General features: G+C 47.9%; 2 protein-coding genes across 2 annotated transcripts; one reads left to right on the top strand and one right to left on the bottom strand.

The window, feature by feature from the left end:
• The first annotated feature begins 5,828 nt into the window (after window positions 1–5,828).
• Window positions 5,829–27,512, top strand: SLC30A10 (solute carrier family 30 member 10). The gene is made up of 4 exons (XM_066595083.1): window positions 5,829–7,569; window positions 13,115–13,198; window positions 19,552–19,791; window positions 22,910–27,512. Exons 1-4 carry the CDS (start codon window positions 7,014–7,016, stop codon window positions 23,377–23,379), a joined length of 1,350 nt encoding a protein of 449 aa, XP_066451180.1. The 5' UTR covers window positions 5,829–7,013; the 3' UTR covers window positions 23,380–27,512.
• A 4,793-nt stretch (window positions 27,513–32,305) lies between these two features.
• Window positions 32,306–59,750, bottom strand: LOC136619685 (filaggrin-2-like). Its single transcript, XM_066594450.1, has 4 exons — window positions 59,579–59,750; window positions 34,156–34,423; window positions 33,035–33,899; window positions 32,306–32,626 (listed from the first exon to the last, which is right to left on the bottom strand). The coding sequence occupies exons 1-4, from the start codon at window positions 59,748–59,750 to the stop codon at window positions 32,306–32,308; spliced, it is 1,626 nt and encodes a 541-aa protein (XP_066450547.1).
• Between the last annotated feature and the right edge of the window lie 4,947 nt (window positions 59,751–64,697).

The raw sequence follows: 64,697 nt of genomic DNA, 5'->3' as shown, positions 1-64,697 counted from the left end.
CTATAATACTGCCCCCTATGTACAAGAATATAACTACTATAATACTGCCCCCTATGTACAAGAATATAACTACTATAAAACTGCCCCCTATGTACAAGAATATAACTACTATAATAGTGCCCCCTATGTACAAGAATATAACTACTATAATACTGCCCCCTAGGTACAAGAATGTAACTACTATATATGTGGGGGGCAGTATTATAGTAGTTATATTCTTGTGCATAGGGGGCAGTATTATAGTAGTTATATTCTTGTACATAGGGGGCAGTATTATAGTAGTTATATTCTTGTACATAGGGGGCAGTATTATAGTAGTTATATTCTTGTACATAGAAGGCAGTATTATGGTAGTTATATTCTGGTACATAGGAGGCAGTATTATAATAGTTATAGTCTTGTACATAGGAGGCAGTATTATACTAGCTATATTCTTGTACATAGGGGGCAGTATTATAGTAGTTATAATCTTGTACATAGGGGGCAGTATTATTGTAGTTATATTCTTGTACATAGGGGGCAGTATTATAGTAGTTATATTCTTGTACATAGGGGGCAGTATTATAGTAGTTATATTCTTGTACATAGGGGGCAGTATTATAGTAGTTATAATCTTGTACATAGGGGGCAGTATTATAGTAGTTATATTCTTGTACATAGGGGGGCAGTATTATAGTAGTTATATTCTTGTACATAGGGGGCAGTATTATAGTAGTTATATTCTTGTACATAGGGGGCAGTATTATAGTAGTTATATTCTTGTACATAAGGGGCAGTATTATAGTAGTTATATTCTTGTACATAGGAGCAGTATTATAGTAGTTATATTTTTGTACATAGGGGACAGTATTATTGTAGTTCTATTCTTGTACATAGGGAGCAGTATTATAGTAGTTATATTCTTGTACATAGGGGGCAGTATTATAGTAGTTATATTCTTGTACATAGGGGACAGTATTATAGTAGTTATATTCTTGTACATAGGAGCAGTATTATAGTAGTTATATTCTTGTACATAGGCGGCAGTATTATAGTAGTTATATTCTTGTACATAGGGGGCAGTATTATAGTAGTTATATTCTTGTACATAGGGGGCAGTATTATAGTAGTTATATTCTTGTACATAGGGGGCAGTATTATAGTAGTTATATTCTTGTACATAGGAGGCAGTATTATAGTAGTTATATTCTTGTACATAGGAGGCAGTATTATAGTAGTTATATTCTTGTACATAGAAGCAGTATTATAGTAGTTATATTCTTTTACATAGGGGGCAGTATTATAGTAGTTATATTCTTGTACATAGGGGGCAGTATTATAGTAGTTATATTCTTGTACATAGGGGGCAGTATTATAGTAGTTATATTCTTGTACATAGGGGGCAGTATTATAGTAGTTATATTCTTGTACATAGGGGGCAGTATTATAGTAGTTATATTCTGGTACATAGGAGGCAGTATTATAATAGTTATAGTCTTGTACATAGGAGGCAGTATTATACTAGCTATATTCTTGTACATAGGGGGCAGTATTATAGTAGTTATAATCTTGTACATAGGGGGCAGTATTATAGTAGTTATATTCTTGTACATAGGGGGCAGTATTATAGTAGTTATATTCTTGCCCATAGGGGGCAGTATTATAGTAGTTATATTCTTGTACATAGGGGGCAGTATTATAGTAGTTATATTCTTGTACATAGGGGGCAGTATTATAGTAGTTATATTCTTGTACATAGGGGGCAGTATTATAGTAGTTAGAATCTTGTACATAGGGGGCAGTATTATAGTAGTTATATTCTTGTACATAGGGGGCAGTATTATAGTAGTTATATTCTTGTACATAGGGGGCAGTATTATAGTAGTTATATTCTTGTACATAGGGGGCAGTATTATAGTAGTTATATTCTTGTACATAGGGGGCAGTATTATAGTAGTTATATTCTTGTACATAAGGGGCAGTATTATAGTAGTTATATTCTTGTACATATGAGCAGTATTATAGTAGTTATATTCTTGTACATAGGGGACAGTATTATTGTAGTTCTATTCTTGTACATAGGGGACAGTATTATAGTAGTTATATTCTTGTACATAGGGGGCAGTATTATAGTAGTTATATTCTTGTAGATAGGGGCAGTATTATAGTAGTTATATTCTTGTACATAGGGAGCAGTATTATAGTAGTTATATTCTTGTACATAGGGGGCAGTGTTATAGTAGTTATATTCTTGTACATAGGGGGCAGTATTATAGTAGTTATATTCTTGTACATAGGGGGCAGTATTATAGTAGTTATATTCTTGTACATAGGGGGCAGTATTATAGTAGTTATATTCTTGTACATAGGAGCAGTATTATAGTAGTTATATTCTTGTACATAGGGAGCAGTATTATAGTAGTTATATTCTTGTACATAGGGGGCAGTATTATAGTAGTTATATTCTTGTACATAGGGGGCAGTATTATAGTAGTTATATTTTTGTACATAGGGGCAGTATTATAGTAGTTATATTCTTGTACATAGGAGCAGTATTATAGTAGTTATATTCTTGTACATAGGCGGCAGTATTATAGTAGTTATATTCTTGTACATAGGGGGCAGTATTATAGTAGTTATATTCTTGTACATAGGGGGCAGTATTATAGTAGTTATATTCTTGTACATAGGGGGCAGTATTATAGTAGTTATATTCTTGTACATAGGAGGCAGTATTATAGTAGTTATATTCTTGTACATAGGAGGCAGTATTATAGTAGTTATATTCTTGTACATAAAGGGCAGTATTATAGTAGTTATATTCTTGTACATAGGGGGCAGTATTATAGTAGTTATATTCTTGTACATAGGAGGCAGTATTATAGTAGTTATATTCTTGTACATAGGGGGCAGTATTATAGTAGTTATATTCTTGTACATAGGGGGCAGTATTATAGTAGTTATATTCTTGTACATAGAAGCAGTATTATAGTAGTTATATTCTTGTACATAGGAGGCAGTATTATAGTAGTTATATTCTTGTACATAAAGGGCAGTATTATAGTAGTTATATTCTTGTACATAGGGGGCAGTATTATAGTAGTTATATTCTTGTACATAGGGAGCAGTATTATAGTAGTTATATTCTTGTACATAGGAGCAGTATTATAGTAGTTATATTCTTGTACATAGGGGGCGGTATTATAGTAGTTATATTCTTGTACACAGGGGGCTGTATGATAGTAGTTATATTCTTGTACATATGAACAGTATAATTAGTAGTTTCCATAGTGTCTATTTCCCTTTCTCACATCCATTTCTCTGTCTGTGTGGCTCATGTCTATGTATGTCTGAACCTTTGTATTTAATAAGCTGTAGATCTTGGATTAGCAGCATGCATCTCCATCAAACGTTTCCTGTAGCTACAAATAAGATTTGTTCAACTTTGTGAAGGAATTCCGAACTTTCTATCCTGCAAATGTTTCAGTTCACTATTTCTGGGATGCCCTGTGTGCAGAACCCTCTTTAGCTTATGCCATAACAACTCCATATGCTTTGTGCAGGATATGTCTTTATTAAAGTCTTTACCACAGACTTTCCCTTATTTTTCCTTATTTGTGGGTGTTTGCTCAATGTGCTTAATAAAAGACATAAATGGTCCATGTGTCTGTGTTTGCCTATAACTGTGACTTGGATACAACCAGACCCCATCTTATTAGGAATCTGTACAGAAATCCCTGGGTTGCCAAGGGTTTTACTCACGGTTTCTTGTAGCTGTAGAATATGATGCATCTACTACATTACTTGTATGATTTCATGGTTTGCAGTAACATCTCCCACCACTGGGGGGCAATAAAAGATCTAAAGATTCAAAGTGATACAATTGTATTTGTTTCTTTGTTCAAACTATTTGATTTTTATGGAGAATTTTTCAAGGATGAACGATGCAGAGAAAACGGCAAAAACGTGTTCATGTTTCCCTACAGATTGCAGCTGCCTGACTACACTGAGCAGAGACGGTATAAGAGCGCCCCTCCCCAGTTTAGTAGCGTATTGGGCCACCTCTGCCCTTCAGAACCGCAGCAACTTGCCGTGGTGGTGTAGATCTCACTGAGTGATCAAAGGGTTCTGCAGGAATATCGGCCCTTGCGGACAGGAAGCTTCTTGTGGTTGCCGCAGATTAGATGGCGGTGCTGACATGTTCTGACCGGCTGACAGGAAGGGGTCAGCGATGCATGCTGCTTGTGCCAAATTCTGACCACCCATCGGCACAGAAATCTGGATTCATCTGACCAGGAGATGTTTTTCCGCTGCTCAGCGATCATTTCTGCGCTCTTCTGCCCGCTGGTGTCTGTTTCCCATGAGTGTTTCATCGCGGCTCTCTGAAGCATGGGATTCCGATGCATTTCTTCAGCTCGGCGGTTTTCTGATGCGTAAAGTCAGCCGGCCGGAAAAGATAGCGTATATACGCCGCAGCCGGGACGTGTGATTAAGAGAGAAGACGGGAGATTTAGCCGCAACTTGGTCCCGGCTTTCTCCCATTCATGTGATTTGGCTGCGATGTGGGCAGCCAAAAATCGCACCCCTGTGAGAAAAGGCGTTGGACGCAATGACCCTGGAACTGGTCATCTCATGAGGTGTGATAACTCATTCATGTAAGGAATAAAGGGTTGTACGTTCAGACACATTTGTTGGATCGGCAGAGTGGTTTTATTGCAATTTACTTAAATGTTGGTCAGAACGATTCCTGACATCCTCCTCCGACCCCTTTCAGTGATGAGTTGTTTCCATCCACAGGATCCCCTTTCGCTGGATGTTTTCACCGATCGCGCCATTTTCGGTATACTCTCCACACCGTTACATGAGAAACACAAACCCACCCCATTCCCCCGCAGTTGGCAGTGAGACCCCGGCTAGTCCAGCACCGATGACCGGCCTCGTTGGAAGTCGCTCCGATCGCTGGATTTTCCCATCTAATGTGGATTCACACTGAAACTGATTCACGGAAAACTTGTCACGTGATTTTATGTCGCACTCCGGGGTCACGGGGGGAATTACCATACAGGGAAGAGCCAATAATGTGCGAGCCGGGGGCTCTAATAAATGGGTCTAGTGCCTCAATAAAGGGCTACAGGTTCTAATAAGGGGGTTTAATAAAGAGTCCATTTAGTGTATGATGACCATTGGCCGCACTGTAATTCACTTGAATCTCTTTCCATTCATTAGCTGATATTGAGGAGAATGGATTTATAACTGTGGGGAAATCAGGCAAATGGTTCCTCCTTAATTAGCAGGTGCATCCTCCTTAATTAGATGCATGCTCCTTAATTAGCAGGTGTGTCCTCCGCACATTAATAACTGGCTTATTATGTACTCCTAGTACGTGACAACTTGCACAAAGTTTGATGCTTAAGTTATAGCACAAGCAAGGTTGCACAAGATTAGAAAAAAAAAAGTCTGTTTTTTCTCCCCAAAACAGCACCCCTCCTGTCCATGGCTGCGTCTGGTACTGCAGATCAGCTCTTTTCAATTTAATTGTAGGAGCTGCAGTACCAGCCACAACAATAGTGTAGAGAGGCGCTGTGCTTTGTTTATTATATAATCCCCCCTCCAATTATCTTGGAGTGACAATATATCTGCCATTACATCTCCCGGGAGGGAAGTAACTCCCATTATCCACAGTCCTGACTTGTTTGTACAGTAATGGTTGTGCAGAACCCCCAGATGTAACATACAGGAGGATCTGAGGACACCATATAGTACTGCAGGAAGTCACTGCTGAGATAATGGGAGGCGGTCCGGACTGTCATATTACCCTGTGTACATGCTGGAAAACAGGAGCGGCCTGAGCTGGGTGTGAGACAATCCTGACACAGCAATTGCTCTTATCGCAGCCTCGTATATAAAGCGGAGTCACAGGGGCAAAAGCACCCAGGATAGTGCCACCTGCACCAGGGGAACTGCACTTCTAAACCACCTGCACCAGGAGAAGACCACCACTAGCTCTTCTGTATCACCTGCACGAGGAGAAGACCACCATTAGCCTTCTACACCATCTGCACCAGGGGAGGACCACAAATAGCTCTTCTTCACTACCTCTTTCACATCACCTGTACCAGCAGAGCTGCTCTTCCATACCACCTGCACAAGGACAAGACCACCATTAGCTCTTCTTCAGCACTTGTACCGCTAGCTCTTGTATTCCACCTGCAGAAGACCATCACCATCATCTTCTGTATCACCTGCACAAGGACCACCATTAGCCTTCTACTCCATCTGCAGAAGGAGAAGACCACCATTAGCTCTTCCTCACTACCCGTACCAAAAGAAGAGTACCATTAGCTCTTCTATTCCACCTGTAGAAGAAGAGCACCACTAGCTTGTCTGTACCACCTGTACCAATCAAACTGTTCTCCTACAACCACCTGTACCAGGAGAAGACCACCACTAGCTCTTCTGCACCAGGAAAACAGCTCTTCTATATCATTTGCACCAGAAGAAGACCCCCACTAGGTCTTCTGCACCAGAAGGCCACCATTAGCTTTTCTGCACCATCTGACCATCTGCACTAGCCAATCAGGACTACTAGATCATCTGCACCAACTAGAAGAACATCATTAGCTCTGCACTACTTCTTTTTTTGTACCACCAGCCACTAGCTCTGTTTCAGGACTCGAGAACATCATCATTGCTCTGCCGGTAGCACAGTAACTCTCCAAGAGCTCCATCAGCTGGCAGATTGTCTTGGGCTCCATCCTCTGACAGCTGCGGCCCTGCTGTTTGTTTTGTTGGATTTCAGTCTCCTACATTGTTTGTTGGGTTCCCCTTGTTGGTGGTGCTGCGCTGCACACTAGACTTCTCACCCTGGCTAAAAGAGTGCCAGCTGTCTGCTGCCATATGCACACTGACCCTACAGACTGCATGAAGAGTCCGTCTCTGATCCACGTAAAGAGCTGACAGTGGCCCTATACCTGACCCCACAGAAAGACCACTGATTACCAAGAGCCTTCCGTAAGGACCACTGGTGCACAGCAATGGGGCGCTACACTGGGAAGACCTGCAGGCTTATCTTCATGTTGGTCATCACCGTCATCTTCTTTGTAGCAGAGTTAGTTTCTGGCTACTTGGGCAACTCCATCGCCCTGATCTCTGACTCCTTTAATATGTTGTCAGATTTGATCTCTTTGTGTGTTGGGATCACAGCCTCCCGTGTATCTAGGCGAAAGAGCAGGGGACCGAATGCTACCTATGGGTACACCCGTGCAGAGGTGGTGGGTGCGCTGAGCAATGCAGTCTTCCTCACCGCTCTTTGCTTTACCATCTTGGTGGATTCCATTCTCAGGTTGGCCAAACCGGAAAAGATTGATGGTCCTGAGTTGGTGTTGATAGTGGGTGCACTTGGATTGGGAGTGAACATCTTGGGTCTATTGGTCTTTCAAGACTATGGTGCATGTATGCGTTTCTTATGTGGTCGTAAAAAGCAACAAGAACCAGAAGAACCCAAAGAAACCTCCAACGGCTGCCTTAACGTCACCCCATACCAAGCTGGAGGGAGCCAAGGATCCGAGAGCTCAGACAAGACCTTAGCAGGTGCCTTTCGGTTATTTTGGGAGGGTATTTGCGATAAGTAAAACGGTAAATGTTGGACCCTCTATGGTCTTGCAACCTAAACTTGGGGTCTTCCAAGAACACTACAAAATTAACCTCTTCGTGACCGCAATATGCCTTTTTACTGACCTCAGTAATAGGCTTTAAATCGGCACATACACCTTTTTAAGGCGGTGGCTTGACTGACTAATGACAGCCAGGCTCCTGCTCTAACTGCCAGGAATGGAGAAATCTCAGATGCTGGCAGTTTAACCCCTTACATGCCACAAAAGCAACTGCAGTTGTAAGCAGATGACAGGAAAGGGGGCTCTTTCTGTCACCCATCAACACCCCACAGTGTGATTGCAAGGTACCAATAGGCTCCTATCACAGTGGGAAGCATGACAAAGGCCTCCATGTCTACCATGTAACCCAGCCTATTAGATCCCCCCTCCTGCAGAGTCTAATGGCGGCTTCACACGAGCACATGCGCAAATGACACGATTCAGTGCAATGTATTTGTGTTATGAATGCCTAATGAGGTCCAGATGTGTTCTTGTTTCCATGGATTGTGCAGCGTATTGCGCATTTGCGCACCTTCCATAGACATCCATGTGGACCTTTGGTGCACAAAAATAGAGCATGCTGCGTTTTTTTTCTGTGGACGCAAAAAAAGGAAATGTGAGCGAACCCCTTGAATGGTTCTATTCTGTGTGTATTGTGTGCACAAATTTTGCGCATGTGAAACCGCCCTTATAGACTGTTGTCACGGGCTTAATAGAAGGCACTACATAAGTATTGCAGTGTACTATCCTAGTGATCGAGCAATCACATCTTCAAGTCCCCTCGGGGGACTAACAAATAGTGTCAAAAAAGTTCAATAAAGTTTAATTGAAAAAAAAAATCCAGTTTAAAAGAAAATCTGCATTTTTTCCCCCCAAAAACAGTTTTTTATGGATAAAATACCCCCCAAAATTTTAAAAGCAACACATAAGGGGGATTACCGCATGCATAACGATCCAGGGAATGAAAATATTTTATTTATTGCGCAAACGCCATAAAAATAATTTTTTTAAATGCCACAATTTTTTTTTTCGTTCACATTCCAAAAACTGAAATAAAAAGCAATCAAAGTCACATATAAGTAAAATAAAACTTCTACTCTTCCCACAAAAACCGAGCCCTCACAGAGCTTCGCTGCCGGAAATACAAACATGCCCCGGGTCTTAGAGCTCGGAGATGCAGAGTCAATTATGTTACTTTAAAAATGTGTTTTAGTATGATAAAATACTAAAAAGTGTAAAAGTTCCTATAAACTTGTTATGGCAGGAATCGTGCCGATCAGATAGGAAAGTTGTGTTATATTTACTGAATGGTGACCGCTGTGAGAACAAAACCCAAAAACAATGTCGGAACTTCTAGTCGTTTTTCCATCTCCCCCCAAAAATGGAGTAAACGTTCTACAGCCCGTTATATGGACCCCGGAGTGCGGCCAGTGATACATCCCAAGGCCTCATACGGCTGCCGGCGAGTTATGGCTCTAGCTGTGTAACAATGAAAACGGCTTGGTCCTTAAGGCACAAAGTAGGTGGGTCACTAAAGGGTTAAGTTAGCTGTAGGTTTTTGTGAAGGGTCCATCTCTGGGGCACATTAGGTTGTTGTCAGACCTTCTATAATCCTGTTATTGTTATCTTGGGATAAAGAGTTCTTCCACAGCAATGAGTCACTGGAATTATCTCCCTTATCTGGGGTCACGAGGGTTAATGGCCTCCTTATCTCACAGGGGCCTTCATGCCGGCAGTTTCTGATACCTTTGCAAATCTAGAGCCTGCCTTGTGTGAAGTGCAAAAAAATGTTGATATTTTCAAAAATTTTGGCTATTTTTGGAAAACATCTAGTCCAGGCAATTTACAGTTACACAGGTGGAAGCCAATTGATTCGAGTCCCTCGATTTCTGTCTTCCATTACTAAAAAAAGGGCAAAAATATTGGGCAATAGTTACCCGGCCAACACGGCAACATACAGCAACAGTTGTGGTTGCCCAATATGTTACTGTGGGTCCAACTGTCCCCGTCCCGCCCCAGATTAAGATATTTAGTAGCCCTTCTGCCAACCAACATATTTTAGATTGTGTAATCTGGAATTTTTGTGGTTGACAGTATTATTATTTTTAACCCCTCAGTGACTGGCTGATTTTCTGCCTTAAGGACCAATAGTCGAATTGCAAGAGCCATAACTCACTGACTCACCTGGTATTTTTGGGACAAGTTGTATATATTACTGGCCGCACCCCGGGGTCCATATAATGTGTTGTAGAAATTGTATTACATTTTTGGGGAGGGAGATGCCCCCCTTCCCCCCCCCCCCCAATTCCACTATTGTTTTTGGGCTTTGCGTTTACAACATTCACCAATTGGATCGGCACGATTACTGAGACACCAAGTTTATAGAGATTTTAAAAAAAATTTTTTATTACCTTAGGACAAAAAACATGCTTTTAAAGAAAAACAATTGAATCTGCATCGCCGCATTCTAGAAAACAAAACATTTTTATTTTTCCGTCAGCGGAGGTCTGTGAGGTCATATTTTTTTTACAGGAAGAGTTGGTTTTTATTGGTGCCACTTTGAGGGGCGTGCGACTTGGATTTCTTTTTATTGCATTATTGGGAGGCAAAAAAGAGAAAAAAATTGGAATTCCGGTGATAGTTTTTGTGAGGAAAAATGGGCAAACTTTTTTGCACTATTTTTTAGTCTCTCAAGAGGACCTGAAGATGTGATTGTTTGATCACTAGAATAGTATACTGCATTACTGATATACTGCGTTCTACTATGCCTATGACAACAGTTTATTAGACTGTGCAAGAGGCGGGGCCTAATAGGCTGAGTTAACATGGCAGACATGGAGGCCTTTTTCAGACTTCTGGCTGCCATGGGAACCTATTGGTACCTTGAGATCATTTTGTGGTGTGCTAACGGGTCACGGGAGGAACCCACCGCCCCCTGTCACCTGCTTATATGCTGCAGTTGCTATTGATTGTGGATTAAACTGCCAGGATCTGAGATTTTTCTGTTCCTGGCAGTTAGAGCAGCAGTCCGGCTGTCAGTAATCAGCCAGACCACCACCTGGAGGGCTCTTTGAAAGGAACGTTTATCGGCTACCGTTTTCACGGCTGGACGATATATGCTACAGTCTGATGCATTGGATTCCAATGCATCAGATCACATGGCCGTATTCCCGCAGCGTGAAAGCGCCCGGCCGGGCCAATATAGTGGCAGATGCTTTCATGCTGGGCCGCAAAAATAGTCCTGAAACTATCTTTCTGACCAGAATACGTCGACTGCTGCATGGGCTCCTATGGGAGCCACTGACAGCGGCCGGAGAAGGGAGGTGGGAGGGAGTTTAGTAGCGTGACTGCTAAACTCCCTCCCTATTCTCTCCTCCCCTCCGGCTGTTTGCAATGGGAGGGACAGTGGCGTAGCTAAGCGCCGCCCCGTCCTGCCTCCTCCCATTGCAAACAGCCAGAGGGGAGGAGAGAGGAGGTGAGCCGGGGAGGGAAGGGCAGGGCAATGGCATGGCGGCCTCAGCATATATGCACCAGGCCTATGCCGTTTGAACGGGCGTACAAATGTTAGATTTGTGCACCCGTTCACAAGTTTTTACGGCGCCGGTAAACACACGTAAAAATGCCTACGGCATGTGAAAGGGGCCTAAAAGATGTATGTGCAGGTTTAAAGCCAATTAGGAGGTCAGTAAAAGGCGTATTGGCTGTCACTAAGGGGTTAAGTTAATTCCTAACCTTGTGAAAGTTAACTTTTTGGATTTAATGGGGAAGTTCACGTTTAGGAATTATGACCTGATAGAGAGAGCGCCTCCGGGTCCGTTTACACCAAACGATATATATTGTTTAGACGAGTGAACGATGTCAACGATCGCTCAGTCAGCCTGATCACACAGATACATCGATCGCTCAGACAGCCTAATCACACAGATACATCGATCGCTCAGTCAGCCTGATCATACAGATACATCGATCGCTCAGACAGCCTGATCATACAGATACGTCGATCGCTCAGACAGCCTGATCATACAGATACATCGATCATTCAGACAGCCTGATCATACAGATACATCGATCGCTCAGACAGCCTGATCACACAGATACATCGATCGCTCAGACAGCCTGATCATACAGATACATCGATCATTCAGACAGCCTGATCATACAGATACATCGTTGGCTCATTCACATTAACTGTATAACTGAGAGGACGGAACCATTAGTGAACGAGCCAACGATGATTCCTGTGCCTCCATAACATGACTGAAGAACAAAAAGGAAACAATTTATCGCTTGTCGTTCGGTCGCCGGCTGCATTCACACTGAGGTTTTGCTTGTTTAAACAATTTTTGGAATGTATAAAAGGGCCTTTACTTCAGAACTGGTTTGGGGCATGTTGTTCCTGTGTATCTGGGGAGCTGCATACCTTGTTCTCTATCGGTAGCACCTCCTATTAAGTTGGTCGTCAAAGACACACCTTTACTTATGTACATTTACACAATGGTGTAAGCTCTCTCAAAAAATTTAAAAAAATTCAAGATCTCATTCTCACAGGCCCATGTAAAAAGTGAACTTCCCCTTTAAATGCTAATCATGAACATATCTCATAATGTAATTCAACAGAACAGCTAATGATCTCTAAAGAATAAGCAACACTTTAAAGGGATTGTCCCAAAACTTCAAATTGTTACACAATCATTCTGTGCTTCCTGGTTGCTGCTGAGCAGGACATGTGACTTCTGTAGCCAATCAGTGGCCACATCAGTGCCCTTCTATAGCCAGTGATTGGCTGCAGAAGACTGTGATTGTAAAGCAATTTTAGGTCATTGGAAACCCCTTTAATGGACCACAGGAGGTCAGGGTGTAGAAGATCTTTCAGGGGGCTAAAGATTTTTTTTCCTGCATGGCACCGTGATGTGGAAATAAAATCACGGCATGTTCTATCTTGTGCGTGATCTCACATCGCAGCGCCTATTGCCTTCAATGGGGCTGGCGGCAGCATCGCACCATGTGATGCGAGATCTCCCATTAAAAACCATGGGAGAAATTCTGTGAACCTCCGCCACGGCTATAAGCCATGGCAGCCAAAGTGATGCCAGCCTGTTTTTATGTAAAAACGCCTTGCATCCTCAGTGGATTTCACATGGATTGCGAAGGCGATATCGGAACGTGATTGACGGCCCAATTCCACCCTCACCCATGTGAAGTTGGCCCTAAGAACCGGGCCCGATTGTGGCTTTGCCTGGCTGCAGTCTGCTGTTATAGAGAGTTGTTTAGGTATCTTGGGTATATGAGAATCTTTTGTTTTCGGTGGCCCAACCTGTTGGTAAATGGAGAAGGTCCTGAGTTCTTCTGAGGCCACCGTCGTCCTATAATGCTGCAGAATGTATAATTGTTGTCGCTGGTGAAGCTGAGTTTTTTTTGAAAAACCGGTGTTTCTTCTGTTTGTAGAATTTATACACAACACAGCGTTTCTTCTTTGGCTACAGGTGACTATATAGACGAGCAAGAATCTGACCAAGAAGAAGAAAAGGTCAAGAGTGCGAAGGATGCGGCCGCCCTCAACATTAGAGGTAAATGAAGGTTGTGCTTTATGACTTTGTGGCCCGTAGCCCTTCTTGCATCCTCAGTAGGACTTGTCCCTGCTATGGGGCGGCCTACCAGCTGCTTGGGATAATCTTGTGTATATTGTCAGCATTTAGGGCTGGGATACGGTAATTCTGTGCCATAGGCAGATTAGGAAATTGACCCTCCAGCAACTCCTAGAATCGACTGAAAGCCAATTTACTCTCTAATGAAAGAGATTTAAACACATCTTAAAAGAAACAGATGGAGGCAGAACAAATATTTAATCTGGTGACTGACTTTACTTTTCTTCTCCATTCAGCCCAGACCGTCCTGATGATTTTTTCTTGAAGACTGCAGGGCCCTCTTCTGCTTCAGGCTCTGTGCCACCATTTGACGTCAATGTACAATATATCTTGACATGGGTGGCAATGAAGCTCAGTATAGCGCGAGTGCCTGGAGATGAGGAAGACCAGCCAGCAGAGAGGATCAGTGAGCAATACAAAAGATGCTTATTGGTCAGAGGGTCTTCTGTAACAGTGATCACTTTCATCACTGATGGAAGCACTCATTGTCTGGAAAGTCAAAGGGGTTGAACCAAGATAACAAGTTATCTTCTGTCCACAGGCTATCCACAGGATAGAGGGTAACTTGCTTATCAGTGGAGGTCTCACCACTGAGACCCCCACTGATTTGGAGAATAGGACACCTGTCTACCGTTCCCCTGTCATTGTCACTTCTCCCTCCACAGTGACGCAGTCCACTCTTTTCAGTACATCATATGGTGTATATTTAATAGTATCATTGAAAAACACAACTCGGCCAATAAAAAATAAAGTGGGGGAGGAAAAACCAAAAATGGGGAAAAAAAGGTGCTGCGTCATTAAGGTGTTAAAGACATACAAATATGAATCTGCAGCGCCCTATTCCAAAACCCATAAGGTTTTTATTTTTCCGCTTACGTAGCTATGTCAGATCTTGGTTTTTGCAGGAAGAGTTTTACTTTTCATTGATACATTCAGCTTTCTGGTCCCTTTTTATTGCATCTCCTTATGAGGCGTACTGACGAAAAAACGGCAATTCTGATACTTGTTTTTAATTATTTTTAACGTTCACCTTGTGGAATAAATAACTATATATTTTAATTGTTTGGGTCGTTATGCGGCAATTCTTGTTTAAAAATCGTTTTGTGGAGAAAAATAGTTTTTTTTTACTGTGGATTCCCTTTTTTTAAGCTAAACTTTATTGAGTTACTTTATGTACTCTAATTTTCAGTCCTTGAAGGGGTTCTTTAAGATGCAATCATTTGATCGCTAGCATAGTACACTGCATTATGTCTGTAATGCAATATATTATGCATATGCTGTCAGGCTATCAGACTCTGTTGGAGGTGGAGTCTGATAGCCTGAGATACCTGCCAGACATGGAGCCCTTTGCCAGTCCTCCTGCTGCCAAGGTAACCTATCTGCACTTTGTGATTATGTCGCGGAGGGTTGATGGGTGAGAGGGGAAGCCTACAATTGACTGCGACATAGAAGGGGTTAAACATTCGGGACTTGAGGTTTCTCTGCAGCGTCCAAGGAGCGGGCCCTAGCCTAGGAGACAGCGGGGATTAGTGGTAGGCCCTTGTCATGTTAGCTCTACTGTCTCCCACCCGGAGGGTAGTCAGGGGCTCGTTCAACAGGGCAGGCTATGAAAGTATGGGTAACCAGGGACTTGGTTACCTGGTTTCTTCTGCTGGATTGTCACTGGTGACGCCACCGTTCCTTTCTCTGCGGTGATGCTGGTTATAGAAAGATAGTCCACACACAGAGGAGTTTAAAACAATGCTGGGAATGGTCGGCAAAGCTGCTTTATTGGTAATCCAATATCAAACAGTTCAAAAGTACCCAAGTCCAATACAGCATGGCTATAGACAGAATTAGTGGTGAGACAGGGAGGCAGAACACAGGGTGAATACCGGGCCCACAGTCCTAGTTATCTGTGCAGCTCCGCTCCTGGAAAATCACACACTCTTTCCTCTCCAGACTCTCAACCTGTCAGCACTCACTTCTCAGACGCTTCTCAATGCTGCATGGCAAACTCCTCTCGCTCACAGGGGTTTGTAATTACTCCGCGGTCTCATGAGATTAGATAAGTCCAAGGGAGTCGGGTGATACCTTTCGGCCTCCTCCATTCCTAGTAGCCTAGGCTAGACTGGACTGCTGCTAGACCAGGCTCTTTGCAAACACACACTGACTGACTTGCACTCACATTCTGAAAACATAAATATAAAGCATGGTCAGGTGACCACAGACTCACAACACAAAAAGGATACATTTCCAGACAGAGACGACTCATGCAGACATTAACTCTTTCAGTGCTGCAGAGGTGCACCATATATACTCCATGCACACTGAAATTGCTGACAATACAAAGGCATAAGACAAATATAAAAGACACTCTGAAGTGGCCTATAGGTCTGAGCCTCTACATCTCTGCACCCAACCAGCTCCCGCTAGACTGCAGGAGCGGCAGCTTTAAACCTGCGCCGTAAGTTTATGATAGCGTGGGTTTAAAGCCCAAGACCAAGTGCCGTTTATTTATGACACTTGGTCACTGAATGGTTAATATCTTAACTGCATTGGCACCACTAGCATTGGCATCACAATTTAGCTAGCAGGAAGCTAGTTGGTGCAGGTGCCAAACGTTGGACCCTACTGGCGTTGATATTGATGGTTTGACCTACAGATAGGCCATCAATATCAAAGTCCTTAAAAACACTTTTAATAACTATATTTTCTCTGAGCCCTTGGCATGTTGCTTGAGGCCTCCGCTCCCCGCAGCAGCCACGCTGCCTCCCAGCCTCTGCTCCCCCCAGCAGCCGCCTCCAGGCCTCCGCTCCCCGCAGCAGCCCCGCCGCCTCCCGGATCTCTGCTCCCCCCAGCAGCCGCCTCCAGGCCTCCGCTCCCCGCAGCAGCCGCCTCCAGGCCTCCGCTCCCCGCAGCAGCCGCGCTGCCTCCCAGCCTCTGCTCCCTCCAGCAGCCGCCTCCAGGCCTCCGCTCCCCGCAGCAGCCTCGCCGCCTCCAGGCCTTTCACCGTGTTTTTCTTTGACAAAGTTGACATACTTGCAGGCACTTATCCAGGTGGTAGAACAGGTTTCCAGCTGAAATGTCACCTGCGAGGTGTCTCCGCTGCAAACAGGTCTTCCCATGATTTCTTAGGTATGTAGAGGTAATTGCCCCGGACTCGGGGGCTAAACTTAACTTGTCAATAGGAGGCATTTAGAGAGCTCTATTGTGTCCAGAGGCTATTCCACAGGAACCTGTTGGTCCTCGCTCAGCAGGGGGTATCGGTGCTCGCCTAGATTGCTTAGTATATGTATTACTACTTAGATTTAATCACTAATAGATTGGCTTTATGCATTTACATCAGTGGTGGGCAAATAACTGTGGTGTCCCAGGATGCCATAATGATCCCTCTACAACCCTAGTAGCACATCAGGAGGTGCATAGCAGCCGGAAAGTCACAACTTGTAGACGGCTGATGTGAACATTTGTGGTATCTTTTTCACATTTGGGCTTTTTTATTTGGACCATTGAGAAAATTTTGAAGTGCAAGAAGATTCGCCTGTAGTAACAGTCAGCAAACAACTCCCAGCCGGGCCAGCGTCAGCAGCTGGCACACCTGGTGCCCACTGAGCCTGGATGCCCACTCGGGGTAGAAATCAATTGTATCCATATCTTTAAGCCATAGCAGGGCCTATAAATGACTCGGGTGCCACCGCTGTGCCTATAAATGACTCGGGTGCCACAGCTGGACCTAAAAATGACTCGGGTGCCACAGCTGGCCCTATAAATGACTCGGGTGCAACAGCTGGACCTATAAATGAATCAGGTGCCACAGCTGGGCCTATAAATAACTCAGGTGCCACAACTGGGCCCATAAATGACTCGGGTGCCACTGCTTGGCCTATAAATGACTCGGGTGCCACAACAGAGCATATAAATGACTCAGACGCCACAGCTGAGCCTATAAATGACTCAGGCGCCGCAGCTGGGCCTATAAATGACTCGAGTGCCACAGCTGGGCATATAAATGACTTGGGTGCCACAGCAGGGCCTATAAATGACTTGGGTGCCACAGCTGGGCATATAAATGACTCGGGTGCCACAGCAGGTCCTATAAATGACTCGGGTGCCACGGCAGGGCATATAAAGGACTCAGGTGCCACAGCAGGGCATATTAATGACTTGGGTGCCACAGCAGGTCCTATAAATGACTCGGGTGCCACAGCAGGGCATATTAATGACTCAGGTGCCACAGCAGGTCCTATAAATGACTCGGGTGCCACAGCTGGGCCTATAAATGACTCGAGTGCCACAGCTGGGCCTATAAATGACTCGAGTGCCACAGCAGGGCATATTAATGACTTGGGTGCCACAGCAGGTCCTATAAATGACTCGGGTGCCACAGCTGGGCCTATAAATGACTCGGGTGCCACAGCTGGGCCTATAAATGACCCGGGTGCCACAGCAGGGCCTATAAATGACTCGGGTGCCACAGCAGGGCCTATAAATGACTCAGGCGCCACAGCTGAGCCTACTCGGGTGCCACAGCAGGGCGTATAAATGACTTGGGTGCCACAGCTGGGCCTATAAATGACCCGGGTGCCACAGCAGGGCCTATAAATGACTCCGGTGCCACAGCAGGGCCTATAAATGACTCAGGCTCCACAGCTGAGCCTACTCGGGTGCCGGACTATAAGAAAGGTTCCTCATCATTTTGAGCCATGTATTGAGCAGTGATCAACAAGATTGACGCTCGTTGAAAAGGCTTTTAGACAGATTGATGCAATGTATTAGGATGACATTAAAGAGATGGTCTGTCCCCATTACAGTATTATCATTGTTGGCAGCACATTCCCTGTTCATGTGCGGAGATCTATTGCCAATAATGATTTTTATTTTGGCCGCACAAAAGATGTGATCATGAACTAGTAATTGCTCATTTATAGGCTAATTGAGTGCAGCGTCACACGGCCCCCTGATTGGGCAAATATACGCTCCTACGACTGTTCTTGCCTGATCGTCGACCTGTGTAAATGGGCCTTATAACTGAAGCAAATATCTGAGATCTCTGCATTGAATAACTCTAGAACAGTCGTCTTTTTTGACTGGAGGGATTCATCTCCGTATGTGTTCCACATTAGAGATGAGCGAGCACCAAAATGCTCGGGTGCCCCGCAATGTACGGGGTCGTCGCACCAGATCATGGAGAACTGTTGGTGATGGAACATACAGGAATTTCAAGGGTAACTATCGGAGGGGGTTGAGAAGTGCCAAAAAAGCCATTGAAATAGGTTGTCTCATGCATCTAACTCCTGTTCATATACCCTATGCTGTGTGAACATCATGGAGGGGTCCTGGGCTTGGGACCCCTCTGTTCGGACCAGAATGGAGAGCTGCTCTGTACAAGCTTCTTCCTTTCGGGCAGACTAGAGTTGTGTTACCTGAACTGCCATTCATCTCAAGGGCCAGCTTCTCTTGGCAATATTAGCTTTTGATCAGGGGATCGGAAGTAGGATGAGGGGCAATCATCTGCTTGCCCTGGGGGTCACATTCTGGGAGGGGTGGTCTCTGATGAGACAACCTCTTTAAGATCTGTTAGAAACTTGGCTTTCCTGTTGCCAGTACATTCATATTTGTGATCCTGTGTTGTTGTGGTCTGGACCAAGACGTTGCTCATTATGATCTAGAAATCTGACATGGACTAAATTTAAAGGAGCACTCTGGGCAGAACTGATACATTGTGTCATGCCCAGGCGGGGCCTGAGGGGCGGAGCATGAGCCATTGATACACAGAGAAAATCCCTGTGTCATGCTTTACTTCTTAAAGTGGCTCTCCAAGTTCACGACAAAATTCTGTGCCGGGACAGAAGTAGCGGAGAGTATATTACCTGCTGTTCTTCTTCTCTGCTGATGTCCTTCCGATCCTCCTGTTCACTATCCTGTTTTCAGCTGTTGAAGGTAGCCACTGCAATTTCCTACTCAATGCACACTATGCACTGCTCTCTGGTTGGCCAGCCATGATCCCGTGAGCAGTGCTGGCCAATGAGAGGGCAGGTAGTCTGTGAGGATTAGATATTCTGAGGATTGTGTCGACCATCTTTGACAGCTGAAAGCGAGACCCGGAACCGATAGAGCAAAATATCAACAGTAGGTAATATTACTGCTTCCTCCCATCCCAGGAGGGTCACTTTAAGGCCCTGTGTGAGCAATAATTTGTTCTCCTTCAATCTCAAGAAGTAAAAAAGCATTTTTGCCGGTTGCGTTGGTGATAAATATGTCTATTGATTTACATTGATTTCCTGTCTCTTCAGGCGTTCTGCTCCATGTGATGAGTGATGCGCTGGGGTCTGTGGTTGTCGTGGTGGCAGCCGTCATATTTTACGTACGACCCCTGCCCGCTGAAGCACAATGCAACTGGCAGTGTTACATTGATCCCAGCCTGACGATCGTGATGGTGGCCATCATTTTATTTTCTGCCTTCCCCCTCATCAAGGAGACGGCCACCATCCTGTTCCAGATGGTCCCCAAAGGCATCGAGGTTGGAGAAATCGGTAAGAATAATTGATTCATTTGGACGTCTTCCATAGAATCAGTCCTGGGCATATTTCCACATCATGTATTGGGATTTTATGGTCCTGCAATAGAATTGCAACAGAAGGCACTCTAAAACTGTCCGTATGTGTTTACCTAATTACCGGTCTAATTACTGATGATTGATGGCCACTATACTCAACCACATTCAAACACTGAACTTTAAACCACACCTTTGCTCAGAGAGTTCGGTCTGGTAAGTTGGTGCCCAGATCGTTTGCCTGCATGACCTGACATACAACCGAGGGCCATATGGTGACCCATCTCATGTGCACAGCCAGCTTATGGATCTCTTAAGAAATCTAAGTCTAGGACCAGATGTGAAAAGAACATTAGCCCTTGTAGCTGCATGACACACACAACATATAACCATCCTGTTAAACTAAATACACTCTTTGTCAAAAACCCTTCGCCCCCAGAAGAAGTTGTCATTTTGCTGTAAAACCCGTCCTGCGGTTCCCATCTCAGGCAGATCTGTGGATGATGAGAGTTGCGGTGATTAGATGGACGGTCTTGTCACCGGAGACCTTAACAGTGGTTCCCCCCTTGGCCTATAAGAGGCTCTCGGAGGCTCCTTGTGTGTAGTGACCTCTTCTTCCGCTTGTAGACCTTGTTGACCACTAGACGCCTCTACGATGCAGAGAAGAGATTTCACCCCGTTACCAGAGTTCTACAGCACCGCTGTCATAATCAATTGCATTCGTCTTAAAGATGTGGATACAATTAATTTCAAAGAACAAGGACTGGATTGATGCCACTCCAGAGTGGGCCACTCCAGGCTTAGTTGCCCTGACACCTGCCCGGCTTTGTAGGTGCTGACGCTGGCCCAGACTGTACATCCCCAAATGTGAATGACGAGATGTACAACCAACTAATGACCGCTCCCAGGGGATTAGATGATTGTAGGAATGGTCATTTGTCCTCATGAAGCTGAACGTCTGCCGTGTGTGAATGTCCGTGAACAAACGCAAATCAACATGCAGTGTTGATTGGCAATTTTTTCAGCAGGCCAATTCTCAGCCCATGTAAATGCGCCCATAGACTTCCACTCTAAACACCAAATAAGAATTAACTACTGATTACAATATGTGCAGCTCTGTGTCCTGACTATGTATAAGGCAGCTCTTTCTCCCCTCTACCAGCAGGAGTATGATCTCCAGAAGCAATAAGCTGCACTATTCTGGTAGTACTCCATACTCCTCATTGTACTCCATACTATTTCTTGAGGTCCGCGGCATGACGAACCTCATGGCTTACACACTACAGGTGCCAAAGTACACCACTGATTTCAGAGTCCTGCGTCACTGCAGACTCAATGCATTGCAGGTGCAACATGATATCTCCGAAGTGCCCTGTCCCCCGTCACAGTAGATCACATCTACATGTGGTATCGCTTTACCCACTCAGTTACACATGCCATCACTTACTAACATAGTTAACCTGAAGCATAAGTATTGAGTCAAGTCCACCTCGCTACAGTCCACATCTGAGGTGATGCGCCCCCAGTCTGTATTCATTCGCCATTGCCCTTAGCGTGTGCGCACAAAAACGTCTGAGAGCGGTCTCACATTGTCTAGTAGCACTGTCAGTGTTCTGGGTCCATAATGCCATTGGTGTCATCTTCAGGGATCGGTTCCCCTCCAGGAAAGGAGATTCCTTCTCCTCCAATGCGGATTGCTGTCCTTTTCGGCCCCCAGGCTGTCCAGTCTTTTTGTCATGATGCTGTTCAGCCCTTGGTCATCGGGCTGTGTCGTTGCTCTTCCTTTGCACACCTCTCCAGTATGGGCACTGTATGGTCACCACAATACAATAGCCGCCACGTCTCTGCAGGCCTCTCTGTAGTCCTTCACACTTTGGATGCTACTTCTGCTGTTGTGCTGCTAACACTCCTCACTGTGACGCAGCTCAAGTTCTTTTACATTGCACCTACTAAGCCTCTAGGACCTATTCTGGGGGCGGGGCTTACTCTACATTATCTTCTACCAGTGGGCGGAGCTCCATTTCAATAGTGCTTTCAGCACCTCAACATGATGCCCTGCGTCCTTCACCTTCTTCCCTCTCTGGCTGCGACTTTGGGCAGTAGAGGGGCCCTTACACAGTGCTGGCAAGCCCCTTCTTCACCTGGTGCTTGACCGGCTCCTACATCTGGGGCTGCTTCTGTCAGCAGCTGTAAGCCACATTTTGTAGAGGACAAGAGCGGAACAGCGGTCCCGTCTACTTATACCCATCCTATACAGTAACCTAAAAACAAAAGCAAGTCCGCACACATAATGGAAGATTAAGACCGGATCCTTCTGGAATCGGATCAAAAACATGCGAGGCCAAATGGCATTTATACAAGAATTCAGAGACGGCTTCCTTGTAAGAACACAAAGGCGCACGGAGCATCGCCGGCGGCGGGGAAACAGGCGGTGGCACCAACAAACAGATCGGCTAGTAGAATATAATGCCAGTAAATGGATGTAATCTCCTCCTGGGCAGATCGTGAGCTGCTGGGATCACATAGGAAGACTTGGGGTTCGTTCACACCAACGTGGGAGATTCCGTAGGGAACGTCCATCGCCGAAATTCCCTAGAAAACCGGACACAACAATGCCGGGCTGCTGTCCGGAAATCGAACGGACCGCACTATAGTCAGTGAGGGTCCATTCGGCCAAGGGGTGCTGCTTCCCTGCTGCCCCAATAGAGCAGGAAAATTGAACTCCCGAACGCGGATGTGAAGGAGCCCGGAGCGTTTATGGAAGAATTACAGGTGTAATAGCGAACAATTAGTAAGTCGTCGGCATCCGATACGGGGGATTCCCCAGAGCAATTAGGAGTAAAAAATGTCTTTAAACTATTCTATTTTGGGGAGTTTAGTGATTCTGAGCGGGATTTAAAGGGGAACTCCGCATAAATCAGCTAGTATTCTAATACGGGGGATTCACTCAGAAGGGCAAAATAACATTACGGTAGTCCGTTTCAGGGAGTTCTGAGATTCTGAGCACAAATTAAAGGGGAACCCCCCCCCCCCTAACAATCAGCAGATGATTTATTATTTCAATTTGTTTTTTTAAAATTTCACTTGAATCTCTCCAGGTAACAGAATTTCCTTGGTTCCCAGCGTGAAGAGTATCCACGAAGTCCACATTTGGGAGCTGGCCGGTGGGAAGAACATCGCAACGCTCCATGTGAAGTTTGAGAAACTCGAGGACTACACCTCGGCCAATCGCAGCATCCGTAAAATCTTCCACGCAGAAGGCATCCACGCAGTCACGCTTCAGGCTGAGTTTATGGGGGCGAGGGACTTCTCCTTGGCATGCAATGCGCCATGCGTCTCCAGGAGCTGCGAGGAGCGCCTCTGCTGCAGCCAGGAGCTGCTGCCATTTAGTGAGATGAATGGCAAGAAAGGCAAGTCCGCCCAAGTGTGGGTCAGAAGTAATGACTTCAATGCCGATGTTCAGATTCCGATTGATCCCAGTTATGTAGAAATTCCGGAAGTGAAGGCGATTACCAATGGGCTGAATTCAGAAAATCAGGCGCTGAATGCTAAATGCACCCGGTTTTAAATTATTGACTTGGACTGGAGGGCAAAATGACCCCCTGAATTATATTTGCTGTATCTGAGGACCCAAGTGACTTACTGTACATATCCATAGAGCAGGTCACGACGTAGTATATAGGTTTATTCTTCGGTTGTGGCATACAGACATCAGGACCGGCACCATGAATGTGTTAGGATTGTGGAGTACAACTACAGAGAATGCACAAATATTGGGTTGTATTGGGTGAACGATGGCGGAGAAGCCATAAACTGGCAAATTGTGGGCACAAAATTGGCACCTTAAACCCTCCAGACATTTGCTACTAAATTTCTAGGGGAAGGTTTTAGATTCAGAAGGTGACTCCTTAAAGGGGTTGTCCAGTTGTAAACTACTGATAGCTTTTAATTAGGAGTTGTCATCAAAAGAAGATCGGCTGGCATCCATCACCTGGGACTCAGTTGTTTACAAGATCGGCGTGCTTATGCACTGAGATGATTTCTGAAGGGAGCAGACAGCATCGTTCCCACGGTAGTGGCCAAACTTGGTATTGCAGGCAAAGTTCCTATTCATTTTGATAGAACTTGGTCTACAATATCAAGTCTGACCACTGCAGTAAGAACAGAGCTCTCTGCTTCCTGCCATTGTAAGAACAGTTGAGCGGTGGAGGTTCTGAGTGATCGACCCCCACCAATCTACTATTGATGACCTGTCCTAAGGATAGGCTATCCCTTTAAAGGGGTTTAAAAAAAAACATTTCCAAATGTTTTTTTTTACACTGGGGGTCACTTATCTAATAACCAGACCAGGACTATCTTCGAAGAGTGTCTCTTGTTCTGGAGGAACCGACATGTCCGTGCTTTACATAGACAGCTGATTGATTTAATTAGGAACGATGCAATGCTTCATTTCACCTGTGATGGCGCTGCAGGGAAATTAAACACTTGCTTCCTGGTTTCACCATAGAAAATTCCCCCACCAAAAAAAAAGATTAGTCCATAGCAAACAACCCCTTTAAAGAGCAACTCCAGTCACTACTGATAGCACAGTGGGCTTTTCTAAAGACCCTCCTAACGGCGGGATTGGGGACTCTCTATTTTGTATGGGTGGCCACTTAACAGATGATGTTGGGAGCAAGAAGGATCGCATATATTGATTTTCCCATCATGCCTCAGGGGAGAGAATAGAATTCAAACTGGGAGGAGCTTTCATCTATGGATAATATATTTTGTGTAGGCTGCAATAGGGAAGCAACAATAGCAGCTAACCTGACAGACAGAACTGAATATTTTTATTAGTTCTAACTACTACAATACTCCCCCTATAGACAAAAATATAACTAATAAAAGACTGCCCCCTATAGACAAAAATATAACTACTATAATACTGCCCCCTATGGAGGAAAATATGGATTTAAAGGTTGGAGAATTGCCATTTTTGCCTGGAGGTGCCTGTAAATGGACTGTAGAGCTTTTGAATGTATCTAAGTGACCTTTAACATGACCTTTGGTTTCGGGACAAATTTTTGTTTTTCGAAGAGTGTGGTATATTACTTGCTGGCGTTCTTCTATGTCGATGTCCCTCCGGTCCACTAGTTTCGGGTCCTGTTTTTAGTTGTCCTTGATGGCCGCTACAATTTTCTAGCTAACTAATGTACACTGTGCACTATTCTCAGATTGGCCGGCACGGATCACTTGAACATAGTTGACCAATCGGAGAGCAGGTATAGCGCAATAATGCACTGTGAGGATTAGGTAGTCTGAAGATTGTGTCGGAGATCTTGGTTGGCTAAAAGTAGAACCCAGAACTAGTGGATGGGAGAGGCATCAGCAGGGAGGTAGTATAACTGCCCCCCGAGTCTCAGGACCGCAGAGTCACTGATCTTATAGAAAGATGTTACTTGAATTTTTTGTTGTTGTTTTGTATTTTAATACCATTTTCTGAGCTGCTCTGAAGTCAGTTCTTTGACTTTCACCACAATCACTTCTCAGGTATAAAGTCCATTGCTGTATATATTAGTGATTAGCACACAGTGAGGTTGTCATATAGTTATATACATTAATTAGGTAATAGAAATAATAGATGGGAATTAAAGGGGTTGTCCATTTTGAAAATCCATTTTAAATAAACCAATAACGGATTACAAGTCTGTCCCGGATTCTATTAGGACCCGGCATGTCTGTGCATTACCTGGACAGGCCATTGATTTCAATGGAAACTGTGTAATGCCGCGTGTCTCCTGTGGAGGTGCTGCAGAGAAATTGAACACTCGTTAATAGCTGATCACTGGGATCGCCAGGAATGGGAAACTCTGTGATCAACTTACGAACCATCAAACAAAAAAGGAATTGTGCAAAGCGGAGAACCCCTTTAATACCCCAGTATTATACATATTTGTACTCATGCCATTAATGAATGTCTGAAACTTGAACATATTTGAGAAATTCTGCTATATTTTTTCATTGTATTTGTCAGATTGTCATTACTACTCTTTCGATTTACGTAAAATGCAAAAAAGTAACATTTTTTTTCCCAAAGAAGAAATGATGTGTAATAAATGTGACCTTATGGTGGTCTATAATGTATAAGCTACAATGAACATCAATGACCCCTAAAGCTTTACCTCGTTAGTTACATTGGGGGGATTGTATGATGAGCGTTGGCTGATGTGATGGTATTATCAGAATTGCTCTCTTTACAAACTGTAAGTTCCCGTAACAAAGAGGAGGAAACCAAATGACCTGCAGGAACCGTTAGAGAACCGCGGCCAAGTGTGGCCCGCCATGTCATTTTATGTGACCCGTAAGTTCCGGGTGCAGTAGAGCCTCTTCTAGATGGAGGTCCTAAGATGTGCCAGGAAGACTCTCTGGCACACTGAACTTGTTTTCAAACTACCGCTGGGTACCGGGCTCATGGCTGCCATCTTGGTCCTACACTACAATGTTGGTGCATGCGAACTGAGTGCAGTGGCTGTTACTGCAGCCCCTGGACCCTTTGGTGGACATCCCCTGTCTGCTCCTCCCGCTGAGCCTATCCTGCAGTACAGCAATGCTTGCCAGGGATCAGACTATGAGGCAGCTTGTACATCCCGGCCGGTCCTGTAGAGGACAGTCTCTTCCAGCCTGTCTGTCTATGTCCTATGATCCTTCGGATCAGCGAGGATGTTGTGGTATACTGCTGCTTAACCCCGTGAGTATCGCCTCCACCTGAAGGAGGTTTTAGGGACCTTTCACCGGTTCTGATGACTCTCATCATTTTTCCTATTCTCTGACTACCTCTCAGTATAGAATCAAGTCTCTGTTGGGGGACTTGTGCCCTAATTTTTCTGGACTGGAGCCTTGCTCTGTTTGTCTGTTCTCCTTTTTAATATATGCTTTAAAATACAGTCTTACAATAACAAACATCCCTTTAAAGGCGACCATAATGCTGATGTAACCTTCGGTGAAATGAGTTAGAGACCCCATCGCTATATGGACTGTATGAGACTGGAAGAACGAGGCGACCTTCTTCAAGAAAACACGCCAGAGGAGGAGACTGAATGGAGTGATGGATGCACAATGCGACTGCCGGAGATAGCTGGAGGCTTGTAATCGGCTGTTTGTATCAGCTGCATTGAAATGAATGGAGCAGCGCCGTGCCGTACGTGTGACCGCCGCTCCATGCAATCCTTCCACCACCGCAGGTGGGTGCAGTGAGTGCATAGTGACAAGGGAGGGACACAGGAGCCCCGTTCTTGAGATGCGTGGGGGCTCGGTACTGAGACCCCCGTTGATCAGACCTTTATTATTAAGCCTCCTGTGAGTAGATGATAAATCTCTATTGTGGTCCATCCCCTTTAAGAGTGGCGCTGTTTCTGGATACAAGCAGCCACATTTTTGTAATCTCATAAAATGCCTTTGACCATGCGGTTTGTATGACGGCTCTAGTTCCCACATGACAGTCTTTACATCCACACAGCTGATATTTGATGCACATTTGATGCAGAATCTGCATGAAATTCACGGCAAACCCGCATCATCAAAGAGCCCTAATGCTTTCAACCGCTTTACGCTATAGGACGTACGTTTATGTCCTGGCTGCCGGGTACTAAAAGGGGTTCTGTCATTAGAAACAAAAAATCAATACTTCCCTATTCCTCCCGTCAGTCTCTTACCACATCTTCTCCTCGCCGATCTTCTCCTGGCTCCTCTAGTTCACCAGGTCACCTCCAGCCGGCCGGATCCTCTTCTTCCTGTTATGTAGCCTACATTCTCTGCAGTCTCCTTCCGGCAGGTCCGTGTACCCGGTCACTAGTGACGTAGTGTTCACTGCCTAGCGGTGAATGCTGAGCTATTGCCAAGACTGCGCATGCTCACTGTCTCGCCGCGAGTGTTCATATACTATTCCTGTGAGACACCTCGCATGTGCAGTCACGGCGATAGCCCGGCAGAGGATTCAGCATTCCCTGCTAGGCAGTGAACACTACGTCACTAGTGACCGGGTACACGGACCTGCTGGAAGGAGACTGCTGAGAATGTAGGCTACATAACAGGAAGAACAGGATGCGGCCGGTGAGGAGGTGACCCGAAGGACCGGAGGAGCCAGGAGAAGATCGGCGAGGAGAAGATGTGGTAAGAAGACTGACGGGAGGAATAGGGAAGGATTGATATATTTTTTAATGACAGAACTGCTTTAAGGCTACAGGACAGAAATCGAGTCCATGACCTATGCCGCAGGAGCTAGCTGTGACTGACAGCCATCCTTCTGCTGCAGCAGCGGGGATTGGTAAAAAAACACAGATCCCTGCTGTTAACCCCTTAGATGCCATAATGTATGCAGCTCGCAGCATGGGAAGGGTTCAGAGAGGGAGCGTTCTCCCTCTGTAATTATAATCGCAGTTGTTTCTATTGTTAATCATCCCCTCCTAGGAGCGCTAGCCTACTTCTTGTATTCGCAAGTTCCTTACAGGAGCATAAAAAAATGTGTAAAATATAGTTTTTTTAAAAAAAACACATTTTTTGCCTACTTTCTCCTCTTTAAAAAAAATACACACTATTTTTTCTGCCCAGCAAAAACTAAAACGAAAAAAAAAAAACAAATGGGAGCCTAGATGCGTATTTTATTGTATAAAACATAATAACATTGATCAAAAAAGCTGTATGTACCCCAAAATGGTATCAATAAAAACTGCTCCATCCAAAAAAAAAAAAAATATTCTGAGATTTGAATGCAGCGGTGCAAAAAAAAAATTTTATTCTTTCCCCCACAAAAAGGATTTTTATTGTGCAAAAGTGGAAAAACCTAAAAAAATATATAATTTTGGAATTGTAGGAACACGCAGAAAAAATGTGTCGTGTGATTTATGCTGCACAATTAACGCTGTAAAAAAATCCACAAAAATCAGTGGCAGAATTGTTGTTTTCTCTCGCTGCCCCCCTATAAAACTTTAGTAAGTTCTACAATACATTATATTTACCCCAAAAATTGTACCAATGAAAACTACAGCTCATCACACAATAACCATGCAGCCCTCGTACGGCCGTGTGGACGGAGAATAAAAAGGTATGGCTTCTGAAAAGTGGAGATGGAAATTCTCCCCCAAATTGTTGTGTCCTCAGGTCCAAAATAGGCCGCGTCACTAAGGGGTTAACGGGAATCTGCGCCACAGACTTACCGCACGGGGTTTACTGCTCATGTATTTCCAATTCAGATGTGTTGTCCCTCCTCGACATGGACTCCATGCTGAATCCGCGACAAAAGCCTGAAGGCTGAATTACTCCCCGACAAGAACACGCGGTAAACCGACGCGCAAATCTGAGGCTCGGCCGCGGATATCTGCCTTGGATTTTGAAATAGAAAAGTCCAAAGGGGATTCTACCGTGTGAACACCGACTTAAAGAGCTGATCGCCACGTGACGCCGGGCAATGCTACACAGGCGGCCATAAGCGGAGTCTACAGGAAACGGCTCACATTGCACTTCCCTCTTATAATAGGTCCACTGGTTTCAAACTGGAGCAGCAGTTTACAAGGACTGTCCAATTACTGGGCAACCCCCTTCAATAGGGCTGTCTGTACTAAAATAATACATTGAACTATACTTACGTCTCTGCTGGCGTGCAGATCCAGCGCTGTAGTCCCTCTGTGGTTACGGCGCTTGTTGTGATAGCTGCTGTCACAGGAAGTCAGGTGACCACTGCAGCCAATCAGAGGCTGTAGCATCACGTTCCCAAACTCCTGTCATCATGGAGCTGAGGATGTGAGCACTGATGATTGGCTGAACAAGCGGTGATGCTGCAGTGATCACCTGGCTGCAGTTACAGCAAACACTGGGACCACAGCGGGACTGCAGCACTGGATTCTGGTGGCGACGGAGAGCTGAGTATAGCTCAGTGTATTATTTTACTACAGACTGCCCTATTAAAGGGATGTTGTCTGGTAAAAGGACAGCCTCTTTAAATTTGACACATTAAGTCCCCTGTTCACTACTGAAGCAGAGAATTTAGGAGGTGAAGCAATATCCCTTCCGTGATGTCACAAGTCCCACTAGATTGACCCCTTCCTTTCTATATGATCCTCGGACATCGGCCCGCTTGCAGTAACGCTTCCAAGACTATCGATAATATCTCCTGGCGCCCTAAAGTTAAAGGGGTTATATGAGATTAGAAAAATAGTAAAGGCAAAATAGAGCAGCGCTGCTTGTGGGGTGAATGTACCCAACCAATGGGAAGGAGCGCTCCGGGGAAGATGGATGCACCATGGGGCGGACATGCCTAAAGGGGCGGAGCACAGGCCGGTATCCGGGCTTACTGTGTATGCTGGATGGTAGAGCGTTCACGTCACGAGCGGCCGAGGTTTGAGGAGATTTGGGGAGGATGGTATACACATATATAATGGATAGTTTATATCGCCTGCTGGTTGTTGGGGTCTCGTAGAACAGCTGATGGGATTTGGAGGAAGAGAGTTGAGGAGGTGGGGTGGGGGGCTTTTTATTCTTTCCATTTTTGTATGCGTCTATATTTTTTGGGGGGGGGGATCATGACTTGCTTAAATATAGTTCTACATAATTGCATTCTTTGGGCGGTAATGATCTGTTTTATGTATAATGGGGCGGCCTCACATTTGTGTTGGAACTTTCAGTTGAAGCTTCTGCCGCAGATCCGGCTTAAAATGCTGGAAGAAGAAGTGCTGCATCTTCAGTCTGACCGCCGGGCAGCCGAGCGGAAACCAAGCGGACCCATTACAGTCAATCGGGTGCGTTCAGCGCTGTTGGGTTCTGTCCTGAGACGGAGTCCTCAGCCGCGGGGATTGCCCTTTCCTGTTGTCCAAATGGGTCAGAAAACCCTCGGCGCAGGTGTGAAACCACCCTAAGACTAACTTCACATGGGCAAGCGCAACATCGGGCGCAATTCACGGCCTGATATCGCACTCGCCAACATGCGATTTCTCTGCAGATTTGGGGCGTCTTTATGTTGGCTGCGGAGTTTCTCCCATAGTTTTCAATGGGGAAACCTTGCATCGCACCGCGTGGACCTAGCAAGTGGTGCGATGTGAGGGAACGCCCAAAGATAGGACGCGCCACAATGTTTTTCTGGTGCAATACACGGGGAAAAAAAACGCTCATATGTATGGTTCAGATTTGCGTGCCTCGCCCGTGTGACGCGGCCGTGGGCTTCTGCGCGGCCAAATGTAGCAATTAAAGGATAATTGGATTTAAAACTATAATTGTAATAAGAAGGATCTGATATAAAGGGGGGGGGGGGGCTGCTGCCACGGCTGTTGGATGTTTAAGCGCCGGACGGTCGTCCTGTGTGACGGTAGCTGAGAAACATTGAGTAATGACCCCCAAACTCTGCCTACTTCTGTAGGTGTCTGTTACGGCCAGGCTTTTTTGCACTGGGGTAGAACGGTCCACCCGCCCCACCATGATGTTTGGATGGAACGTCTTGCCTCAATGGATGCGATGTGCGATTGGTGGTGAATTCCACACAAGATTCGCATTAGAAGTCGTGTTACAACCCGCAGGTTTTGATGCAGACTTGCGGATTGGCTGCAGGATGACCTCTGAGGATATTCCGCCGCGAAGCTGCGCCGTGTGAACATGGTCTTATTGTATAAAGGGTCACCCAATCCCATGCAGGATTATACACGGTGATCAGATGGGATCAGAAGGACCCCATTAATTGTTCAGTCCTTTCCCTACAATCTAACAATGTTCTGTATTGACTCTTTATTGACTCTTTATTGACTCTCTTCTCTTCTGTGTTTTTATTAGTTTGTAACTTTGTATCTCTTTTGACGTAAATGTAAAAATGTTATAGAAATGGAATAAAGTCTTTATTTTTGTAATAACCTTGAGTCGTTCTGTTGTGGAATCCATCTTTTCTAGAGCAGAAATGTTAGCGGGCTTTTTAACCCCTTCACTCCCAGGCCATTTTCTATCCCTTTTATTTTCCTGATGACATAGCCGGGTGAGACCCGTTATTTGCGGGATGAGTTGTTTTGTGTAACGGAATCATTTAATGCACCTTTAATGTATTCCATAACTTTTTAAATGCTTTAGGGCTCCTTCACACGAATGTATTGTTACAGCGTATTAGATGCGCGGGTTTAGCATCCGCAATATGCTGTACCAATCTGCCGTAGGCTCCCATGGTGCCGCTCACAATAAAGATCGCAGCATGTTGTATCTTAGCACACATACACGCAAAGATAGCGCATGGCAATTGGCGACACACAGCAAGTATGTAATGTCATGGCGTACATACTGTGTGCCACGCGATCGCTCGGTGCGGGCGGCAGGCTTGCCCTAAATCGGATGAAGTAGAGAATAAAATGCAATCGCTCCATCGTTCTTTGGGTTGCGTTCTTCCAGCATTCGTAGTGTAATATAATGGCTTGTTAACATTATTTTGCAAGTCAGCGCGATTACGGCGCTACTACGTTTATACCGTATTTTTCCATGTTTTTTACTGCTTATAAAACCCTTTTGTTCTGAATCCATAGGTCTTCTATGTTCCAATTAAAGGTGCTGTGTGACGGTTTGTTCTCTGTGTGACGGCTTGTTCTCTGTGTGACGGCTTGTTCTCTGTGTGACGGCTTGTTCTCTGTGTGACGGTTTGTTCTCTGTGTGTCGGCTTGTTCTCTGTGTGACGGCTTGTTCTCTGTGTGACGGCTTGTTCTCTGTGTGACGGCTTGTTCGCTGTGTGACGGCTTGTTCTCTGTGTGACGGCTTGTTCTCTGTGTGACGGCTTGTTCTCTGTGTGAAGGCTTGTTCTCTGTGTGACGGCTTGTTCTCTGTGTGAAGGCTTGTTCTCTGTGTGACGGCTTGTTCTCTGTGTGACGGCTTGTTCTCTGTGTGACGGCTTGTTCTCTGTGTGACGGCTTGTTCTCTATGTGACGGCTTGTTCTCTGTGTGACGGCTTGTTCTCTGTGTGACGGCTTGTTCTCTGTGTGAAGGCTTGTTCTCTGTGTGACGGCTTGTTCTCTGTGTGACGGCTTGTTCTCTGTGTGACGGCTTGTTCTCTGTGTGAAGGCTTGTTCTCTGTGTGACGGCTTGTTCTCTGTGTGAAGGCTTGTTCTCTGTGTGACGGCTTGTTCTCTGTGTGACGGCTTGTTCTCTGTGTGAAGGCTTGTTCTCTGTGTGACGGCTTGTTCTCTGTGTGACGGCTTGTTCTCTGTGTGAAGGCTTGTTCTCTGTGTGACGGCTTGTTCTCTGTGTGACGGCTTGTTCTCTGTGTGAAGGCTTGTTCTCTGTGTGACGGCTTGTTCTCTGTGTGACGGCTTGTTCTCTGTGTGACGGCTTGTTCTCTGTGTGACGGCTTGTTCTCTGTGTGACGGCTTGTTCTCTGTGTGACGGCTTGTTCTCTGTGTGACTGCTTGTTCTCTGTGTGACGGCTTGTTCTCTGTGTGACGGCTTGTTCTCTGTGTGACGGCTTGTTCTCTGTGTGACGGCTTGTTCACTATGTGAAGGCTTGTTGTCTGTGTGATGGCTTGTTCACTATGTGAAGGCTTGTTCTCTGTGTGACGGCTTGTTCTCTGTGTGACGGCTTGTTGTCTGTGTGACGGCTTGTTGTCTGTGTGACGGCTTGTTCTCTGTGTGACGGCTTGTTCTCTGTGTGACGGCTTGTTCTCTGTGTGACGGCTTGTTCTCTGTGTGACGGCTTGTTCTCTGTGTGACGGCTTGTTCTCTGTGTGACCTCTTGTTCTCTGTGTGACGGCTTGTTCTCTGTGAGACCGCTTGTTCTCTGTGTGACCTCTTGTTCTCTGTGTAACGGCTTGTTCTCTGTGTGACGGCTTGTTCTCTGTGTGACCTCTTGTTGTCTGTGTGACGGCTTGTTCTCTGTGTGACGGCTTGTTCTCTGTGTGACGGCTTGTTCTCTGTGTGACGGCTTGTTCTCTGTGTGACGGCTTGTTCTCTGTGTGACGGCTTGTTCTCTGTGTGACGGCTTGTTCTCTGTGTGACGGCTTGTTCTCTGTGTGACGGCTTGTTCTCTGTGTGACGGCTTGTTCTCTGTGAGACCGCTTGTTCTCTGTGTGACGACTTGTTCTCTGTGTGACGGCTTGTTCTCTGTGAGACCGCTTGTTCTCTGTGAGACCGCTTGTTCTCTGTGTGACGACTTGTTCTCTGTGTGACGGCTTGTTCTCTGTGAGACCGCTTGTTCTCTGTGTGACGACTTGTTCTCTGTGTGACGGCTTGTTCTCTGTGAGACCGCTTGTTCTCTGTGTGACGACTTGTTCTCTGTGTGACGGCTTGTTCTCTGTGTGACGGCTTGTTCTCTGTGTGACGGCTTGTTCTCTGTGTGACGGCTTGTTCTCTGTGTGACCTCTTGTTCTCTGTGTGACGGCTTGTTCTCTGTGAGACCGCTTGTTCTCTGTGTGACGACTTGTTCTCTGTGTGACGGCTTGTTCTCTGTGTGACGGCTTGTTCTCTGTGTGACGGCTTGTTCTCTGTGTGACGGCTTGTTCTCTGTGTGACGGCTTGTTCTCTGTGTGACGACTTGTTCTCTGTGTGACGGCTTGTTCTCTGTGTGACGGCTTGTTCTCTGTGTGACGGCTTGATCTCTGTGTGACGGCCAGTAGTTTCTATTTGTACTTTTAATAGGAATTTTTGATTATTTTTTTGTTTAACTATTTTTGAGAGGCGATGTGACCAAAAAAACTGCAGTTTTGGGATTCTGTTCTATTATGATGTTCACCATCCAGAACAAATATTGTCTTAGAAATATAGTGCCAGCGCCAATGATGTTTATTTTTTTTATTCGTTAGATCTTTTTTTTTTAAATGGGGAAATTTAAAAAAAAGTTTTTACATATTTTTTTAAGGTTTTAATTCAACTTATTTTTCCAATTTTTTCTATTAGTCCCCGTAGGGAACCTGAACTTGCAGTTTTGTGATCATTTATACAGTATATACAATACAAATATGTACGCCCTCTTGCAGGAACAGGTTGAATGGACACTCTAAGCAAAAGGTGTACCCTGTATTCATAGAATCATAGAAGGGTAGAGTTGGAAAGGACCTCGAGGGTCATCAGGTCCTCCGGGGGCATCGGGTCCAACCCCCTGCTCAGTGCAGGATTACTAAATCATCCCAGACAGATGTCTGTCAAGCCTTTGTTTGATCTCTACCATTGAAGGAGAACTCACCACCTCCTGTGGTAACCTGTTCCACTCATTGATCCTTCTCACTGTCTAATATCTAATTTGTGTCTCCTCCATTTCAGTTTCATCCCATTGCTTTTAGTCTTTTCTTGTGCAGATGAGAATAGGGCTGATCCCTCTGCACTGTGACAGCCCTTCAGATATTTGTAGACCGCTATTAAGGCCTCATGTCCACGGGCAAAATAGCATTTAAAATCCGCAGCGGATCACCCGCATTCGGATCCACACCCCATAGGGATGCATTGACCACCCACAGGTAGATAAATACCCGCGGATGGTCAATAAAAGTGATTTAAAAAAAAAATGGAGCATGAAAAAATCCAGACATGCTCCATTTGGTGCGGGTCTCCCGCGCGGACGGCTCCTGCAGGCTTCTATTGAAGCCTATGGAAGCCGTCCGGATCCGCGGGAGATCTAAAATAAGAATAACTTACCCGCAGCAGACCGGGCAGTTCTTCTCTTCTTCACGGCCGGATCTTCTTTCTTCAGCACGGCGGATGTGCCGGGCGCATGCGTGCGGCACGCAGCCGGCATGCTGAGCACATCCGCCGGCCGAAGAAAGAAGATCCGGCCGTGAAGAGGAGAAGACCTGCCCGGTCCGTTGCGGGTGAGTTAATTCTTATTTTAAGCGCTCATGTCCGCGGGGCAGGGGGGACCCGCTACGGATTCTCCATGTAGAATCCGTAGCGGGCCTGATTTTCCCCGTGGACATGAGGCCTAAGTCTCCTCTCAGTCTTCTCTTCTGCAAGCTAAACAATTCCAGATCCTTTAACTGTTCCTCATAGGACATGATTTGCAGACCGCTCACCATCTTGGTAACTCTTCTCTGAACTTGCTCCAGTTTGTCTATGCCTGTTATAAAGTGGGGTGCCCAGAACTGGACCCAGTATTCCAGATGAGGTCTGACTAAGGAAGAGGGGGATAATGACCTCACGTGATCTAGACTCTATGCTTCTCTTAATACATCCCAGAATTGTGTTTGCCTTTTTGACTGCTGCATCACATTGTTGACTCATGTTCAGTCTATGATCTATTAGTATACCCAAGTCTTTTTCACATGTGCTGCAGCTTAGCCCAATTCCTCCCATTCTGTATGTGCTTTCTTAATTTTTCTTGCCCAGATGTAGGACTTTGCATTTCTCCTTGTTAAATACCATTCTGTTAGTCGCTGCCCACTGTGCAAGTTTTTCTAGATCTTTTTGAATCCTCTCTCTCTCTCTTCCCTAGTGTTAGTTATCCCTCCTAGCTTTGTGTCGTCGGCAAATTTGATCAGTTTCCCATCAATTCCCTCCTCCAGATCATTTATAAAAATGTTGACCAACACTGGGCCTAGGACAGAGCCTTGTGGTACCCCACTTGATACATTCTTCCACTTGGATGTGCAGCAATTTATGACCACTCTTTGTGTACGATCATTCAGCCAGTCGTGAATCCACCTAACAGTTGCCTTGTCAATCCCATAGTTGGTCATTTTTTCAATAAGTATGGTATGAGATGCTTTACTAAAGTCAAGATATACTATATCCACTGCATTTCCCTGATCAACCCAGTCGGGGATTCTGTCATAGAAGGAAATTAGATTCATCTGGCATGACTTGTTTGTTACAAACCCATGCTAGCTCTGGTTAATTACTCCATATTCATCCAAGTATTTGCATACATGCTGTTTGATAATTTATTCAAAGCTCTTTCCCGATATAGAAGTCAGGCTCACAGGTCTGTAGTTTCCTGGATCCACCTTCTTCCCTTTTTTGAAGATAGGGACAACATTTGCCCTTTTCCAATCTTCTGGGACTTCTCATGTTCTCCAGAAAGTTTCAAAGATTGTGGCGAGTGGTTCAGCAATTACCTCCGCTGCTTCCTTTAGTATCCTAGGATTTAATTCATCTGGACCTTGAGACTTGAATTCATTTAAGTTAGTTTAGTGTTCCCTCACCGTCTCATCTCTCTGCTTATAGATAGTCTACATTCTTTTATTCCCCTAGTAGCACAGGGAAGATTAGTTAATGTTCCATCTACTTTCTGAGAGAAAACAGATACAAAATAGGAATTTAAATGTTCGGCCTTCTTAACATCATTCTTAACCAATTCACCATTTTCATCCTGTAAGCATCCTATAGCATCTTTGACTTTTCTTTTGCTTTTGACATACCCCCAAAATCCTTTTTTATTGCTTTTGGCCTCTGTTATCAGCTTTAGCTTTTCTGACACTTGATAAAGGTGTTGGTGAAACTGATACTGCTATACCTAGTGTGGCCTGAGGGGGCAGTACATGATACAAGGATTTTCTCTTTGGTTTCATGCTCCGCCCCCTCAAGCCTATACTAGGTAGAATACAGTAAATCATTTGTCCCATCAGTTTCAATTGGAGGTTGTCAGACAATAAGTAACAGACAGAACAATTAAGCACTTGAATGTACAAAGTGCTGGTGAGCAAACAGATAGGAGAAGTGATAAGCGGATGGCGCTGCAAGTCAAGTCACCACGAAAAATCAATTGACCCTATTTCCACTTCAGAGTCAAACAATAACAGAGTCATAAAGTCATTTGCACTTCATAACGAGCGTCTGAGGCAATAACTGACTGTGGAAATGTAATTATGCTGCCTGGAATCGATACACTGAAACATACAGAAGGATGGAAAATTGTAATCAGGTAGAAAACCCAGGTAATAATGTATTAATTAACCCGCGCCCCTCATCATCACACAGCTACCGCCACGTCCTACTGGTTTATTCCATAACAGGGACAGACATACACTTGTAGCAGGAGACGGGGGAGCGACTGATGTGTGCAGAAGCAGGGATCAAAGCGGAAACTCTGGGGCCCCAAAGAAGAATCTGTACCAGGGCCCCATCTGCCTTGATCTGGTGTTGCCCTATGCAGAAGTGGGGGCTTTTGGGTTCCCTCTGGCAACATGGCTCGCATATAACTGCTACTCTGCACCCGCTAAAGGTCCCTTTGTTCAGTCCCCCCAAGTGTCAGCGTGTCATTATCCCGTCCCCCAAGTGTCAGCGTGTCATTATCCAGTCCCCCAAGTATCAGCGTGTCATTATCCGGTCCCCTAAGTGTCAGCGTGTCATTATCCCGTCCCCCAAATGTCAGCGTGTCATTATCCCGTCCCCCAAGTGTCAGCGTGTCATTATCCCGTCCCCCCAAGCGTCAGCGTGTCATTAACCTGTCCTCCAAGTGTCAGCGTGTCATTATCCCGCCCCCCAAGCGTCAGCGTGTCATTATCCTGTCCCCCAAGTGTCAGCGTGTCATTATCCCGCCCCCCAAGTGTCAGCGTGTCATTATCCCGTCCCCCAAGTGTCAGCCTGTCATTATCCCGTCCCCCAAGTATCAGCATGTCATTATCCCGTCCCCCAAGTGTCAGCGTGTCATTATCCTGTCCCCCAAGTGTCAGCGTGTCATTATCCCATCCCCCAAGTGTCAGCGTGTCATTATCCCATCCCCAAGTGTCAGCGTTTCATTATCCTGACCCCAAGTGTCAGTATGTCATTATATCGTCCTCAAGTGTCAGCCTGTCATTATCCCATCCCCCAAGTGTCAGTGTGTCATTATATCGTCCCCAAGTGTCAGCGTGTCATTATCCTGTCCCCCAAGTATCAGCGTGCCATTATCCCATCCCTCAAGTGTAAGCGTGCCATTATCCCATCCCCCAAGTGTCAGCCTGTCATTATTCAGTCCCCCAAGTGTCGGCCTGTCATTATCCAGTCCCCCAAGCATCAGCGTGTCATTATCCCGTCCCCCAAGTGTCAGCGTGTCATTATCCTGTCCCCCAAGTGTCAGTGTGTCACTGTCCTGTGCCCCAAGTATCAGCTTGTCATTATCCCGTCCTCCAAGTATCAGCGTGTCATTATCCCGTCCCCCAAGTATCAGAGTGTCATTATCCCGTCCCCCTAGTGTCATCCTGTCATTATCCTGTCCCCCAAGTATCAGCGTGTCATTATCCCGTCCCCCAAGTATCAGCTTGTCATTATTCCGTCCCCCAAGTATCAGAGTGTCATTATCCCGTCCCCCAAGTGTCATCCTGTCATTATCCTGTCCCCCAAGTGTCAGCGTGTCATTATCCGGTACCCCAAGTGTCAGCCCATCATTATCCCGTCCCCCAAGTGTCAGCGTGTCATTATCCCATCCCCCCAAGTGTCAGCGTGTCATTATCCCATCCCCCAAGTGTCATCCTGTCATTATCCTGTCGCCCAAGTATCAGCGTGTCATTATCCCGTCCCCCCAAGTGTCAGCGTGTCATTATCCTGTCCCCCCAAGTGTCAGCGTGTCATTATCCCGTCCCCAAGTATCAGCGTGTCATTATCCCGTCCCCCCAAGTGTCAGCGTGTCATTATCCTGTCCCCCCAAGTGTCAGCGTGTCATTATCCCGTCCCCAAGTGTCAGCGTGTCATTATCCTGTCCCCCCAAGTGTCAGCGTGTCATTATCCCGTCCCCAAGTGTCAGCGTGTCATTATCCCGTCCCCCCAAGTGTCGGCGTGTCATTATCCTGTCCCCCAAGTGTCAGCGTGTCATTATCCCGTCCCCCCAAGTGTCAGCGTGTCATTATCCTGTCCCCCCAAGTGTCAGCGTGTCATTATCCCGTCCCCCAAGTGTCAGCGTGTCATTATCCCGCCCCCCAAGTGTCGGCGTGTCATTATCCTGTCCCCCAAGTGTCAGCGTGTGATTATCCCGTCCCCAAAGTATCAGCGTGTCATTATCCCGTCCCCCAAGTGTCAGTGTGTCATTATCCTGTCCCCCAAGTGTCAGCGTGTCATTATCCTGTCCCCCAAGTGTCAGCGTGTCATTATCCCGTCCCCCAAGTGTCAGTGTGTCATTATCCTGTCCCCCAAGTGTCAGCGTGTCATTATCCCGCCCCCCAAGTGTCGGCGTGTCATTATCCTGTCCCCCAAGTGTCAGCGTGTGATTATTCCGTCCCCAAAGTATCAGCGTGTCATTATCCCGTCCCCCAAGTGTCAGTGTGTCATTATCCTGTCCCCCAAGTGTCAGCATGTCATTATTCCGTCCCCCCAAGTGTCAGCGTATCATTATCCTGTCCCCCTAAGTGTCAGCGTGTCATTATTCCGTCCCCCAAGTATCAGCCCATCATTATCCCGCCCCCAAGTGTCGGTGTGTCATTATCCTGTCCCCCAAGTGTCAGCGTGTCATTATCCCGTCCCCCCAAGTGTCAGCGTGTCATTATCCTGTCCCCCCAAGTGTCAGCGTGTCATTATCCCGTCCCCCAAGTGTCAGCGTGTCATTATCCCGCCCCCCAAGTGTCGGCGTGTCATTATCCTGTCCCCCAAGTGTCAGCGTGTGATTATTCCGTCCCCAAAGTATCAGCGTGTCATTATCCCGTCCCCCAAGTGTCAGTGTGTCATTATCCTGTCCCCCAAGTGTCAGCATGTCATTATTCCGTCCCCCCAAGTGTCAGCGTATCATTATCCTGTCCCCCTAAGTGTCAGCGTGTCATTATCCCGTCCCCCAAGTATCAGCCCATCATTATCCCGCCCCCAAGTGTCGGTGTGTCATTATCCTGTCCCCCAAGTGTCAGCGTGTCATTATCCCGTCCCCCCAAGTGTCAGCGTGTCATTATCCTGTCCCCCCAAGTGTCAGCGTGTCATTATCCCGTCCCCCAAGTGTCAGCGTGTCATTATCCCGCCCCCCAAGTGTCGGCGTGTCATTATCCTGTGCCCCAAGTGTCAGCGTGTGATTATCCCGTCCCCAAAGTATCAGCGTGTCATTATCCCGTCCCCCAAGTGTCAGCGTGTCATTATTCCGTCCCCCAATTGTCAGCGTGTCATTATATCGTCCCCCAAGTGTCAGCGTGTCATTATCCTGTCCACCAAGTGTCAGCGTGTCATTATCCCGTCCCCCAAGTGTCAGTGGGTCATTATCCCGTCCCCCAAATGTCAGCGTGTCATTATCCCGTCCCCCCAAGTGTCAGTGTGTCATTATCCTTTCCCCCAAGTGTCAGCGTGTCATTATCCCATCCCCCAAGTGTCAGCGTGTCATTATCCTGTCCCCCAAGTATCAGCGTGTCATTATCCCGTCCCCCAAGTGTCGGCGTGTCATTATTCCGTCCCCCCAAGTGTCGGCGTGTCATTATCCTGTCCCCCAAGTGTCAGCGTGTCATTATCCCGCCCCCCAAGTGTCAGCGTGTCATTATCCCGTCCCCCAGGTGTCAGCGTGTCATTATCCTGACCTTAAGTGTCAGTATGTCATCATCCCGTCCCCCAATTGTCAGCGTGTCATTATATCGTCCCCCAAGTGTCAGCGTGTCATTATCCTGTCCCCCAAGTATCAGCGTGTCATTATCCCGTCCCCCAAGTGTCGGCGTGTCATTATTCCGTCCCCCCAAGTGTCAGCGTGTCATTTTCCTGTTCCTCAAGTGTCAGCGTGTCATTATCCCGTCCCCCAAGTATCAGCGTGTCATTATCCTGTCCCCCGAGTATCAGCGTGTCATTATCCCATCCCCCAAGTATCAGCGTGTCTTTATCCCCTCCCCCAAGTGTCAGCCTGTCATTATCCTGTCCCCCAAGTGTCAGGATGTCATTATCCTGTCCCCCAAATGTCAGCGTGTTATTATCCCGTCCCCCAAGTGTCAGCGTGTCATTATCCTGCCCCCCAAGTGTCAGCGTGTCATTATCCTGCCCCCCAAGCATCAGCGTGTCATTATCCCGTCCCCCAAGTATCAGCGTGTCATTATCCCATCCCCCAAGTGTCAGCATGTCATTATCCCATCCCCCAAGTATCAGCGTGTGATTATCCCGTCCCCCAAGTATCAGCGTGTCATTATCCTGTCCCCTAAGTATCAGTGTGTTATTATCCCATCCCCCAAGTGTCAGCGTGTCATTATCCCGTCCCCCAAGTATCAGCGTATCATTATCCCGTCCCCCAACTATCAGCGTGTCATTATCCCGTCCCCAAGTATCAGCGTGTCATTATCCAGTCCCCCAAGTGTCAGCGTGTCATTATCCCGTCTCCCAAGTATCACCGTGTCATTATCCTGTCCCCCAAGCATCAGCGTGTCATTATCCCATCCCCCCAGTATCAGTGTGTCATTATCCCGTCCCCCAAGTGTCAGCGTGTCATTATTCCGTCCTCCAAGTGTCAGCTTGTCATTATTCCGTCCCCCAAGTATCAGCGTGTCATTATCCCATCCCCCAAGTATCAGTGTGTCATTATCCCGTCCCCCAAGTGTCAGCGTGTCATTATTCCGTCCTCCAAGTGTCAGCTTGTCATTATTCCGTCCCCCAAGTATCAGCGTGTCATTATCCCATCCCCCAAGTATCAGCCTGTCATTATCCCGTCCCCCAAGTATCAGCGTGTCATTATCCCATCCCCCAAGTATCAGCGTGTCATCATCCCGTCCCCCAAGTGTCAGCGTGTCATTATCCCGTCCCCCAAGTGTCAGCCTGTCATTATCCTGTCCCCCAAGTGTCAGCGTGTCATTATCCTGTCCCCCAAGTCTCAGCGTGTCATTATCCCATCCCCCAAGTATCAGCGTGTCATTATCCTGTCCCCCAAGCATCAGCGTGTCATTATCCCGTCCCCCAAGTGTCAGCTTGTCATTATTCCGTCCCCCAAGTATCAGCGTGTCATTATCCCATCCCCCAAGTATCAGCGTGTCATTATCCTGTCCCCCAAGTCTCAGCGTGTCATTATCCCGTCCCCCAAGTATCAGCGTATCATTATCCTGTCCCCCAAGCATCAGCGTGTCATTATTCCGTCCTCCAAGTGTCAGCGTGTCATTATCCCGTCCCCCAAGTATCAGCGTGTCATTATCCGGTCCCCCAAGTATCAGCGTGTCATTATCCTGTCCCCCAAGTATCAGCGTGTCATTATCCCGTCCCCCAAGTATCAGCTTGTCATTATTCCGTCCCCCAAGTATCAGCGTGTCATTATCCTGTCCCCCAAGTATCAGCGTGTCATTATCCCGTCCCCCAAGTATCAGCTTGTCATTATTCCGTCCCCCAAGTGTCAGCCTGTCATTATCCCGTCCCCCAAGTATCAGCGTGACATTATCCTGTCCCCCAAGTATCAGCGTGTCATTATCCCGTCCCCCAAGTATCAGCTTGTCATTATTCCGTCCCCCAAGTATCAGCGTGTCATTATCCCATCCCCCAAGTATCAGCGTGTCATCATCCCGTCCCCCAAGTGTCAGCTTGTCATTATCCTGTCCCCCAAGTGTCAGCGTGTCATTATCCCATCCCCCAAGTCTCAGCGTGTCATTATCCCATCCCCCAAGTATCAGCGTGTCATTATCCCGTCCCCCAAGTATCAGCGTGTCATTATCCCATCCCCCAAGTATCAGCGTGTCCTTATCCTGTCCCCCAAGTGTCAGCGTGTCATTATCCTGTCCCCCAAGTGTCAGCGTGTCATTATCCCGTCCCCCAAGTATCAGCGTGTCATTATCCCATCCCCCAAGTGTCAGCGTGTCATTATCCTGTCCCCCAAGCATCAGTGCATCATTATCCCGTCCTCCAAGTATCAGCGTGTCATTATCCCGTCCCCCAAGTATCAGAGTGTCATTATCCCGTCCCCCTAGTGTCATCCTGTCATTATCCTGTCCCCCAAGTATCAGCGTGTCATTATCCCGTCCCCCAAGTATCAGCTTGTCATTATTCCGTCCCCCAAGTATCAGAGTGTCATTATCCCGTCCCCCAAGTGTCATCCTGTCATTATCCTGTCCCCCAAGTGTCAGCGTGTCATTATCCGGTACCCCAAGTGTCAGCGTGTCATTATCCCGTCCCCCAAGTGTCAGCCCATCATTATCCCGTCCCCCAAGTGTCAGCGTGTCATTATCCCGTCCCCCAAGTGTCAGCGTGTCATTATCCCATCCCCCCAAGTGTCAGCGTGTCATTATCCCATCCCCCAAGTGTCATCCTGTCATTATCCTGTCGCCCAAGTATCAGCGTGTCATTATCCCGTCCCCCCAAGTGTCAGCGTGTCATTATCCTGTCCCCCAAGTGTCATCGTGTCATTATCCCGTCCCCAAGTATCAGCGTGTCATTATCCCGTCCCCCCAAGTGTCAGCGTGTCATTATCCTGTCCCCCCAAGTGTCAGCGTGTCATTATCCCGTCCCCAAGTGTCAGCGTGTCATTATCCTGTCCCCCCAAGTGTCAGCGTGTCATTATCCCGTCCCCAAGTGTCAGCGTGTCATTATCCCGTCCCCCCAAGTGTCGGCGTGTCATTATCCTGTCCCCCAAGTGTCAGCGTGTCATTATCCCGTCCCCCCAAGTGTCAGCGTGTCATTATCCTGTCCCCCCAAGTGTCAGCGTGTCATTATCCCGTCCCCCAAGTGTCAGCGTGTCATTATCCCGCCCCCCAAGTGTCGGCGTGTCATTATCCTGTCCCCCAAGTGTCAGCGTGTGATTATCCCGTCCCCAAAGTATCAGCGTGTCATTATCCCGTCCCCCAAGTGTCAGCGTGTCATTATTCCGTCCCCCCAAGTGTCAGCGTATCATTATCCTGTCCCCCTAAGTGTCAGCGTGTCATTATCCCGTCCCCCAAGTATCAGCCCATCATTATCCCGCCCCCAAGTGTCGGTGTGTCATTATCCTGTCCCCCAAGTGTCAGCGTGTCATTATCCCGTCCCCCCAAGTGTCAGCGTGTCATTATCCTGTCCCCCCAAGTGTCAGCGTGTCATTATCCCGTCCCCCAAGTGTCAGCGTGTCATTATCCCGCCCCCCAAGTGTCGGCGTGTCATTATCCTGTGCCCCAAGTGTCAGCGTGTGATTATCCCGTCCCCAAAGTATCAGCGTGTCATTATCCCGTCCCCCAAGTGTCAGCGTGTCATTATTCCGTCCCCCCAAGTGTCAGCGTGTCATTATCCTGTCCACCAAGTGTCAGCGTGTCATTATCCCGTCCCCCAAGTGTCAGTGGGTCATTATCCCGTCCCCCAAATGTCAGCGTGTCATTATCCCGTCCCCCCAAGTGTCAGTGTGTCATTATCCTTTCCCCCAAGTGTCAGCGTGTCATTATCCCATCCCCCAAGTGTCAGCGTGTCATTATCCTGTCCCCCAAGTATCAGCGTGTCATTATCCCGTCCCCCAAGTGTCGGCGTGTCATTATTCCGTCCCCCCAAGTGTCGGCGTGTCATTATCCTGTCCCCCAAGTGTCAGCGTGTCATTATCCCGCCCCCCAAGTGTCAGCGTGTCATTATCCCGTCCCCCAGGTGTCAGCGTGTCATTATCCTGACCTTAAGTGTCAGTATGTCATCATCCCGTCCCCCAATTGTCAGCGTGTCATTATATCGTCCCCCAAGTGTCAGCGTGTCATTATCCTGTCCCCCAAGTATCAGCGTGTCATTATCCCGTCCCCCAAGTGTCGGCGTGTCATTATTCCGTCCCCCCAAGTGTCAGCGTGTCATTTTCCTGTTCCTCAAGTGTCAGCGTGTCATTATCCCGTCCCCCAAGTATCAGCGTGTCATTATCCTGTCCCCCGAGTATCAGCGTGTCATTATCCCATCCCCCAAGTATCAGCGTGTCTTTATCCCCTCCCCCAAGTGTCAGCCTGTCATTATCCTGTCCCCCAAGTGTCAGGATGTCATTATCCTGTCCCCCAAATGTCAGCGTGTTATTATCCCGTCCCCCAAGTGTCAGCGTGTCATTATCCTGCCCCCCAAGTGTCAGCGTGTCATTATCCTGCCCCCCAAGCATCAGCGTGTCATTATCCCGTCCCCCAAGTATCAGCTTGTCATTATTCCGTCCCCCAAGTATCAGCGTGTCATTATCCTGTCCCCCAAGTATCAGCGTGTCATTATCCCGTCCCCCAAGTATCAGCTTGTCATTATTCCGTCCCCCAAGTGTCAGCCTGTCATTATCCCGTCCCCCAAGTATCAGCGTGACATTATCCTGTCCCCCAAGTATCAGCGTGTCATTATCCCGTCCCCCAAGTATCAGCTTGTCATTATTCCGTCCCCCAAGTATCAGCGTGTCATTATCCCATCCCCCAAGTATCAGCGTGTCATCATCCCGTCCCCCAAGTGTCAGCTTGTCATTATCCTGTCCCCCAAGTGTCAGCGTGTCATTATCCCATCCCCCAAGTCTCAGCGTGTCATTATCCCATCCCCCAAGTATCAGCGTGTCATTATCCCGTCCCCCAAGTATCAGCGTGTCATTATCCCATCCCCCAAGTATCAGCGTGTCCTTATCCTGTCCCCCAAGTGTCAGCGTGTCATTATCCTGTCCCCCAAGTGTCAGCGTGTCATTATCCCGTCCCCCAAGTATCAGCGTGTCATTATCCCATCCCCCAAGTGTCAGCGTGTCATTATCCTGTCCCCCAAGCATCAGTGCATCATTATCCCGTCCTCCAAGTATCAGCGTGTCATTATCCCGTCCCCCAAGTATCAGAGTGTCATTATCCCGTCCCCCTAGTGTCATCCTGTCATTATCCTGTCCCCCAAGTATCAGCGTGTCATTATCCCGTCCCCCAAGTATCAGCTTGTCATTATTCCGTCCCCCAAGTATCAGAGTGTCATTATCCCGTCCCCCAAGTGTCATCCTGTCATTATCCTGTCCCCCAAGTGTCAGCGTGTCATTATCCGGTACCCCAAGTGTCAGCGTGTCATTATCCCGTCCCCCAAGTGTCAGCCCATCATTATCCCGTCCCCCAAGTGTCAGCGTGTCATTATCCCGTCCCCCAAGTGTCAGCGTGTCATTATCCCATCCCCCCAAGTGTCAGCGTGTCATTATCCCATCCCCCAAGTGTCATCCTGTCATTATCCTGTCGCCCAAGTATCAGCGTGTCATTATCCCGTCCCCCCAAGTGTCAGCGTGTCATTATCCTGTCCCCCAAGTGTCAGCGTGTCATTATCCCGTCCCCAAGTATCAGCGTGTCATTATCCCGTCCCCCCAAGTGTCAGCGTGTCATTATCCTGTCCCCCCAAGTGTCAGCGTGTCATTATCCCGTCCCCAAGTGTCAGCGTGTCATTATCCTGTCCCCCCAAGTGTCAGCGTGTCATTATCCCGTCCCCAAGTGTCAGCGTGTCATTATCCCGTCCCCCCAAGTGTCGGCGTGTCATTATCCTGTCCCCCAAGTGTCAGCGTGTCATTATCCCGTCCCCCCAAGTGTCAGCGTGTCATTATCCTGTCCCCCCAAGTGTCAGCGTGTCATTATCCCGTCCCCCAAGTGTCAGCGTGTCATTATCCCGCCCCCCAAGTGTCGGCGTGTCATTATCCTGTCCCCCAAGTGTCAGCGTGTGATTATCCCGTCCCCAAAGTATCAGCGTGTCATTATCCCGTCCCCCAAGTGTCAGCGTGTCATTATTCCGTCCCCCCAAGTGTCAGCGTATCATTATCCTGTCCCCCTAAGTGTCAGCGTGTCATTATCCCGTCCCCCAAGTATCAGCCCATCATTATCCCGCCCCCAAGTGTCGGTGTGTCATTATCCTGTCCCCCAAGTGTCAGTGTGTCATTATCCCGTCCCCCCAAGTGTCAGCGTGTCATTATCCTGTCCCCCCAAGTGTCAGCGTGTCATTATCCCGTCCCCCAAGTGTCAGCGTGTCATTATCCCGCCCCCCAAGTGTCGGCGTGTTATTATCCTGTGCCCCAAGTGTCAGCGTGTGATTATCCCGTCCCCAAAGTATCAGCGTGTCATTATCCCGTCCCCCAAGTGTCAGCGTGTCATTATTCCGTCCCCCCAAGTGTCAGCGTGTCATTATCCTGTCCACCAAGTGTCAGCGTGTCATTATCCCGTCCCCCAAGTGTCAGTGGGTCATTATCCCGTCCCCCAAATGTCAGCGTGTCATTATCCCGTCCCCCCAAGTGTCAGTGTGTCATTATCCTTTCCCCCAAGTGTCAGCGTGTCATTATCCCATCCCCCAAGTGTCAGCGTGTCATTATCCTGTCCCCCAAGTATCAGCGTGTCATTATCCCGTCCCCCAAGTGTCGGCGTGTCATTATTCCGTCCCCCCAAGTGTCGGCGTGTCATTATCCTGTCCCCCAAGTGTCAGCGTGTCATTATCCCGCCCCCCAAGTGTCAGCGTGTCATTATCCCGTCCCCCAGGTGTCAGCGTGTCATTATCCTGACCTTAAGTGTCAGTATGTCATCATCCCGTCCCCCAATTGTCAGCGTGTCATTATATCGTCCCCCAAGTGTCAGCGTGTCATTATCCTGTCCCCCAAGTATCAGCGTGTCATTATCCCGTCCCCCAAGTGTCGGCGTGTCATTATTCCGTCCCCCCAAGTGTCAGCGTGTCATTTTCCTGTTCCTCAAGTGTCAGCGTGTCATTATCCCGTCCCCCAAGTATCAGCGTGTCATTATCCTGTCCCCCGAGTATCAGCGTGTCATTATCCCATCCCCCAAGTATCAGCGTGTCTTTATCCCGTCCCCCAAGTATCAGCGTGTCATTATCCTGTCCCCCGAGTATCAGCGTGTCATTATCCCATCCCCCAAGTATCAGCGTGTCTTTATCCCGTCCCCCAAGTGTCAGCCTGTCATTATCCTGTCCCCCAAGTGTCAGGATGTCATTATCCTGTCCCCCAAAAGTCAGCGTGTCATTATCCCGTCCCCCAAGTGTCAGCGTGTCATTATCCTGCCCCCCAAGTGTCAGCGTGTCATTATCCTGCCCCCCAAGCATCAGCGTGTCATTATCCCGTCCCCCAAGTATCAGCGTGTCATTATCCCATCCCCCAAGTGTCAGCATGTTATTATCCCATCCCCCAAGTATCAGCGTGTGATTATCCCGTCCCCCAAGTATCAGCGTGTCATTATCCTGTCCCCTAAGTATCAGTGTGTTATTGTCCCATCCCCCAAGTGTCAGCGTGTCATTATCCCGTCCCCCAAGTATCGGCGTATCATTATCCAGTCCCCCAAGTATCAGCGTGTCATTATCCCGTCCCCAAGTATCAGCGTGTCATTATCCAGTCCCCCAAGTGTCAGCGTGTCATTATCCCGTCTCCCAAGTATCACCGTGTCATTATCCTGTCCCCCAAGCATCAGCGTGTCATTATCCCATCCCCCCAGTATCAGTGTGTCATTATCCCGTCCCCCAAGTGTCAGCGTGTCATTATTCCGTCCTCCAAGTGTCAGCTTGTCATTATTCCGTCCCCCAAGTATCAGCGTGTCATTATCCCATCCCCCAAGTATCAGCGTGTCATTATCCTGTCCCCTAAGTATCAGCGTATCATTATCCTGTCCCCCAAGTGTCATCCTGTCATTATCCCATCCCCCAAGTATCAGCGTGTCATCATCCCGTCCCCCAAGTGTCAGCGTGTCATTATCCCGTCCCCCAAGTGTCAGCCTGTCATTATCCTGTCCCCCAAGTGTCAGCGTGTCATTATCCTGTCCCCCAAGTCTCAGCGTGTCATTATCCCATCCCCCAAGTATCAGCGTGTCATTATCCTGTCCCCCAAGCATCAGCGTGTCATTATCCCGTCCCCCAAGTGTCAGCTTGTCATTATTCCGTCCCCCAAGTATCAGCGTGTCATTATCCCATCCCCCAAGTATCAGCGTGTCATTATCCTGTCCCCCAAGTCTCAGCGTGTCATTATCCCATCCCCCAAGTATCAGCGTGTCATTATCCTGTCCCCCAAGCATCAGCGTGTCATTATTCCATCCTCCAAGTGTCAGCGTGTCATTATCCCGTCCCCCAAGTATCAGCGTGTCATTATCCCGTCCCCCAAGTATCAGCGTGTCATTATCCTGTCCCCCAAGTATCAGCGTGTCATTATCCCGTCCCCCAAGTATCAGCTTGTCATTATTCCGTCCCCCAAGTATCAGCGTGTCATTATCCTGTCCCCCAAGTATCAGCGTGTCATTATCCCGTCCCCCAAGTATCAGCTTGTCATTATTCCGTCCCCCAAGTGTCAGCCTGTCATTATCCCGTCCCCCAAGTATCAGCGTGACATTATCCTGTCCCCCAAGTATCAGCGTGTCATTATCCCGTCCCCCAAGTATCAGCTTGTCATTATTCCGTCCCCCAAGTATCAGCGTGTCATTATCCCATCCCCCAAGTATCAGCGTGTCATCATCCCGTCCCCCAAGTGTCAGCTTGTCATTATCCTGTCCCCCAAGTGTCAGCGTGTCATTATCCCGTCCCCCAAGTCTCAGCGTGTCATTATCCCATCCCCCAAGTATCAGCGTGTCATTATCCCGTCCCCCAAGTATCAGCGTGTCATTATCCCATCCCCCAAGTATCAGCGTGTCCTTATCCTGTCCCCCAAGTGTCAGCGTGTCATTATCCTGTCCCCCAAGTGTCAGCGTGTCATTATCCCGTCCCCAAAGTATCAGCGTGTCATTATCCCGTCCCCCAAGTGTCAGCGTGTCATTATTCCGTCCCCCCAAGTGTCAGCGTATCATTATCCTGTCCCCCTAAGTGTCAGCGTGTCATTATCCCGTCCCCCAAGTATCAGCCCATCATTATCCCGCCCCCAAGTGTCGGTGTGTCATTATCCTGTCCCCCAAGTGTCAGCGTGTCATTATCCCGTCCCCCCAAGTGTCAGCGTGTCATTATCCTGTCCCCCCAAGTGTCAGCGTGTCATTATCCCGTCCCCCAAGTGTCAGCGTGTCATTATCCCGCCCCCCAAGTGTCGGCGTGTCATTATCCTGTGCCCCAAGTGTCAGCGTGTGATTATCCCGTCCCCAAAGTATCAGCGTGTCATTATCCCGTCCCCCAAGTGTCAGCGTGTCATTATTCCGTCCCCCCAAGTGTCAGCGTGTCATTATCCTGTCCACCAAGTGTCAGCGTGTCATTATCCCGTCCCCCAAGTGTCAGTGGGTCATTATCCCGTCCCCCAAATGTCAGCGTGTCATTATCCCGTCCCCCCAAGTGTCAGTGTGTCATTATCCTTTCCCCCAAGTGTCAGCGTGTCATTATCCCATCCCCCAAGTGTCAGCGTGTCATTATCCTGTCCCCCAAGTATCAGCGTGTCATTATCCCGTCCCCCAAGTGTCGGCGTGTCATTATTCCGTCCCCCCAAGTGTCGGCGTGTCATTATCCTGTCCCCCAAGTGTCAGCGTGTCATTATCCCGCCCCCCAAGTGTCAGCGTGTCATTATCCCGTCCCCCAGGTGTCAGCGTGTCATTATCCTGACCTTAAGTGTCAGTATGTCATCATCCCGTCCCCCAATTGTCAGCGTTTCATTATATCGTCCCCCAAGTGTCAGCGTGTCATTATCCTGTCCCCCAAGTATCAGCGTGTCATTATCCCGTCCCCCAAGTGTCGGCGTGTCATTATTCCGTCCCCCCAAGTGTCAGCGTGTCATTTTCCTGTTCCTCAAGTGTCAGCGTGTCATTATCCCGTCCCCCAAGTGTCAGCGTGTCATTATCCTGTCCCCCAAGTATCAGCGTGTCATTATCCTGTCCCCCGAGTATCAGCGTGTCATTATCCCATCCCCCAAGTATCAGCGTGTCTTTATCCCCTCCCCCAAGTGTCAGCCTGTCATTATCCTGTCCCCCAAGTGTCAGGATGTCATTATCCTGTCCCCCAAATGTCAGCGTGTTATTATCCCGTCCCCCAAGTGTCAGCGTGTCATTATCCTGCCCCCCAAGTGTCAGCGTGTCATTATCCTGCCCCCCAAGCATCAGCGTGTCATTATCCCGTCCCCCAAGTATCAGCTTGTCATTATTCCGTCCCCCAAGTATCAGCGTGTCATTATCCTGTCCCCCAAGTATCAGCGTGTCATTATCCCGTCCCCCAAGTATCAGCTTGTCATTATTCCGTCCCCCAAGTGTCAGCCTGTCATTATCCCGTCCCCCAAGTATCAGCGTGACATTATCCTGTCCCCCAAGTATCAGCGTGTCATTATCCCGTCCCCCAAGTATCAGCTTGTCATTATTCCGTCCCCCAAGTATCAGCGTGTCATTATCCCATCCCCCAAGTATCAGCGTGTCATCATCCCGTCCCCCAAGTGTCAGCTTGTCATTATCCTGTCCCCCAAGTGTCAGCGTGTCATTATCCCATCCCCCAAGTCTCAGCGTGTCATTATCCCATCCCCCAAGTATCAGCGTGTCATTATCCCGTCCCCCAAGTATCAGCGTGTCATTATCCCATCCCCCAAGTATCAGCGTGTCCTTATCCTGTCCCCCAAGTGTCAGCGTGTCATTATCCTGTCCCCCAAGTGTCAGCGTGTCATTATCCCGTCCCCCAAGTATCAGCGTGTCATTATCCCATCCCCCAAGTGTCAGCGTGTCATTATCCTGTCCCCCAAGCATCAGTGCATCATTATCCCGTCCTCCAAGTATCAGCGTGTCATTATCCCGTCCCCCAAGTATCAGAGTGTCATTATCCCGTCCCCCTAGTGTCATCCTGTCATTATCCTGTCCCCCAAGTATCAGCGTGTCATTATCCCGTCCCCCAAGTATCAGCTTGTCATTATTCCGTCCCCCAAGTATCAGAGTGTCATTATCCCGTCCCCCAAGTGTCATCCTGTCATTATCCTGTCCCCCAAGTGTCAGCGTGTCATTATCCGGTACCCCAAGTGTCAGCGTGTCATTATCCCGTCCCCCAAGTGTCAGCCCATCATTATCCCGTCCCCCAAGTGTCAGCGTGTCATTATCCCGTCCCCCAAGTGTCAGCGTGTCATTATCCCATCCCCCCAAGTGTCAGCGTGTCATTATCCCATCCCCCAAGTGTCATCCTGTCATTATCCTGTCGCCCAAGTATCAGCGTGTCATTATCCCGTCCCCCCAAGTGTCAGCGTGTCATTATCCTGTCCCCCAAGTGTCAGCGTGTCATTATCCCGTCCCCAAGTATCAGCGTGTCATTATCCCGTCCCCCCAAGTGTCAGCGTGTCATTATCCTGTCCCCCCAAGTGTCAGCGTGTCATTATCCCGTCCCCAAGTGTCAGCGTGTCATTATCCTGTCCCCCCAAGTGTCAGCGTGTCATTATCCCGTCCCCAAGTGTCAGCGTGTCATTATCCCGTCCCCCCAAGTGTCGGCGTGTCATTATCCTGTCCCCCAAGTGTCAGCGTGTCATTATCCCGTCCCCCCAAGTGTCAGCGTGTCATTATCCTGTCCCCCCAAGTGTCAGCGTGTCATTATCCCGTCCCCCAAGTGTCAGCGTGTCATTATCCCGCCCCCCAAGTGTCGGCGTGTCATTATCCTGTCCCCCAAGTGTCAGCGTGTGATTATCCCGTCCCCAAAGTATCAGCGTGTCATTATCCCGTCCCCCAAGTGTCAGCGTGTCATTATTCCGTCCCCCCAAGTGTCAGCGTATCATTATCCTGTCCCCCTAAGTGTCAGCGTGTCATTATCCCGTCCCCCAAGTATCAGCCCATCATTATCCCGCCCCCAAGTGTCGGTGTGTCATTATCCTGTCCCCCAAGTGTCAGCGTGTCATTATCCCGTCCCCCCAAGTGTCAGCGTGTCATTATCCTGTCCCCCCAAGTGTCAGCGTGTCATTATCCCGTCCCCCAAGTGTCAGCGTGTCATTATCCCGCCCCCCAAGTGTCGGCGTGTTATTATCCTGTGCCCCAAGTGTCAGCGTGTGATTATCCCGTCCCCAAAGTATCAGCGTGTCATTATCCCGTCCCCCAAGTGTCAGCGTGTCATTATTCCGTCCCCCCAAGTGTCAGCGTGTCATTATCCTGTCCACCAAGTGTCAGCGTGTCATTATCCCGTCCCCCAAGTGTCAGTGGGTCATTATCCCGTCCCCCAAATGTCAGCGTGTCATTATCCCGTCCCCCCAAGTGTCAGTGTGTCATTATCCTTTCCCCCAAGTGTCAGCGTGTCATTATCCCATCCCCCAAGTGTCAGCGTGTCATTATCCTGTCCCCCAAGTATCAGCGTGTCATTATCCCGTCCCCCAAGTGTCGGCGTGTCATTATTCCGTCCCCCCAAGTGTCGGCGTGTCATTATCCTGTCCCCCAAGTGTCAGCGTGTCATTATCCCGCCCCCCAAGTGTCAGCGTGTCATTATCCCGTCCCCCAGGTGTCAGCGTGTCATTATCCTGACCTTAAGTGTCAGTATGTCATCATCCCGTCCCCCAATTGTCAGCGTGTCATTATATCGTCCCCCAAGTGTCAGCGTGTCATTATCCTGTCCCCCAAGTATCAGCGTGTCATTATCCCGTCCCCCAAGTGTCGGCGTGTCATTATTCCGTCCCCCCAAGTGTCAGCGTGTCATTTTCCTGTTCCTCAAGTGTCAGCGTGTCATTATCCCGTCCCCCAAGTATCAGCGTGTCATTATCCTGTCCCCCGAGTATCAGCGTGTCATTATCCCATCCCCCAAGTATCAGCGTGTCTTTATCCCATCCCCCAAGTATCAGCGTGTCATTATCCTGTCCCCCGAGTATCAGCGTGTCATTATCCCATCCCCCAAGTATCAGCGTGTCTTTATCCCGTCCCCCAAGTGTCAGCCTGTCATTATCCTGTCCCCCAAGTGTCAGGATGTCATTATCCTGTCCCCCAAAAGTCAGCGTGTCATTATCCCGTCCCCCAAGTGTCAGCGTGTCATTATCCTGCCCCCCAAGTGTCAGCGTGTCATTATCCTGCCCCCCAAGCATCAGCGTGTCATTATCCCGTCCCCCAAGTATCAGCGTGTCATTATCCCATCCCCCAAGTGTCAGCATGTTATTATCCCATCCCCCAAGTATCAGCGTGTGATTATCCCGTCCCCCAAGTATCAGCGTGTCATTATCCTGTCCCCTAAGTATCAGTGTGTTATTGTCCCATCCCCCAAGTGTCAGCGTGTCATTATCCCGTCCCCCAAGTATCGGCGTATCATTATCCAGTCCCCCAAGTATCAGCGTGTCATTATCCCGTCCCCAAGTATCAGCGTGTCATTATCCAGTCCCCCAAGTGTCAGCGTGTCATTATCCCGTCTCCCAAGTATCACCGTGTCATTATCCTGTCCCCCAAGCATCAGCGTGTCATTATCCCATCCCCCCAGTATCAGTGTGTCATTATCCCGTCCCCCAAGTGTCAGCGTGTCATTATTCCGTCCTCCAAGTGTCAGCTTGTCATTATTCCGTCCCCCAAGTATCAGCGTGTCATTATCCCATCCCCCAAGTATCAGCGTGTCATCATCCCGTCCCCCAAGTGTCAGCGTGTCATTATCCCGTCCCCCAAGTGTCAGCCTGTCATTATCCTGTCCCCCAAGTGTCAGCGTGTCATTATCCTGTCCCCCAAGTCTCAGCGTGTCATTATCCCATCCCCCAAGTATCAGCGTGTCATTATCCTGTCCCCCAAGCATCAGCGTGTCATTATCCCGTCCCCCAAGTGTCAGCTTGTCATTATTCCGTCCCCCAAGTATCAGCGTGTCATTATCCCATCCCCCAAGTATCAGCGTGTCATTATCCTGTCCCCCAAGTCTCAGCGTGTCATTATCCCATCCCCCAAGTATCAGCGTGTCATTATCCTGTCCCCCAAGCATCAGCGTGTCATTATTCCATCCTCCAAGTGTCAGCGTGTCATTATCCCGTCCCCCAAGTATCAGCGTGTCATTATCCCGTCCCCCAAGTATCAGCGTGTCATTATCCTGTCCCCCAAGTATCAGCGTGTCATTATCCCGTCCCCCAAGTATCAGCTTGTCATTATTCCGTCCCCCAAGTATCAGCGTGTCATTATCCTGTCCCCCAAGTATCAGCGTGTCATTATCCCGTCCCCCAAGTATCAGCTTGTCATTATTCCGTCCCCCAAGTGTCAGCCTGTCATTATCCCGTCCCCCAAGTATCAGCGTGTCATTATCCCGTCCCCCAAGTATCAGCTTGTCATTATTCCGTCCCCCAAGTATCAGCGTGTCATTATCCCATCCCCCAAGTATCAGCGTGTCATCATCCCGTCCCCCAAGTGTCAGCTTGTCATTATCCTGTCCCCCAAGTGTCAGCGTGTCATTATCCCGTCCCCCAAGTCTCAGCGTGTCATTATCCCATCCCCCAAGTATCAGCGTGTCATTATCCCGTCCCCCAAGTATCAGCGTGTCATTATCCCATCCCCCAAGTATCAGCGTGTCCTTATCCTGTCCCCCAAGTGTCAGCGTGTCATTATCCTGTCCCCCAAGTGTCAGCGTGTCATTATCCCGTCCCCCAAGTATCAGCGTGTCATTATCCCATCCCCCAAGTGTCAGCGTGTCATTATCCTGTCCCCCAAGCATCAGTGTATCATTATCCCGTCCTCCAAGTGTCAGCTTGTCATTATCCCGTCCCCCAAGTGTCAGCGTGTCATTATCCCGTCCCCCAAGTATCAGCGCGTCATTATCCCGTCCTCCAAGTGTCAGCTTGTCATTATCCCATCCCCCAAGTGTCAGCGTGTCATTATCCCGTCCCCCAAGTGTCAGCGTGTCATTATCCCGTCCCCCAAGTATCAGCGTGTCATTATCCCGTCTCCCAAGTATCAGCGTGTCTCTATCCCATCCCCCAAGTATCAGCGTGTCATTATCCCGTCCCCCAAGTGTCAGCGTGTCATCATCCCGTCCTCCAAGTGTCAGCTTGTCATTATCCCGTCCTCCAAGTGTCAGCTTGTCATTATCCCGTCCCCCAAGTGTCAGTGTGTCATTACCCTGTCCCCCAAGTGTCAGCGTATCATTATCCTGTCCCCCAAGTGTCAGCGTGTCATTATCCCGTCCCCCAAGTGTCAGCATGTCATTATCCTGTCCCCCAAGTGTCAGCGTGTCATTATCCGGTCGCCCAAGTGTCAGCATGTCATTATCCTGTCCCCCAAGTGTCAGCGTGTCATTATCCCGTCCCCCAAGTATCAGCATGTCATTATCCCGTTCCCCAAGTGTCAGCGTATCATTATCCTGTCCCCCAAGTATCAGTGTGTCATTATCCTGTCCCCCAAGTATCAGCGTGTCATTATCCTGTCCCCCAAGTGTCAGCGTGTCATTATCCCATCCCCCAAGTATCAGCGTGTCATTATCCTGTCCCCCAAGTATCAGCGCGTCAATATCCCGTCCTCGAAGTGTCAACGTGTCATTATCCCATCCCCCAAGTGTCAGCGTGTCATTATCCCATCCCCCAAGTATCAGCGTGTCATTATCCCGTCCCCCAAGTATCAGCGTGTCATTATCCTGTCCCCCCAGTGTCAGCGCGTCAATATCCCGTCCTCGAAGTGTCAATGTGTCATTATCCTGTCCCCCAAGTATCAGCGTGTCATTATCCTGTCCCCCAAGTATCAGCCTGTCATTATCCCGTGCTCCAAGTGTCAGTGTGTCATTATCCCGTCCCCAAAGTGTCAGTATGTCATTATCCCATCCCCCAAGTGTCAGCGTGTCATTATCCTGTCTCCCAAGTGTCAGCGTATCATTATCCTGTCCCCCAAGTATCAGCGTATCATTATCCTGTCCCCCAAGTATCAGCATGTCATTATCCTGTCCCCCAAGTGTCAGCGTGTCATTATCCCGTCCCCCAAGTGTCAGCGTATCATTATCCTGTCCCCCAAGTATCAGCATGTCATTATCCTGTCCCCCAAGTGTCAGCGTATCATTATCCTGTCCCCCAAGTATCAGCGTATCATTATCCTGTCCCCCAAGTGTCAGCGTATCATTATCCTGTCCCCCAAGTGTCAGCGTATCATTATCCTGTCCCCCAAGTATCAGTGTGTCATTATCCCGTCCCCCAAGTCTAAGCGTGTCATTATCCCGTCCCCCAAGTATCAGCGTATCATTATCCTGTCCCCCAAGTATCAGCGTGTCATTATCCTGTCCTCCAAGTGTCAGCTTGTCATTATCCCGTCCCCCAAGTATCAGCGTGTCATTATCCCGTCCCCCAAGTGTCAGCGTGTCATTATCCCGTCCCCCAAGTGTGAGCGTGTCATTATCTTGTCCCCCAAGTATCAGCGTGTCATTATCCCGTCCCCCAAGTGTCAGCGTGTCATTATCCTGTCCCCCAAGTGTCAGCGTGTCATTATCCCTTCCCCGAAGTATCAGCGTGTCATTATCCCGTCCCCCAAGTATTAGTGTGTCATTATCCCGTCCCCCAAGTGTCAGCGTGTCATTATCCTGTCCCCCAAGTATCAGCGTGTCTTTTCCCCGTCCCCCAAGTATCAGCGTGTCATTATCCCGTCCCCCAAGTGTCAGCGTGTCATTATCCTGTCCCCCAAGTGTCAGCGTGTCATTATCCCGTCCCCCAAGTATCAGCGTGTCATTATCCTGTCTCCCAAGTATCAGCGTGTCATTATCCTGCCCCCCAAGTGTCAGCGTGTCATTATCCCATCCCCCAAGTGTCAGCGTGTCATTATCCTGTCTCCCAACTATCAGCCTGTCATTATCCCATCCCCCAAGTGTCAGCGTGTCATTATCCTGTCCCCCAAGTGTCAGCCTGTCATTATCCTGTCTCCCAACTATCAGCCTGTCATTATCCCATCCCCCAAGTGTCAGCGTGTCATTATCCCGTCTCCCAAGTATCAGCGTGTCATTATCCTGTCTCCCAACTATCAGCCTGTCATTATCCCATCCCCCAAGTGTCAGCGTGTCATTATCCCGTCTCCCAAGTATCAGCGTGTCATTATCCTGTCCCCCAAGTATCAGCGTGTCATTATCCCGTCCCCCAAGTATCAGCGTGTCATTATCCCGTCCCCCAAGTGTCAGCGTGTCATTATCCCGTCCCCCAAGTGTCAGTGTGTCATTATCCTGTCTCCCAACTATCAGCCTGTCATTATCCCATCCCCCAAGTGTCAGCGTGTCATTATCCCGTCTCCCAAGTATCAGCGTGTCATTATCCTGTCCCCCAAGTATCAGCGTGTCATTATCCCGTCCCCCAAGTATCAGCGTGTCATTATCCCGTCCCCCAAGTGTCAGCGTGTCATTATCCCGTCCCCCAAGTGTCAGTGTGTCATTTTGCACCAAGTACTGAGTTGTGCTCTTTGCCTTTGCTGCACATCACACAGCAGCATTATGGCGATCTGCGGATGTGACAGCCCCCGGACGCAGGATGTGCAGCGGCAGCAGATTCCGCTTTATCTGTAGACAGCAGCTCTTATCTCCGGTTCACGAGGTGCTGCCCTCCCATGTTGTGCGGTTTGTCTGTTTCTCAGAACTAAATCCCCATGATATTTTACCCCGCAGTTGTTTATCAGTGTATAATAGTGATATCGGGCCCTGACAGGGACGGCTCCAGGTTTGAGCAACAGAGTCTCAGCGGCCCCTTTGCAGCGTGTATCACACATGCGGCAATAAATCTGCTATGGCACATATAACGGTAGATACCAGCTCTACAGGTGCTCTGCAGACCATCTGAGTGATGAAAGTACTGTTATACCCAGTGATCACTGGTGACATCCTCTCTAACTGGAGTCATTCAGTTACTCTATTCTTCTGTATCTGGCCCAGACCGCTATGACGACTTCTCGCAGCCACAACTTGTCTCTGTGGAATTTGATACACAGACATATTTGGCTCCTTGCTTTTCTATCACCCTCCCTACATTATCTGCACCTTTACACAATCCCCACATTCATAGTACCCAAGATGGTAAAAATGCCACCTTTGATACCCCACACAGTAGTTCTGTCCCCATAGTAAGTGCTACTTATAATAAAACTGCCCCGCTCAGTAATAATACCCCCTTTTACCTCCACTCTGTAATACTGCCTTTTTTGTCTCCATTCACTATTACCCCTTTTAGAAATGATGCCCCCTTTTGGTAATTATGCTCCCGTTTGCCCCCAACGTCGCCTTGTATTTAATAAAAAAAAACACCTGCAGATGCTCACCTCCCTTGTTGCTCCACGGAAGCTGTAATGGGCGCGCTGTCCTCTGATCATTCCCACATTCTATGGTCACACGGCGAACATATGATCGCTGAGGCCAGGAACTCGCTACAGGGGTCATGTGATTGTCACATGACCACAGAACGTGGAAGCGTGCAGGGGACAGCGTGTCCATTACAGCTATTGGGGAGCAACAGGGGAAGTCAGCATGTGCTGGTTTTGTTTTTTTCATCACTCTTCAAAGATCAGCAAGGGGGGCCCGACTGCTGCACCCGACCCCCCTGGCTCAGGTCAGCCACAGGTGGAGTGGGCATTTAGCTGGTGGTAACGCCTGCTGACAGCCCTCCATTATTAATCTATGTTTGCCCGACAGAGCTGGCATGGTATTTTAATACAGCCAACAGTGACAAGTAGCTGCTGGACCCATCTGGCACCACTTATCTCCATGGGGGAACCAAATACTTGACTAGATAAATTCCAACCTGCCTGGTCCATGTTTTCCTGGCATGGGATTGTCTGCCAGATACTATAGATGTGTACTAACTGAACGGCCTCATGAAGTGCCAGTCAGGAGGTTTGAACATTGCTTGCCATACTGTATACGGGGGCAGAGGGCTGTATGAGGGGGTCTGCTGTCACTTTATTTGTAGCCAACAGGTAACCCCTTAGTGACCAGCCTGTTTTGTGCCTTAAAGGGGTTGTCTCGCGGCAAACCTCAAAATTTTACCTTACCCCATTCCCCCTGTCACCCCCCTGGCATAAAATAGCAAATTAAAGCGGTTTTTAAACCGCTTGCTACTCACCGATCCGATGAAATAAGGACTTTAAAAAATCTTCTCCCAAGATGGCCGCCGGTCCTTTCCCAGGGATGCACTGCGGTTTTCTCCCATGGTGCACCGCGGGTCTTCTCCCATGGTGCACCATGGGCTCTGTGCGTTCCATTGCCGATTCCAGCCTCCTGATTGGCTGGAATCGGCACACGTGACGGAGCGGAGCTACGATGACGACGCGGTGACCAGCTCTCCGGCACGAGCGGCCCCATTCACCAGGCAGAAGACCGCACAGCGCAAGCGCGTCTAAAAAAGCAAGAAGACATTAGAATTAGACGGATCCATGGCGACGGGGACGCTAGCAACGGAGCAGGTAAGTGAATAACTTCTGTATGGCTCATATTTAATGCACGATGTACATTACAAAGTCCATTAATATGGCCATACAGAAGTGTATAGACCCACTTGCTGCCGCGGGATAACCCCTTTAAGGACCAAGTGATTCTCATTGTCACATTGCGAGAGCCATAACTTGTTAACATCGCCGTATGAGAGCTAGTCACGTGTGAGTCGGGTTGTATATTTTAATGGCCGCACTCTGGGGTACATATAATGTATTGTAGAACTTTTTTTACATTGTTCTTTTTGGGGACTTGGGGGGGGGGGGGGGGGGGATTAAACTATATTAAACTTTTGACACAATTTTTTAGTCCCTGAATGGGACTGGAGGTGTGATCGTTCGATCACTAACTACATTATTAATGTAGTACATTCTACTTGGACGGAGTGGGCCGGGGATCGTTCCAACCCGTCCACCTCCATTCACAGTAAACAGGCAGTCATTCATAGATGGACGACTGCCTGCTTACGCGGGCCGGTCCGTGGTTCAGTTTTCATGCACCATCTCCAGCGACCTGCTAAGTTGGGACACCACCAATAATGACCTGCTAAGTTGGGACCCCAGGACACTATTACCAGTAACCTGCTGAGCTGAGTTAGCATCAATGACGACCTGCTGAGTGGGATCCCCATCACCATGTTATATTTTTTTACAGTATGGTTTCCTGTCAATGGAGATCTCTTATTTCCAACTTCTGCACTTTTCACAGGTGACTCGATGGAAATATTAATGCACTGCAGAAGACCTGCTAGGGTTTTCCACCTGGAAAAATATTATTTCTGGGCTAAATTCACTGATGTTAATATATACATTTCTTTAATAGGCTTCATTTAATAGGGTTCAAAGACACATTAGTCTTTGGCCTCAGACTCCAGCAACCTGCCAGTCTGAGTCACCAGCGACCAACTGAGTTGGGCCACCACCAATAATGACCGGCTGAGCTGGATTTCTATTACCAGCGACCTGCTGACCTTGGTCCCCATCACCTGTCACCTGTAGAACTGGCTCAACACAAATAATGACTGGCTGAGCTGCATCACCACAACCAGGAACCTGCTGAGCTGCTTCCCCATCACCAGTGACCTGTTGAACTGGGTCACCACCCATAATGACCTGCTGAGCTGCATCACAACTAGCAAACTGCTGGGCTTGAACGCCACAACCACGACTTGTTGAGCTGGATTACTATCACCAGCGATCTGCCGTGCTGGGTCCCCATCACCAGCGACCCCTATATCAGCACCACTATTACTACTAGGGCCACTATGTTGGACACTATTACTATAGGGGCCACTATCTCAGACACTATTACTACAGGGGCCACTATATCGGATACTATTACTACTCAGGCTTTTATGTCTGGAACTATTACTACAGTGCCACTATGTTGGGCACTATTACTACTCGGGCCACTATAGCAGACACTATTACCACAGTGCCACTACGTTGGGCATTATTACTATTTGGGCCACTATGTTGGACACTATTACTATAGGGGCCACTATGTTTAGGGGATATGGTATGCCTCCCTGAAGAGGTGCGTTTTTAGAGCGCGCCTGAACTTAAGCTTGTCAGTGATTGCCCGGATATTTTTTGGTAGTGCGTTCCAGAGGACCGGTGCTGCTCTGGAGAAGTCTTGCAGGCAGGAATGAGAGGTTCGAATTAAAGGGGCGCTCAGTCTGATTTCATTAGCAGAGCGGAGAGCCCGGGCTGGGTGGTGAATTCAGATGAGGGAAGCAATATAGGGGGCGCTGCACTGTGGAGGGCTTTGTGGATGAGGGTAGTAAGTTTAAATTGCATTCTGTATTTGATGGGCTGCCAATGCAGTGACCGGTACAGGGCAGAGGCGTCCGAGTAGCGACTGAACAGGAAGAGGAGCCTGGCTGCCGCATTCAGGATGGATTGGAGAGGGTAGAGTCTGGTGCAGGGGAGGCCGATTAGCAACGAGTTGCAATAATCGAGGCGAGAGTGGATGAGGGCAACAGTAAGCGTTTTTAGCGTGTCCATGGTGAGAAAAGGGCGCATTCTAGAGATGTTCTTGAGGTGCAGCTGACATGTTTAGGCCAGAGATTGGATGTAGGGGGTGAAGGAAAGATCAGAGTCGAATATGACCCCAAGGCAGTGGGCGTGTTGTCTGGGAGTTATGGTGCCACACACTGAGATGGAGATGTCAGGATGAGGTCGGTTAGTAGAGGGTGGAAACAGGAGAAGGTCAGTCTTTGAGAGGTTCAGTTTTAGGTAGAGAGAGGACATAGTGTTAGAGACAGCGGACAGACAGTCGGTGGTGTTCTGGAGGAAAGGTGCAGAGATGTCACGGGAAGAGGTGTATAGCTGGGTGTCATCAGCATAGAGATGGTACTGGAAACAAAATCTCCTGATGGTCTGTCTAGTGGGGGCTGTGTAGATGGAGAAGAGGAGGGGGCCGAGGACCGAGCCCTGGGGGACCCCAACAGCAAGGGGAAGAGGAGGGGAGGTAGAGCCAGCAAAGCAGACACTGAAGGAGCGGTCAGATAGGTAGGAGGAGAACCAGGAGAGAGCAGTGTCCTTTAGTCCAATGGAACGAGGCATAATGAGAAGTTTGAGGTCAACAATGTTGAATACTGCAATGTTCTTTTAAGATAGTATAGATGTTCCTCTCTGTCTGTTGGGTTGGAGCAGATCCGGTTGTATCTGATGGCCTGGCTATAGATGATGGACTTTTTGATGTGTTTAGGGTGGGAACTGTCCTATCTGAGGTATGTGGGCTGATCAATTGGTTTTTGGTATAGGGATGTCTGTATTAAGTTGTTTGAAAATTTTTATGGTGGTGTCCAAAAAGTTGATTTCTGTATGCGAGTAGCTTAATGTCAGGTTTATGGTGGGTGGAATGCATTGAATCTCTCATGGAATTTTACTAGTTCTTCTTCGGTGTTTGTCCGGATGATTATGATGTCCTCAATGTAGCGGAAGTAGGCCAATGGTTTGTTGGGGCAGGAAGCCAGAAAGCCACTCTACAGTTTTGCCATGAAAAGGTTGGCATATTGTGGTGCCATTTTACTGCCCATAGTGGTTCCGGTGAGTTGCAGGAATATCTCTTTTTCAAAGGAGAAATAATTGTGTGTGAGGATGAATCTTGTGAGTTGGCCTCAAGGTGCTCCTGGCAGGCGGTCAGTCCATCTTTATGTGGGATGTTGGAGTATAAGGACTCCACATCCATTGTGGCCAAGATGGCACCATCTGGGAGGAGACCAATGATTGACAGTTTGTTCAGTAGGTCCGTGGTGTCCTGCAAGTAGCTGCTTGTATTCCTCAACAGTGGTTTGAGGACACCTTCTACCTATCCTGAGATATTTTCAGTGAGGGTTCCCACACTGGAGATAATTAGCCTCCCTGGGTTGCCGGCTTTGTGTAGTTTGAGAAGCATATAGAATATTCCAACCCCGGGGTTCTCCGGTTAGTCTGCTTTCACATCTGCACCGGGAGTTTAGTTTTCTTGCTTCGTTCGGGAAGTAGGAAACGGGAATCCCCTGGCTGAATAGTTCCACATGATGGAACCGAACATTGCCGGATGGACCCCTTTGACTATAATGGAGTCTATTCAGTTTCTGCTCAACTACCTGCATTTTGCTGGAAAAAAAGCATTGCCTGCAGCACTTTTTCTTCTGGTATTTTGTGCTGGATCAGCGATGAACGCCCCCATTGGAGGTTGCAACACAGATGTAATCCCGGCCTTAAAAATTGTTGAGAGTTGCTAAAGCTTGAAAACGTTTACAAAACATAACAATAGGTCTTATTTCAAAGCATTACAATATACAGAAGTTAAAGGGGTTGTCCCGCGCCGAAACGGGTTTTTTTTTTTTTCAACCCCCCCCCCCCCCCCCGTTCGGCGCGAGACAACCCCGATGCAGGGACTTAAAAAAAAAAACGCTCAGCGCTTACCTTAATCCCCGCGCTCCGGTGACTTCTATACTTA

This window comes from Eleutherodactylus coqui, chromosome 3 (genome assembly GCF_035609145.1).
Source record: "Eleutherodactylus coqui strain aEleCoq1 chromosome 3, aEleCoq1.hap1, whole genome shotgun sequence".
Lineage (NCBI taxonomy): Eukaryota > Metazoa > Chordata > Amphibia > Anura > Eleutherodactylidae > Eleutherodactylus > Eleutherodactylus coqui.
The sequence above is the reverse complement of the archived record's forward strand: the minus strand, read 5'-3'. Positions and strand labels throughout refer to the sequence as shown.

What these genes read in the sequence shown, in the direction of transcription:
- SLC30A10 (XM_066595083.1), top strand. Translation starts at nt 7,014, where the DNA reads ATGGGGCGCTACACTGGGAAGACCTGCAGGCTTATCTTCATGTTGGTC. An exon ending in CTCAGACAAGACCTTAGCAG is followed by an intron (nt 7,570 to 13,114) that starts GTGCCTTTCGGT and finishes CTTTGGCTACAG; the next exon opens with GTGACTATATAGACGAGCAA. An exon ending in GGCCGCCCTCAACATTAGAG is followed by an intron (nt 13,199 to 19,551) that starts GTAAATGAAGGT and finishes CTGTCTCTTCAG; the next exon opens with GCGTTCTGCTCCATGTGATG.
- LOC136619685 (XM_066594450.1), bottom strand. Translation starts at nt 59,750, where the DNA reads ATGGACACGCTGTCCCCTGCACGCTTCCACGTTCTGTGGTCATGTGAC. An exon ending in TCCGTGGAGCAACAAGGGAG is followed by an intron (nt 34,424 to 59,578) that starts GTGAGCATCTGC and finishes TCCTATTAAAAG; the next exon opens with TACAAATAGAAACTACTGGC. An exon ending in CGTCACACAGAGAACAAGAG is followed by an intron (nt 33,900 to 34,155) that starts GTCACACAGAGA and finishes GCGGTCTCACAG; the next exon opens with AGAACAAGCCGTCACACAGA.